The sequence below is a fragment of the Pyrus communis genome, chromosome 4 (assembly GCF_963583255.1).
Source record: "Pyrus communis chromosome 4, drPyrComm1.1, whole genome shotgun sequence".
NCBI lineage: Eukaryota > Viridiplantae > Streptophyta > Magnoliopsida > Rosales > Rosaceae > Pyrus > Pyrus communis.
Genome location: NC_084806.1, coordinates 5,924,724 through 5,993,799, shown reverse-complemented (window position 1 = coordinate 5,993,799; position 69,076 = coordinate 5,924,724). Strand labels below are relative to the sequence as shown.

The window sequence follows — 69,076 nt, the reverse complement described above, 5'->3', positions numbered from 1 at the left end:
AGGAGGTGCGCTGGCTTCTGCATTATATCGAGCATATCCTGTATGAGAAGGTGTGCTACCTCCTGTATTATATCCAGCATAAGGAGCCGACCTCTGCTGAAAACTATCCCTCGAGCCGAACTGCCTCGTGTTGCTGCCTACTGAGACTGCAACATTGTGGGGTGGAGGAAGGGGAACCCTATTTGGACAATTCCCACTGCGTCCTCTGCTTTTTCAGGCAAATGATTTTCATGTTATTAAAATGCTCCGGCATAAAACTGGTAAAAGTTAAAATATTAAGCTGCAAGTTTTTACCCCAATATTCCAAGCTCTAGGGTTGCTTTGTATTGAGAAGGTATTTCCATCAAGGCTGCAAGAGAAAACTCTGTCTGCTTTCTGGATAGATCCACATTCTTCGACATGATTTCCGTAAAATTCACAAACTGCATTGGTAAAGAAAACCGGTTCATTCAGAATCAAGTAAGCAAACTTCTAGGAGCCAACGATGTTTTGGAGAACTAATTGATATTAGAATGTGTCTCTGATCACCTGAAAATTATCAAATGCTCGAGCAGGAATATTGTCGTCGAATGCCCTCATCATGTCCCAAGGGCCATCTCCGATTCCCACTAAGACTATAGACAATGGGTACTCGCTGCAAACAAACAAGGTCAGAAACCCAAAAAAAAAAAAAAAAAAAAAAAACAAACAAACAAATTACAAAATTTTCGCGTAAAATAATGTGTTTCTGTGAAAATTTACCTTGCTTTTACAATTGCATCAACTGTCTTTTGTTCTTCTGAGCTCAGACGACCACGTTGTGTATCGACACTTCTTGTCACCTAGGATAGAAAAAAAGGGTTCATTATTTTAACAAAGAAAGATGCTGCAGATTGGTTCTTGATAACCTTGTTCATTTTCCTTGGGGATTCATCTTGTAATAAAATAGGTTAAAACCAAATTACCTGCCCGTCGGCAATGATCAGCAAAACATGGTACTGGCCTCCGCTTTGCTCAACGATAGTCATCGCCATCTCAATAATGGGGGCAAAAGAAGTAGGTCCTGCAATAAGGAACCAAAATTTCAGATTAACCAAATATTGAAGCATATTTGGGAAAGCCCCTGTAATGACTAGTGGCTGCAGTACCTGCAAGTCGAAGATGGGGAATGATATCTCTGTATCGCATCAATACTTCCTCAAATCCATTACAGTGTTGCTTGTCCTCATAGAAGCTGAAGACGTCTTGATCACATGTAGATGCTACAAGAATATACATGAAAGTTGTCATTCACATCATCCAAATAGTAGTTCCACATAGAAATAATGCAGAAGACAATGATTTGTTTACCATCTCCGAATCCAAAGCATGGAATTAGGTTATCATCATCAAAGACAGATAATGTTTTCCCGATAATTGAGATCGCTTGTTCGTAGGGATTTTGAGTATTTCCAATGTGATGCAAGCTTTTTCGGTTAAATGACCTCGAACCTGTTAAAAAGAAAGGTGGAAACAAAGCTTAAGCATATTGCATTCCTTCAAATGATGTTATGTGACCAAAGAATTTCTTTGAATTAAGACAAGACTAACCTGTCCACTCATTGCTCTTTGTGAAGTCAATACCAACAATCAGATTAGAAGACTCTAGGCCAGCTTGTGCAAGAGCAGAAGTAACCTGTCAATTATTATTTGGAAAAAATTAATGATGCAAATAAAACTGGTTACAAACTTTTAGTAAAAAAAAGTAGAAATGAACAAACAAGGGACACTAAACCGTCGTTTATATATGAATATGTTGAAAGCAGGGCAGAACAAAAACCTCATCCAAGGAACAGTAATTATCAGCTATCCTTGAGTAACTTTTATGCCAAGTCCGTCGTTGCTGGGGAACTCTAACTGGCTGAGACACACCGTTAAAAGATGGCGAAGGAGCGTACCGATGCTGTGGTAGGTGTGATGGTTCTGAGTAGCCATGTTGATTCCATGAAGAAGCAGTTGATCCGCTGTGCGAAAACTGTCTCTCACTCCAATCTTTCGAGCTTTTTCCTCCCATCAGAAAGTAGTATAATCTGAAAAACGAAAAACCCTTCTGAATAATACAGCAAACTCTGTATTCTTCTTTCTGCCTCCAAAGCTGAGGCAGTAGTTCAAATGTCAACCTGCATATATATATGTGTATATATACAGGAAATAAAAACCATGAGGAACCTGACATTAATATAATAACTTCATAAAAAGAAAAAAAAGGCTTCTATTTTACCAAAAATTATGTGTAAAGCTGCTATCTCTCTGTTAATTTGTTTTCTTTTCTGAAAACTGAGTAATGCTTAAAAACTCCACGACTTTATAAAGTACATATGTAATGAAACTATAAGGACGAGAATGTAGCGCGAAAATCCCCTACGGAAAATAATCACAAGAAATAAACAAAGACCAAAAACATTAGTATCATTAGGCAACAAAAGGGGACTTATTCAAACAAACGCCGACCATTTAAATCATTCAAAAAATTCGACGTAAAGAAAATTATCGTTTACTTTTAATTTTCCACCAAAACCTACAGTCAAGTAAGCTGCAGGAAGCCCATCACGAAACTCCGAGGCAATTCGTGGAAGAATAAATGAAAACCAAGGTTCTGATTTCTGATAGATGAACTATATATATATAAGAATAACGCATGATGTATGAACTACATGTATTTACGTAACCTGACCAGCAAGGAAACCGGATAGGGTCAGTCAACTTTTTTCTTCTTCTTATTTTAGACAAATTGATATTCTATTTTATTCGGATTTATTAGTTCGTGTAGGGTGGGCTCGATGCTAATTGAATGTCTTCATATAATGTCAACTAGATGATTCAATTGGTTGGAGACAAATTTTAAGTCTGTATTTCACATAAAACGTCTTGAGTTGGATTATTGACACTGATGAATTAAACGATGATTGTGAAAAGAGGCTGAAATGCTCGTCCCAGTCTTCCAAAAAGTGAACTACCGGGACGGTTTAAAAAAATATAAATATAACATTGTATTAAAAAGTAAAATTACTCAAACTTAGGAGACGGATCATAACCGTCCCAACTGTTCCCAGATACTAACTACTCTTTTATTCACTTTTTCCTTTTGGAACTTGAAACTAAATTATTATTAATTGGGAGATGGGCAGGATTCTAGGGTCGTTATCTTAATTTACTAAATTAATTATTAGCTGTTTGAACTAGGATAGATATGGAAGTGTCACCTAATTTTGCTAAACCTTGTGAAATTGTATGATAAATCAGAATGTGTCACGATTTTAAAGTTAATTTCATTTTTATTCTACTTGAGATTATGATTGATAATTTGATTCTAGAACGTTGACCCAAAAAGGTAAAAGATTGATTCTAGGACGGAACATAGTGACGTTTTTTCCTTGTGTAAAAGCGCAACACTACGTCGGATTTATATTATATCTTTTTCATAGGAAGGCATGATTAGTGGGTGACAACATGTAAATTGTAGATATTTTACGGTTGTCACACTATTACGTTACTAAAGGGTAATGCTTTTTAGATACTCATTATTACTTCTCACACACTCTCGTTGTTTTATTTTTTGTTGATCTTCTTCAATTCATTCAATCTGACAGCGAAAAATTGCAAGAGGTAAAATTGAATATGTGGATAACACAACCCTTACTAAATATACAATTTATTGTTTATTTATCTCATATAATATATTTATTATATTGTATGACGGTATGACAATCATTCGTATGTTCGTCAATGATGATATTGTAGGTGTAAAATATTTATCATTATTCTTGTAGAAAAATGTTAAGAGTGTGGGAACATGAAGTTACGATTTGAACAAGTTATCGGGTTAGTTTGGTCGGGGTCCGAAGTTGTTGAAGCGTGAGGTTAAACTCCTTTAAAAGTCTATCAACTTGGGGATTACGATTCACACATCACAAGATTCACAACACTCCCTATCAAAATTAATAAAAAAAAGGGCGAAAAAGTTGCTTCTCCTAAAAAAAAATATGGGGGCCTTATTAAAAGTCTATTAACTTGGTCTATCTACAGAATATATTGGGCCTCATTAAAAGAGACCAAGCAATATGGACCCAGTAATTGCTGAGCCCATTTCACTGTACTCTTACTGAAAACTGGCCCAACATGTAGGGGTAGGCAGTTTGGTGGATTCACCAATCAACCCAACCAATATGAATTAATTGTGAGATTCATACCACATCGAACTTAAATAATCTAAACTGATTATTTTTTAAGTTGCACTTTACATACCATCCTTGTAAAATATTAGCTATATTGATACATACCATCCTTGTAAAATATTAGCTATATTGAAAATATTTGAGACGTCTAATTGAGTTTAAAGAAATTGACAAACATTTTGTTCTATAAGAAACAACGAAATTTCATCATGATGATTAAATAAGAGAGGTCTTAGGTTCGATTCTCGTCAAAAACGAATTTGAAATACATTATTGCTAGTTTATTGTGAGGCTTAGCCCCATCTCCACCCTTTATTGTAAATAATATTGTTTTTTCAAAATAAAAAAATAACATAGCAAGCTAGAGATTATAAGTGATGTATTTTTTAAAATATTAGTATTTTTTTTCAACTCATTGGGTTCTATTCCTCCTCTCAATAAATTTTTAGACAAAAATATCACATTTAGAAAAATAAGCAACACTTATACTATAGTTTGAAGGTATTTATTTTCACATCAAGTTAAGATTATTGCTAAAGACAAATTTAAACCTCATTGTGAAGTTTAATCGATTTCTTCATCTTTATAAAAACAAGCGCGAGGTTATAGCATATAGTATATAACACTTGCGGCGGAGAGCGTAAAAAACAACATGAGAATTGCGATAGGAAAATAACTTTCACGGCGGAGGGCCTGCGGCCGTAATTCTTATACCTCCTAATCATAGATTGCATCAAACAAAAATTAAAAATAATTTGGACAAATAAAAGTAAAAAATAAAAATTCTTCCGGGAAAAGAAGAGAGGGAGACTGGTTGGTAGTCTCGTTGTCGTCGCTGATACGCACCGTCGCTGGTACTCTCTCTCTGTCTCCTCCTCCTCCTCCTTCATCTCGTTTACAGGTACGAAATCCCTTTCCCAAATCCATCTCTTTGGATTAAGTTAACTTACAATTCCCAGTTTCCCAATCCTTCTTCAACAAAGTTACCGCCCAAAATTCCCACCTTTCCAATCGCGCGAACTCGCCAATTCCCTTTCCAATCCGGTTAATCCTTAGGATTTCAAATTTGTTTTGTTCACGAATTACGAATTGTGGTTAAAATCGGCGATTTGATCGTACTCGGAATTACTCGGAATGAGACTGTGCTTGCACAATCGGCGATAGAAAGAGTTCGGCGATTGGCGTATATACTAAATGGCAAGCGCCGGCGACGAGGACAACGATGCGGTGCTCAGTGACGTGGAGAGCGATGATCCGGTACCGATCGCGACAAAGACTCCGTCGCCTGACGATATTTCACCGGAGCGGTTCCGCGAGCTGATCGCCGAGCTGGACCGCGAGCGGCAAGCTCGCGAGGCGGTGGAGAATTCGAAGTCGGATTTGCAGGTTCAGTTTAACCGGCTGAAGGCTCTGGCGCACGAGGCGATAAAGAAGCGGGACGAGTGGGGGAGACAGAGGGACGAGGCGCTGCGTGAAAAGGAAGAAGCTTGTAGAACCAACGAGCAGGTCACGGCGGAGTTGGCGGAGTCGAATAGGGCGAAAGAGGAGGCGTTACAGCAGAGGGAGGAGATTGCGAAGCAGTTCGAGGAGGCGGTGAAGGAGAGGGACGGTTTGAGGGCTGAGATTGGGAATTCGACTCATATGCTCATGTCTGGAATGGACAAGATATCGGGGAAAGTTAGCAATTTCAAGAATTTTGGGGGTGGGGGATTGCCAAGGTCGCAGAAGTACACGGGATTTCCGGCGGTCGCCTACGGAGTGATTAAGCGGGCGAATGAGATTGTGGAAGAGCTTGTGAGGCAGATTGATACTGCAGTGAAGTCTAGGAATGAAACTAGAGAGCAGATGGATCAGAGAAATTATGAAATTGCCATTGAAATTTCTCGGCTGGAGGCCACGATCGGTGGTTTGAGAGATGAGGTTGCGAAGAAGACATCCGCAGTTGAGAATTTGGAGAAGAGCATTGCGGAAAAGAGTGGGAAAGTTTCTGATATTGAGAAGGAGATGGTGGAAAAGTTGAGTAAGGCTGAGAAGGAGGTTTCCCAGTTGAAGCAGTTGGTTGGAGAGTATGATGATAAGTTGACGGATTTGGACTCAAAATCAGAAGTGCAGAGGGGGTTACTCTTTGATCAGTTGAATCTGGTTTCAAAAATACATGACCGGCTATATAATGTTATCAGAATCGTTGATGCCCATAATTTGGATCAGTCAGAGTTTTCCGAGTCCCTGTTTGTCCCTCAGGAAACGGACATGGAGGAGAACATACGTGCAACTTTGGCTGGGATGGAATCCATTTATGAATTAAGCAGGATTGTTGTCGAGAAGACAAGGGATTTGTCTGAGGAAAAGAATCGTGAGATAAAGCATTTGGATGAAACAGTGAATCGGTTAGTTAAAGAGAAAGAACAAATTGGATCGTTACTCAGGAGTGCATTGTCAAAGAGGATCACATCCAGTCCATCATCTATGACAAATGAATTGTTTCAAGCTGCAGAAAATGGTTTAAGGGAGGCCGGGATAGATTTCAAGTTTAGTAAGCATGCTGGGGATGACAATGTGGATATTGAGACAAAGGAGGATGAAATATACGCATTAGTAAGTACCCTTACTGTTAGTTGTGTTGATTCTTATTTTGAATTTGTTTCAGTTTGAAACCCTATTTTTTTCATTGCTGATGTAATTGGTAATATCTTATATAGGCGGGGGCTTTGGAGAACATTGTTAAGGCAGCTCAGCTTGAAATCATTGACCTGCAACATGCTTCGGAGGAATTAAGGTACTCTGTTTTGCCCAAACTTATTCAATTTCAAATCAGTTTTGGCGTTTGCATACACCTTAACTTGAAGTTTCGTTTGCACTAATCAAATACTTGTGCTTTAATACTGTCAACTTTGTCCTGACACGGTATTGTTATGTTTCATTTACTGTTTACCGTATTAAGGGCGGAGTTGAGTTTACTCAAACAGCATGTTGAGGCTCAAGCTAAGGAGCTCGACCACAGAATGCACAGAATCGAGGAACTTGAAGAGAAGGAGAGAATAGCAAATGAAAGTGTATGTTATACCTGTTCTATTTACAAATCAATGATCTATTGTAGCACTTACTGTTAATGAACCAATTTGAGGATTTATGTAAAACCATTCCGTGTGTAGGTTGAAGGGCTAATGATGGACATTGCTGCTGCTGAAGAAGAAATTGCAAGATGGAAAGCTGCAGCAGAGCAAGAAGCTGCTGCGGGCACTGGTGTAGAACAAGAATTTGTGACACAGGTAATCTTGCAAGTTTGACATGATGTCATTTTCTTCACTTGGTTTCCCAGTTTTTTGCATTCAAATGATATATATCTCAGTGGAAGAAATAAATATTTAGGGTCTGAGCTCATATAATTGTATAAAACAGATAGATTTGTCCTGCAGTCCTTTTCGGGAGTAAAGGGACTATGGTGGGATTTGACTGAGTTATAGGTCCAACTTGTTACAGTGTCTGGCTGCGGCCTGATTGTGAAGTGAAATATAGGATCATATCGTAAAGGAACAGATACTTGTGGCAGGGTGAAGTATATTGTTAGTAATAGCTTTACTATTCAAAATCTTCAGACTACATTCATTTCAAGTAAATAACTGATTCAAACACCTAAAGTGACCAGGAATTTTTCATGTTATAACAAATCATTTGGAATCCATGTATTTCTTCTTTCCTCCCACACGAACAAGGACTTATGTTTCGGTAATATCCATTCAAGATCACTTTGGCATTCGCCTTTAACTAAACATAATAAGTTTGAAATATCACACTCCAATGGACCCAAAGGTTTATCCTAACAACCAGGGCTTGATAGTTTGCATAAAAAAGTTTACGAAGCTCATTTCATATCACATATTCCATCTTCATTGTTCAACTAGCATGCTTCTAAGTCGTAGTTTATAATGACTATGGTTGGAACATGCAGTTGTCGACACTTAAGAAGGAACTTGAAGAGGCTAAGCAGGCAATTGTGGAATCAGAGAAGAAACTCAAGTTCAAAGAAGAGACGGCCAATGCTGCCATGGCAGCTAGAGATGCTGCTGAGAAATCATTGAGATTGGCAGACTTGAGGGCAACCAGGCTCCGGGATAGATTAGAGGAGCTTACACGTCAGCTTGAAGAAATTGAAAATCGGGAAGACACAAGAAGGGGACTGAGTGGACCTAGATATGTATGCTGGCCGTGGCAGTGGCTTGGTCTGGACTTTGTAGGTGTCAGTCGCACCGACACACAACAAGAGAGTACTTCAAATGAAATGGAGCTCTCTGAACCTCTTCTATGATTCCCACCTCTGTTTTTTCCTTTTCCTTTTGCTTATAGTTTCATTTTGTGTATTTATTGTGATATTTCAAAATTAGAACAGTAAAAAAATGGCTTCTTTTAACTCTCCACTCTTCAATGCCCTCTTGTTTGCAGTGGACATGTAATTGCTTGTTTTCGCGTAGTGGCTACTTGCAGCGCAAGGTAACCTTTCGTATTCATGCTTCTTCAGGGGGAAGGTTTCTATGATTTTCTCACTGTGATGTAGTTTCTGAAAGAAATTTTTCGTGGACGTTTTCTTTTCATTTTGTAACCCTACTAACTTACATTACTTATACCAAGGTTCGATTGAAGTTCAAATAAAAGGGAAAATTACTTCCAAGATTATATGTTTGATGCCGTATCATGTTTTATTTACGATGTTGGTTCATTTTTCCCTTTTACTCGTATCTTGTACTAGTTTCTCGAGTTGTATAATGCAAGAACATCCAGAAACACAAGAACATGAACAAGCAGAGACGTTGAATCATCAATCCACTCAACCTCACTCTGTAAACCTTTGTCGTAACAAGAAAAATATGTAAATGTGCATCAGTTCTGTTTTTTATTCGAGCGATATTTATCAAGGAGAGGAAACACACAACTCTAGCTAACTTGACTACGCGTAGGACCGCTTATAGAGAACCTTTTTATTCTTTTTGACAAAATTTCACAGGGATAAGGTTGAGAGGAGTTTTCTTAGATACGGTGAGGGAAAGGGAGCCGCTTGTTTCCTCCATGTTGAGATCTTCCTCCATTCCATCAGGCAATTTCTAATCGAACCAGTAGAGAAGATTTGCAAGTCCAAGCTCCACCGTTGTCGTTCCCATATATATATTCCAGGACACACTCTTCGACCAGCTCCGAACGGCAAAAACTCAAAATGTTGTCCTTTGTAATCAACGGAGCTTCCATCCAACCTTTCAGGGATGAACTCTTCTGGGTCCTTCCAAAACCTGAGGTCACGTGCAATTGCCCGCGCATTAACAAGAACTAGGGTTTTGGGGTCAATGTCATAACCCTGGATTTTGCAACGGGACGCAGTTTCCCTGGGAAGGATCATTGGAGCTGGAGGATGCAGTCTTAGGGTTTCTTTGATTACCATCTTGAGGTATAGGAGGTGATCTGTTTCAGTCTCTGTGACTTTTCCTTTGTTTCCGATGCATTTTCTGACTTCTTCTTGTGCTTTCTTCATCAGTCCAGGGTTGTTAGCTAGCTCTGCCATCGCCCACACCATTGTAATTGCGCCAGTGTCTATTCCACCTAAAAATAGATTCTGGTTCACAATTGTAACATCGTAGTAAGAAAAAAAAATGATAGATACAAAATCAATTAATCTTTAGCAGGACGTCAACTATATCTTCATGAGTTTGTTCATCGTCAACTCTCCTCGTAGGTTTCAGATGATCGTCAATCACCTGCTGGAAAAAACCATCCAACTCCTTCGAAATCCTATCCAACTCCTTGTGCACGCCGGAAACCCTGTCGATAACCCACCCGATCCAAGACAGCTCCGTACATGCCTCTGAGCATGGCCTCAGTATCCTGAATCAACTCATAAATACTTTTAGCATGCTCAAATTTACTCCCTCGGTAACTTGTCCCGTACGCAATCCTAAAAATTATACTAGCCGCGAAAGCAAACAACTTTTCCGTGAGATCAACAGGAACACCAGAAGATAAAGAGGCAGAGATTGAATTGACCATTTTATCCACTTCTTCTTCCCGGATTTTCCTGTATGACTGGACTCTCTTCACACTGAAAAGCTCGCGCACGCATATTTTTCTCATCTCTCTCCAGTAATCACCGTAAGGCGAAAATCCAATGTCTAGGTAGTTGTAGGTGAGCCTGCGAGCACCGGTGGAGGAGGGTCTGCTGCAGCAGTAGAGATCATTGGTTTTTAAGACATCTTTGGCTGCTTCGGCGGAAGAGATTATGATCGTGGATGCGGCCGAGGTGGAGGAGCATGACTGGTCCGTACTTTTTGGAGAGCTGCCATAGAGATTGGTGTAATGAGGAGCCAAGTTGGTGTAAGTTGCCTATGAGGGGAAGTTTGGGAGGGCTTGGTGGGAGGGGGTTTTGCTTTTGTGGCTTGTTAGGGAGATGTTGCTTCTTTTTGGGCTGAAGTAGAGGGATGAGGAGGAGGAGAAATGGAAGCCATATGAAGAAGGGAGCGATGAGAGCCATTTGAAGCTTTTATGATCAATGAATCTCCTAGCTAGGTTTTGTCCATCTTATATAAGCTGTGGTGTGTTCTCTAAATATCTGCAGGCTGTAATACTGAAAGCCTACTTTTGATAAAAGAATGTTTGGTCCTTATCCAACTTTTTTTTTTGTTTTAAAATAGGGAATTGTTATTGGCACTCCAAATTTTTCATTCTACACTCCAAACTTTCTATATTTAGAAAGAAAATTACACGTGTGAGAAGTGTAGAATGAGATTTTTGGAGTGCCAATAACACTTCCCTTAAAATATTATGAAATGCAGCTAAATTGGTAATACTCATTAGTTTTAGTTAAAAATAAAAAATTAGATCCAAGAAGGATAAAACATATGGGATATATGTTCCCACTTAGGAAATGAGCTCATTCTTGGACTAGCAAAAGACGTATCTTCACCGTAGAAATTTTATTATCGGAACCGTTTAATTTTTTAAAATTCATTTGAAGATCATCCCTAAGAAAAACATTTGAACCGAAGTTCGTTTAGTTATCCGAATGTATTAAACAAATCAATGATTTAGGTACCAAGTAATATACTCTTGATGAACTATATATTTATTTGAGATATTAGATTACTAAACGAACTCTGATTTGAATGCTTTTTTCTAGTAATCATCTTTAAATGAATTCTAAGAAAATCAATCGGTTTTTTTGCAAATGAAGGATTAAGCTCATTCCCCGAAAGACGAACACAAGTATTTGGCACATTGTTACATATCCAGACAACTTTGTGTTTATGCTTCATTGGATACTTGTTGGACAAACTCATGAGTTTATTGATCGGTTGTTGGACAAGGTCCTGCTCGGCAATGAAACCTTGCTATCCAAGTTACATGCACTTCCACGTGAAGACAAAGATTTTTATTAAAGAAAAAATATTATCATAATACTGGTGATTAATTGATAAATTTCAAGACCAACAAGTAAAAAAGAAATCAAAGATATTTCTATTAGATGCATACAAACTTGAAACAACAGTTCTTTATTACAAGTCTTGTTCAACACCTGTGACTCCATAGGCCAGGGATCTGCTGTCCCTAACTTTGTGTCGGAGGTGGATTGTCTGCTCTCCCATTTTCATACTCTCTCCATGCCCTCCTGTGATGTGTGGTCACGATTAAACCACGTCAACATTTTATATTCCTATTACTTTTTGTTTTATTATTTCTATAAAAAATAATTAATTAAATAAAAGTTAAAAAAAAAAAAACAAAAAACAAACCCATCCCTCTCCTCCCCCCCATCCCCCCCCCCCAACCCCCCCCCCCCCCCCCCCCCCCGCCCAACCCGGCGCACCCCCAACGCAGAAGAAGAAGAAGAAGGAGGGAAGAAAACAAACCCAGTCCTGATAGTGTGCAAATATTATCCTTTTATTGATCACCATGCAGAGCATGCACCGTGACTCTCCATTTATGGAAAATATGGAGAATAATGTTTCAGCTGCAGAAACAGGAAAGCTCCCAATCTTGCAGTCCACTTGCTGTAACCTGTGTTAAGAGTATAGTGGTATCCTCTTCACTTGTAACTTATAAGTGAGAAGTTTTGAGTTCGATTCTGACCAAAAGGTGAATTTGAACTATATTATTGTTAACCCATTATGAGGCTAAGCCAATCCATTTTTCTTAATGTAGATAATATATCATTTGTTAAAAATAATACAAATATAATAACACTATCCTGCTCCTCCATGCCCTATTTTAAGCTTTTTCCCTTATGACAAAGAAATCCCCCTCAATTATGCATCACATAATTCAATGGTTGCATACCTGCTCCTCCATGCCTATTTTAAGCTTTTTCCTTTATGACAAAGAAATCCCCCTCAATTGTGCATCACATAATTAAATCCCCCTCAATTATGCATCACATAATTCAACGGTTACATCCATGCTCCTCCATGCCTATTTTAAACTTTTTCCTTTATGACAAAGAAATCCCCCTCAATTATGCATCACTTAATTCAACGGTTACATACCGCTTTAATATCAATCATTACCCAGCGTAAAATCAAAAGGATAATACTAGAAAAACTAAATTTGGAGACTAAATTTACAAACTAAATGATGTGTCACCAATAAGAATGAGCACGTTTATTAACATTTAAGCGATAAACCAATCATCAATTTCCATGTCCTTTAGTTTTCAAAATTTTGTCTATAAATTTAGTTTCTCTAGCATTATCCAAAATAAAATAAAAAACCACCTCAATTAATATGTCAGACCTCCCTATAGAGAGAATTTCACGCATGCGAGGAGAGATTTTTCTTTTATGACGACAAACTTCTTTTACATAAATAATCCGAAAATCTTACCATTGTACAAAATAAATGAAATAAATATCACGTCTAACACAAACTTTGCTCGTCTAATATATGTCTTGCCAAGTAAATCATGTGTAAAATAAAATGGTGAGCAAGTATAATATGTTACATGTCAGTCAAGCAATGTCTTTTTACAAACTCTAGAAAATAGTATAATGTCAAAAGCTTAATCACATATCATGTCATATCACATCGTCCATTCACCTGTTAGTTATCCTTTATAACTGTAACTCACCACGCAACTCCTATATTGAACATTCTGCCCTAATGTCCATATGTGCCATACACTTATTCTTCAGATATCCCAATACTGAATTCTCATGTTCCATGAACAATCTCAAACTATTCCACATATCTATTGGAATAAGTCAATATTTAGGAAAAAAAAAGAATGCAAATATTTTGTAATTACTAGAGTCATGTTTTAGGAAGGATATTGTGTCCTTTATTTTGTTTCCTTTTGTAACAAGGATTGTATGGACCTTTTATTCATAATTGTGGAATACAGAAATGTTAACCCTGTAAAATTCTATTTGACATAAGAGCCAAGTTGCCGTAACCCTAGAAACTGTAAAACGATATTTTTCTTTCGATGCTGTGCTTGTCCGACTTGTTCCTGCGCTGCCTCTTGCAGAAATCAGTCGAGCCGTGACTGTTGGAATTATAGCAGGCTTGTTCTACTGCTGTCGTGCCTATTGAAATTGCAGTAGCTTTGTTTTGCTGCTGCCATAAGTTGTGTTTTATCAAATACCGTGGGTGATACAATTGATGTGCAATTGTAAGTAGCAATTGCAGCATTGTTAGATTATAATTGTCGTATATCGGCAATATTTTTTGTACCGTGGGAAATTGCTGGACTTCAACAAATTGTTGGGCCGTGTTTATAACTGCTGCCAGTTTTATATTTGTTGCTGTGTGCTCTGCTTTCTGGTTTTCTAGTTGTCGTGCATCAACAATCACAGAAGCTCTCAGTGGCATGCTGCTGTTATAGTGCTGCTACTATCCGTATGTTATTATATTGGTTTTGCTGAGTATCTACAAGTTTTATCCGTGGAGTCTACTGCAATAATTGGATATTGGTGTGATTGTCGTGAGAATATTTTATTGCAAGTAGTTCTCGTGTACTATTACGATGATGAATACAGGTTGGATTTTGGATTTTGGTGCAACAGATCATATGATGTATGATAGAACTTTGTTTCAATCCATGAAAGATTCTCATAGAAAGTGTGTGGCAACTGCCAATGGTACTACTGCTGCTGTTATTGGAGCGGGAACAGTGTCTCTTACACCCTCTCTTCCGTTACATAATTGTTTATTGGTTCCGTCATTCTCCCATCACTTATTGTTTGTACCTCAAGTCACTGAACAATTGGATTGTGTTGTAGTAATGTATCCTTCATTTTGCTTGCTTGAGGATATTCAGACAAAGGAAATCATTGGGCGTGGCACTAAGAGAAATGGGCTATATTATGTGGATGACGTGGTTCCTGGAAAAGCTAATTTGATTCATTCGTCACGTAATAGTAATCTACAAAATGTATTGTTATTGCATCGTCGTTTGGAGCATGCATTGTTTGGTTATTTGAAACATATATTACCTGATTTATTCAGTGGTATTGAAGACTCAGAATTGAAATGTGAAGTATGTATTTTAGCCAAAAGTCATTGTGCTTCATTCCCTCCAAGTATGAATAGAAGATCTTTTCCATTTACACTAATACACTCTGATGTGTAAGGGTCTTCCCCTGTTAGTACTACTTCGGGAATTATGTGGTTTGTTACTTTCGTGGATGATTGCACTCATATGACGTGGTTGTATATGTTGAAAAATAAAAGTGAGGTTTCTGATGTGTTTCGTCTGTTTCAACAGATGGTTAAAACTCAGTATTCCACTGATATTAAAGTTTTGCGTTCTGACAATGGTGGAGAGTACATAAATTCTGAGTTATCCCGGTTTCTACAAGATCGTGGAATTATTCATCAAACTACCTGTCCACATACTCCGCAACAGAATGGGGTTGCTGAGAGAAAGAATCGTCATATCTTGGAAACTGCTCGTGCCTTACTTATTGGTGCGTTCGTGCCTAAACGTTTTTGGCTTGAAGCCGTTACTTATGTCGTGTATGTGATTAACTGTATGCCATCTCGGGTTGTAGAATTCCGTACACCTCTTCAAGTATTGAAAGAACATATTCCTGTAGTATCCACTAATACCCTTACTCCTCGTGTGTTTGGATGTGTAGCATATGTTCATATTCACAAGATTCATTGTAGCAAATTGGATCCATGTGCCCTTCGGTGCGTTTTTGTTGGTTTTGCCTCCCAACAAAAAGGGTATAAGTGTTATCATCCTAAAACTTGAACTATGTATGTGATTATGGATGTTACTTTTTCTGAATTAGAGTATTTTTATTCTTCGATCCCATCACCTTCAGATCACCAGGGGGAGAACACTAGTGGTGATCAAGTTCATCTTGGGTGGTTAAAGGTACTAGAGGATGTGATATGTAGTTCAAGGGGAGCATGTGTTGACGACAAGAATGAAAATGGGACACCAGTCTCTCGGCAAGAAACTGCTGAGAATGATATAGGCCTTCAGTTGCTGCTTGCCGAGACAAGTGCAGGCTTTCGGCAAGGTCCTGCCAAGGAAGTTATAACAATACAACAACCTACTGCCGAACCAAATACTTCAAGGGAAGAAGTGTCGTATGCAGAACCCACATCACCCTCTCTCTCTCTTTAGTTCGATAGTGCCACCTAATGTGTCTACTCTGAATATCCCTGAGATAAGTACTACAGATGCTCATGTAACTAATCTAAATAATGATGTAAGTGCATATAAGTTGCCGCCAAGGCAAAATCGTGGTGTTCCTCCTGACAGGTTTTCTCCTGAAGGAAAAGTAAAGTATCCAATAGCAAATTATGTGTCATGCAAGAACCTTGCACCGGAACGCCAAGTCTTGGTAAATAATGTGGAAGCAATCCAAGCACTAACCCGAGTTGAGGAGGCCTTGAAGGATACTAAATGGGCTGCTGCAATGGATGAAGAAATGATCGCACTACACAAGAATAATACATGGGAGGTAACAGAGCTACCTAAAGGCAAGAAACCAATTGAGTGTAGATGGGTCTTTACGATCAAGTACAAGGCAGACGGATCAGTAGACAGGTATAAAGCAAGGTTAGTAGCAAAAGGTTATACTCAAACTTATGGTGTTGATTATCATGAAACTTTTTCTCCAGTAGCGAAGATGAATACAGTACGAGTTTTGATTTCTTTAGCTGCAAATTTGAATTGGCCACTGAAACAGTTTGATGTGAAAAATGTTTTTCTTCATGGGCACTTGGAAGAAGAGGTATATATAGATTTTCTTCCGGGGTACAATGCCGAATGGAAAACCAGAGTATGTAGGTTGCGAAAGTCACTTTACGGACTTAAGCAATCACCTCGTGCATGGTTTGGCAGATTTACTCAAGTTATGTGAAGGATTGGGTATTATCAAAGTCACTTAGATCATACATTATTTGTGAAGCGGAGAAGTGGTAAAGTGACAACCTTAATTATTTATGTGGATGACATGATAATAACGGGTGATGATTCTGAAAAGATGATGAAGTTAGAACAAAACCTTGAAGCCGAGTTCGAGATGAAGAATTTGGGAGATTTGAAATATTTTCTTGGTGTGGAAGTCGCTCGGTCAGCTAGAGGTATTTTCTTGTCACAACGTAAATATGTTCTGGATTTATTAAAAGAAACAGGCATGCTAGGATGTAAACCTGTGGACACTCCCATCGTAGAGAAACATTATTTGGGGATTTATCTAAATCAGGAACCAATTGACAGAGGTAGATATCAAAGACTAGTGGGGAGGCTGATTTATTTGTCTCACACTCGTCCGGATATTGCCTATGTCGTAAGTGTGGTAAGTCAATTTATGCACACCTAGTGTGGATCATATGGCAGCGGTAATGAGAATCTTGGCATATTTGAAGTCTGCCCTGGGTAAAGGAATTTTGTATGAATGTCATGGACATATGAGGATTGAGGGATTTACTGATGTTGATTGGGCAGGTGATGTGACTGATAAAAGGTTTACATCTGGGTATTTTACATTTGTTGGAGGTAATTTGGTTACGTGGCGAAGTAAGAAGCAGAATGTTGTATCATGGTCTTTTGCCGAAGCCGAGTATAGGGGTATGGCACATGGTGTGTGTGAGATTCTTTGGCTACGAAAATTGCTTTGGAGTCTCGGTTTTAAACAAAATGAGGTAATGAAGTTATATTGTGATAATAAGTCAGCTAGAGAAATTGCTGAGAATCCAGTACAACATGACAGGACTAAGCATGTTGAGGTTGATAGACATTTTATCAAAGAAAAGCTGGAGAAGAAGATTGTGTCAATACCGCTTATGAACTCAGAGGAACAACTTATAGATATTCTTACCCATGTCGTGTGTAGTAGAAGGTTTAATGACTCGCTTGTCAAGTTGGGCATGAGTAATATCTATGCTCCAACTTGAGGAGGAGTATTGGAATAAGTCAATATTTTGGGGAAAAAAAGGAATGCAAATATTTTGTAATTACTAGAGTCATGTTTTAGGAAGGATATTGTGTCCTTTATTTTGTTTCCTTTTGTAACAGAGATTGTATGTACCTTTTATTCAGAATTATGGAATACAGAAAAGTTAACCCCGTAAAATTCTATTATATCACCATATAAAATAACTCTGAAAAAAAAAATTAACGAAATAAACATGCTTGACTTACAATACAAATATATTTGTAAATAAAAAAAAAATCTCATTATGCTTCATGGTTTTTATATTAAAAAAAAATGAATTACAACACATTACATAAATCAATAGATAAAACCTCAACGAAACAAACGTCCCTAATGATCTCCACACATCAAACTTTAGCTCCCCTCTCTCTCTCTCTCTCTCTCTCTCTCTCTCTCTCTCTCTCGACGTAAAGCTCTCACTGCATGCACTGCACGTGGCCTTGAAAAAGATGGACTTCTATTTATAATAAAATGTGGGCCAACCATGTACTCTAATTCGATGGTTTGGAAGCAAGAGATCAAACCCAATGAGCTATCTCAATTTTAGCTAAGAGTGCTAGGTGAAATGTGTCAGGAAGAAAGATATAAAGTTGGATAGAGGTAATAACCACCTATGTAATTAAGGTTGACTCCAAATCATGCCACATTCTAACAATAATTCAAATATCGTATTCGGAAATGACAAGATTTTGAGCGCAAGAATGAGTTGATTTGTATCATCTTGACTTGGTTTTGATTTCTTTATTTATTTATTTTTTTTAAATATCGAGTCAGGCTCTTCCCCTGACCCCGCTACCAAAAATAATGTGCACTTGTTAAAATATCCCATATATGTAGGCGGAAACATGGGAATGGGTTAAATTTATCTCGACAGGAGCAAGAGTTATGTGGCCTTATTATTGATTGACAATAATGCTTAAATTTGTTGTCACAAACTTAACACGTGTCAATTAATGATAAAAACCATATAAAAATCACACATAAAATAAGTGCAGAAGATTTCATCTCGACTTGTTCACTTCACCATCCTTTCACATTTGCATAAACTCCAAACCGATCCAAGTTCACTTACGGCCCACTTTTTCTTGAAGTTAGGCTGATGAGTAAAAACCCAAGTCTAATGACGGCCCATAACCCAACATAAAACTGCTCAATCCTCTGAAGAAGGCTTCAGACACCCAACTCAACCAGGGTTTAAATACAGCCACACAATTAATTTTGTGCGGTCAACATAGCAGCTCCACTTACCAACCAACAGTCCAGATTAATCCTCCCAATCGCATCCGACGGTTCGCGGTGGCTCACAAAGAACAGGGGTTACTGGGTAAGGGCGCTTTCTCCCTCTCTCGCGATCTCTTCGTTTAATTAGATCGAGTTCTGTTTCAATCGGTGAATTTAGGGCTAGGGTTTTGAATTGTATGGAGATGGATTATGTATTGGAGTTCCCTCTTTCGCACATTGATCGGCGTCCAAGAAAACGCCCCAGGTTTACTTGGGACCCCCCTCAGCCTCACCCAAAGGTACAATTTTTACCCTTCATTTCATCAAATTTCTCAAAATTGTGGCATCTTTTCGTATACCTATGCTTTAATTTGTTTATTTTTCTTTAAAATCTGCTTTTCAATTTTGAATTTATCCCAATTTACCTTCCTTTGTGTGGTATATTAAATTGGGTAGGAAGTAATGTTAAAACTTTAGGTAATTTGAAGGTAGAAAATAGAAATGATTTCATTTTCCAAATTTCATGATCTGTTGGTGTTCAGAAAATTTAGATATTGTCCAAAATATTGCCTGGGAAGTGAAATTATATTTCTCGAGGAAATTCAATTGTATATTAATAGCATATATAAATAATTTGGAAGAATTGAATAACTTAATTGTTAATATTTTGATGACCCGATAGGTATATCGTAGGTGAGGCATATAGAAGCTGGATATGTTCATTATTCGGGTGTTACGTGTATGATGTATTTAATCTGCATACGTTGATTTTATCTTTGGTTGATTAGAAAAGATAAGGGAAAATGTTAGAAATGAATGATAGATGGGTAAGGGGTGAAGTTTTTGTATTAATGTTTGTTTAGTGGAGTATGAATAAATGGCTGTGTGTAGGCTCAGTCTGGAATATATTATGAGCAAGATGTTGGAAGTGGGACAAGCTTTGGACCTACGAGAGTACTCCCAGATCGTCCTAGTCTTTTACTAAAAAGGGATCTTCCCCACGGCGAGATGATGACAAAGATGGACATTGCATGTTTGTGCTCGGAGAAAATTTAACATCTCGTTGTAATTACGTTCATTCATCATTGAAGAGTTTTTTCTTTTACATTCTTCATGCGTCTTTTCGATGCTGTATTTTAAACCTTCACAATCTAATAAATAACACTGATGCACATCCAACTTTTTTTTTTTTTTTTTTTTTCGGCTTAATGGTATACTTCCAATGAATTTTTATATAAAGAAAATCTACTTACACGTAAAAACTTCTAGGACCTTATCCTTGGTCTTTAGGGTAGTTCAAAATTTTAAAATACATAGTGTTGAAAGTTTTCTTTTTAGTTCATTTTTTACGTTACGGCATGTCAAAATAATTTAGTCTGAGTAGTACAGAATATTTGTTTTCATTTAATACACACACAACATAGTTGTTTGTTGATATTTTGGTTTGTAAAATATTTGTAGTTTTCTGCTCAAACTATTGTTTCTGTACTTGCAAATAAGATTCACAAAAAAATTGGCGAAGGTTAGGTTTTCACTGGATTTGGACCTATGTATAGATGGGTTCATGTACCTTTGATCTGTCTTCTCATATTTCTGCTATTTTCATTGTGCAGGAGCTTTTGGTCAGGTTTTGGAATGCTGGGATAGGGAAACAAAAGAAATGGTAGCTATAAAAGTTGTCAGGAGTATCAAGAAATACCGTGAAGCAGCAATGATTGAAGTTGATGTGCTACAGTTGCTTGGGAAGTATCAAGACTCGCATGCCTAAGTCGCGCCAAGGACAACCCAACACACCGTGCCACACCAAACTATACGGGCCCAAGCCCAAGGTGGGTAGGCCCAAGCCATAACCTGGCGCGAGCCTAGGACGCTCCCGAGCCCAAGACTTGCATACCCAAGTCACGCCAAGGACAACCCAGTGCCCCGCACCACACCAAACCATACGAGCCTAAGCCTAAGGCGAGCCGGCCTAAGCCACAACCTAGCACGAGCCCAGAACGCTCCCAAGCCGAGCTCAGGCCCAACACGTACGCGTGCCGCACGTGTAGCAACCCATTCCCATGGTCCATCCTACTCTCGTGGCCTTCCAAGCAACCCAAACCAATTCAACAATCCTGGCTTTAGATTTTTGGACAGACGATTGAACCGAGGGTATTTTCACCCCGAGTTTCTGCAGATTTGACGTATCCCAGCTTAAATTTCGTACTCGGAGTCTACTACACTTCTACCGCCTATGGAGAACCCTACCATCCAAGCCCTTTCATCCCTCATGGCGAACAACACTTTTCCCGACAAGTCATAGAGTTGACAAGCGCTCTCGCGTAGCAGACAACCTTGGTGAATCAGCTTTTGCAGCGTACCGAGATGCAGTGTGCCTCAAACGAGGTGTCCTAAAGTAGGACAAGGGCAGATGACAAACCTTTCCAGGAGCATCTCAGCAAGCAGCCCCTTAACCAACCACGATTCGAGCGTTCTGGCAGTTTACGCTCTCGTCTAGGTCATTGGGATAGCGTATACTCCAGTCTTAGCACGCGGAGAAGTGTGTACTCCCGATCTAACCCACGAACGAGCATATGTTCACGGTTGAGGCTACACTCCGATTATCAACATGGGCAACCTTTCAGGCTAAATGTTCTTTCACAACTAGGCTCGCAATAAGCATTATTTACCTCACATCGGAGTAGGCAATACCGCAGATAGAGAGAAACAATCACTCAATCGGACTCAAGTTCAACCAACAGCCTTTGAGCAGCTCGCTCGCTTGTCAGGAATGGACCACATACACCGCAGCCGCGGTGTAGACAAGTTGAGCATGGGGAAGAGCAGCCTAAACCTACAGGTCACGATCGGGGGCAGCCGAAAATTCCACTGCCCCAACAGAGGCAAATTCAAGAAGAAGTTAAGAGGCTCATGACTGAATAGTTACACAATTTCCAACGCAACGAGGCTATTGACGATGCACTTCGGCGAAACATGACCAACATAAGCATGTCACCATTCACGGATAAGATCGAGTTAATAGATCCACATCGCGGGTTCACTATGCCTCAGTTCACTGTGTACAAGGGAGACGAAGATTTGGATCAACATATCAAGCACTATCGCAGTACCATGATCCTCTATAGGAACAATGACGTACTTATGTGCAAAAAAATTTCCACAACTCTGCAAGGCGAGGCGCAAGACTAGTTTCACACCCTACCGTCACAGTCGATCCAGAGTTTCAATGAACTTTCCTTAGTTTTCACCAAGGAGTATTCGTCTAACCGGTCAATCAAAAGAACATCCGACCATCTCTTCAGCATCGTAAAAGACCCTTGATAGACAATTCGCAACTATGTCAAGATGTTCAAAACAGAAGAGGCCAAGATTGTTGGCTGCAGTGAAGACATAGTAACGGCAACATTCAGAAATGGGCTTCCCACTAAACACCCTTTATTCGAAAAACTGATCATGGGAGAAGAACTGACCCTGGCAGCTTCGTATGCTTTGGTGGAAAAGCACGCATTATGGGACAAGGCCAAGTAGTCTAACAAAAACGAGTTGGAAAATAAGCACATGGAACATTCCTCAACCAGAGAAGACTCAGCGCCCGAAACATTCACCAAGTTCACGGTTTCAATCAATCAAATTCTCCATAAGTTCAAGAACAAACCTTCGTTCGAATTGCCGCCACTCATGAAGGGCAATCTTACCAGTTTGAATCAGACAAAGTAGTGCGCATTCCATCAAGGATCAGGCCACACTACCAACGGCTGCCTGAAGTGGAAGCAGTACCTTGAGAAACTAACAAATGAGAGCCAATATGATGAGTATCTTGTCAGGTTAACGACACGGCCTACATAAGCAAGGGAAATCTCCATCACCCCTTGAACCCCGTTAGCGCTTTTTCAAATAAGTTTGAAGTCTCAAGCAACTCGACGAACAAGACCTCGCAAGCCGAGGATTATCCAGTTTGTTATGCAGTTTCTACCTTTTTGCACAGTTGATCCATTTCTTTATTTTCAATGAAGATTCAAGAAATTATTCATAAGCCTAGCTCAACTGCTGTCTACAACAACTGCTCAAACACTTATTAGGTATGCTCTCTAATGCGAAATGATAAACTAATTGCTCTCCAGTGCGAGAGGGTAAACTAATTATCCGACACCCATCTGGGTTTGCTCTGCAGTGCGATAAGTTAAACTAATTGCTCTCCAGTGCGAGAAGGTAAACCAAGTCCCCAACACCCATATGGGTCTGCTCTCCAATGAGAGAAGATAAACTAATTGCTCTCCAGTGCGAAAGGGTAAACTAATTCCCCGACACCCATATAGGTATGCTCTCCAGTGTGAACGGATAAACTAATCATTCTCCAGTGCGATAGGGTAAACTAATTTCCCAACACCTATCTGGATTTGCTCTCTAGTGCAATATGATAAACTAATTGTTCTTTAGTGTGAGAGGGTAAACCAATTCTCCGACACCCATATGGGTCTGTTATCCAGTGCGAAAAGATAAACTAATTGTTCTCCAGCGCGATAAGGTAAACTAATTCCCCACCTATCTGGGTAAGCTCTCCAATGTGAAAAGGCCACACAGCTCAAAAGATTAAATACTCGAATACCAGCAAAGCAGCAAATGGTCAAGGGGCAGCAACCACTTCGCTCTCAGCAGTTCGCTCATCTAACACTTCATCTTCAACAACTCTGATCTTGGCAGCTCCATCCTTGATTGCTCCATCTACGGCAGCTGAGAAATCAAGCTTAAGCAGTTTCCTCATTTTTTGGCAAGCAGCCTAAACCGTGGCCCATACCAAGCTAGCCCTTGGCTTCAGTCCAGCTGAACAGCACAAGTTGTGGCCCTTGCCATACCATCTCCTTTTCCCATGCTAAATCGACTCCTTACCCCTGCCAGTCGACATGCCACACCACCTTGACGGCTGCCCCGTGGCAGCACCACCCCCAGAGAAGACAAAGAAATCAACAGAAGGCGGTTCTTTGCATGACAAGCAAAGAAGAGTGCTAGGGGAGAGGAAACAAATATCCTCTAGTTTTCTCTCTTTCTTGTAGGGATAAATAATTGTCCTCTGAAGTTGATTTAATCCCTTACTTAAGGTAGGCTTAAATAGGTTTTGGAGGCGATTTATTTTCTTTTCCTAAAATAATCTAATTCCAAGTCCAAGTGGGAATTTGCATCAAAGTTGGAAATCTCTATACCTGCTACGCTTTCCTGCGAGTAGCTCAGCAGGTGTGAGGGCATTTGTGGAGCAAAAAATAATCATGAAAATTATGGAGGCAACACGTGGACTTTTGGGTAAAAAGGACAAAATTACCCTCAAAGCACATCGGGATTCCTATGCGTAAGCAGCGAACAATAACGACTCAATCAACCTATATTGTATTTATTCAAAACATATTTCATCAATCATCATCAAATTGGTAACTCCCAATTATTCTTTTCAAATTAGGATTAATTAGTAAATTAATTGATTAATTAGTCAATTAATTAATTAATTGATTTATTGCCAATTATCACCATAAGTGGCCGGTCCCTATTTCTCCAAATAAGGCCGGCCACACCCATATAAATACCTCTACATTTCTCCAAAAATCTGAGTTGAATTATCTTCTAAAATTCTCCAAATTTCTCCATACACTTTCTTCTTCAAACTTTAACTTTGGTATTGGAGATTATTCGGCCAAAGTCCCCCCCCCCCAATCCATCGTGGGTGTGTGAGGTTTTTGGCCTTGACCTAAGATGTTAATTGTTTTGCATGTGCATTTTCGTCCAAGAAGAAGAAGGCGGAAATTTGCATCCACTTGTGTCTCCAGTCCACTAAATCTCGTTCTAACAAACTCATGCTAATACTTATATTAATCAGTTAATAGATAAACAATATGCATGCATTGTTCTGTAAGAATCAATTTTTCAAAATCCACAAGCTTATTTTTCGTTGTGCACACATCTTTTAATAACTTGGCATATGAGGGAATGTTAACTGATTATTCTTCATTTTAATAACTTGGCATATGAAATGCATTGAGACGAACGCATCTTTCTACTGTTTCACTTCCGAACCTTATTGTTGTGAGTACGTGGTTATTGAAACACTTCTAGCAGATATGTTTGGTGCATTCAGATAATCTTTACACTTATCTCGAAAGGTGTGCTCTGAACGCGTTCCTTAATTGCATATTCATTATTCTTTTATATTTATAAGCCATATATATCCCTCGTTTTCAGCATTTGTACTCAATAAATGGCTTTCGTCACCCTTGGGTGTCGCCCAGCACATGTCTATCCTGGTATTCAAGGAATATCGGGATCGGGGCGTGTCACTAAATATCTTAATGGTCTCAAATCACTAAGACAAATAGATAGTTTAAATTGGTGATTAACAATTCAAAACCTGCATGCATATATCTTAAGCAAATTAAAAAGAGACAACATATTCCTGCTAAGGCTCGTGGCCTCACCCTAGCAAAAAGAATTAGTTATGCATATTCATAATAAAAATCGCAAAGTCTATATTGAAATAGAAAAAGAAAACACCTTGAAAGTAAGGTTTTGAAATCTCCAAGCTTTAGTCAAAAATCCTCCCTCCAAAATTTGCATAAAGAAGAATAATCGAGGGTTAACCAAAAGGCTTATTTATATTACTCTAAATAAATCTTTCTAGTAAAAGGTCTTAGAATAAGACTAGGAAACCAAATAAATTAAAATAAATTAGGAAACATAATCTTAAATTGACTTGGTAAATTCACTCAAAATTCTGCACAGCCACGTTTTGGACCCATATCAGCTCCAAAACCGGCCCAAAATAGCTGGATATAAAGCTTTAACTACTCTGAACACTTCTCCATAAGGCCACGAACTCATCTAAGATCATCTTGGGCTCCAAAAACTGCAATTAAGTCCAAAAATGTTACTTTCCAACAACGCATACTGCTTCTTTATTTAATTGCCAGAAAATAACCGTTTGGTAGAAATTGCTAAAATTTTGATATGAACAAGCTAAGGAACACACGAACGTCCTCCAATTTGAATTACTCCAAAATTCGTCTGTTTGATCACGTTTCGCTCCAAAGGAAGTCAAATGTCCTATGTTGAAAATATAAAGTAAAGTATCAACATTATACCAAAATAATTATCAAATTATACTAAGAATAGGGTAAAATATATAAATATGTAATCGACTCATCACCAATCCTTCTATATTCTGCAATCTCATGTGCCCTTGACAATTGATGAGTTTGGCAAATGGTGCAAGTGTTAGTCGAGCTATTAGGGTTTTAGCCGAAATGAACGTAGGATAAATAAGGGGTGATGTTAAGGTCTAATTATTGTGTGTGAGTTTATTGATAAACTTGAGTTTTATTATTAATTTTATTTTGTACTTAATTGTAATTACGCAGTAGGGTAAAACAAACAACTAATATTTAAAATTTAAATTGAGTGTAGTAAGAAGTTACATGGGTTCAAATAAAATTTCCTTACTCCATTCATCTAATTGATAGATAAGCATCATGCATGTTGTTAAGCATCATGCATGTTGTTGGCCTAAATAACTTTCGATATGTCTCCTTGCTTTCTAACTACTTGTGATATATTTATTTAAAATCAGGATAGCAAGCAAAAAGGAAATCCATATAGGCCATAGCTAATCAAGCTGATAACGAAACGTACCTGCCAAGATCTTCTTCGATCAATGATCATGACGTCCTTACTTATCTTTTTCTTTACAAAAATGTTATCTGGAGGTGCCCTATATATATTGCCTTAGGTAGGCAAAGATGTTAAATCCAATGATGAAACTTCAAGCCAACAACTCCCACTAGTGTAGTAAAAAATGTGGAAGAATAGTATGCACAAAAGTTCTGCACATTTATATTTACCTCTCATACATATTTTTTAATTTTAAATTGTCATATCGAATGAATCGAAGAATATCAAATAATAAAAGTTTACAAAAAATGTGAAAAATAAAAATAAGTGAATAAATAGTACCATCAATATTGAAATGGGGAACAAACATAGGTTTTGTCGTATCTGTAAAGAGAGATTTTTCAATGTGACCGGTACATGGGGTGGTACATCACGTGTCACTAAACAAATAGTGGGATATGTATGCTAAAAAGTTAATAACTTAAAAAATAAAATTTATCATTATTCTTATTAAAACACGTGATATACCACTTGTGTACCCGTCATAATTAAAAAAAAAATTTATCTGCAAACGCGTGGAAGAAAATATGCATACCACTTGGGCACATAAAAATCCGCATACTTTTAACCTTTTGATCATGCTAATTTAGCATTAACCAAATTAAGGTCATGTCAAATCTGAATTCATTTAAAAAACAAAGGCAATGTTTAACCAAAAAAAAAAAAAAGAAGGCAATTACCGCTTTTCTTCTTACATTTTTAGCCTTTTCTTATCCAAACAAATAAATGGAGCGTGCATGAATCACGATTATTAATAGTTGTCATGTATGGTTTGAATCATATTATTGTTATCTGATTGTGAGGTTAAATTTACCATCTTTTCTTAGTGTATATAATATCGTTTGTTTAAGAAAAAAATATTTTTCATGTATTACATCATTATTAATTAAAAAAAATATCACATAACTCGAGTGAAAATAGCAATTTTATCTTAAAAGTAAATGCTTATTTTCAAATATGAACTTTTTTTAAGTCAAAGTGACCATCATTTATTAGTATCTAGATAATAAAAAATAAAATGCTGCTAAATAAATTAAATATATAGTGCTTTTCTTGCCAAATAAAAAATTATTTACACTAATTTTGAGATATTTTAATTCACAAGGTAATATACAAAGAAAAATATGGTGAAAATTACATAAAAAATTAAAGCTAATACGGAATGTAATAGCTGACTTGGACATGAACGAAAAAACTGAATAATTTTTTAATCTTAGGGAAGGTTTTTGTTTGGGAGCTTTATATATAGAGACAAAAACTTTTACTATATTTCAAGGAACTCCATTAATTTTTAAACATGTCAAGAATAGACAAAAACATAAAAACAATTAAAGCCCAACTAAAAAACATAGAAACAATGTTATAAAATATCAATCATACCCCTAAGGCCTTAGGGCTGTTAATAGAACTCAACTCTCACAACTTCAACAAAATTAATGTGTAATAAGCTCAACTCATCCTTGCCCACATCCCAACCGAAGTGTGTCTTCCCTCCTTAGTCATTTCTTTGATATTAACCTTTGGAGGTTTAAGATAACTAGACACACAAAGAGAGAAAGATATGACATACAGAAAAATTATGGCATTGAGAATGTGCGAGTCTCTCTGGATTAGGCATATATGCTTAAAATGCCAGAAAACCAATTAATGAATCTATTTTTCGAATGATTTTTGTCTTTGTCTTTGTATTTTAGAAAAAAATGGTTATTAGATATAAGGGTATTTTCGTAACTTAAACTCCAAATAAAAAAAAGGGAATAATGTCATCTTTCACATATATTAAACTTTTGTCTATCTTTGTAATGTTTAAAAAATATTGTCTCAATTTAAAATTAAGTATTAAAAGTGTATCTATGTTTTTAAAGGACTGAAATGTAGTTTTCTAATTATTTAATGCTAATGATTTCTACATTTCCTTCTTTTGTTATGGTCTTCGGTTAAACAAATCAACCGATAAAAACAATGAAACTGAATGTAGCAAAGGAGTATAAAAAGTATGAAAATCATTTTTTTATTTAATTATAACATAAGAAGATGAAAACATATCAGTTTAACTCAATTCAATCTTAATCGTAAATTCATCTTCCCAAATCCTAATGATACTAGGATTCTTAATTCTGATAAAATTTCTGGGGTACAAGTAAGAGATGATTTTTCATAGGCACGGTGAGAGAAGCGTCAGCTGATTCTTCCATGTCCAAATCTTCCACCTTCATCCCATTAGGCAATTTCCAATCAAACCAGTAGAGAAGATTTGTAAGTCCAAACTGTAGTGTCGTTGTCGCCATGTATATCCCTGGACACATTCTTCGACCAGCTCCAAATGGCAAATATTCATAATGTTGTCCTTTAAAATCAACCGAGCTTCCATCAAACCTTTCTGGGAAAAACTCTTCTGGGTCGTTCCAAATCTTAGGGTCTCGTGCGATTGCCCCTTCATTCACAAGGATGAGTGTTTTGGGGTCCACATCATAGCCTTGGATTTTGAAGTGGGACATGGCTTCTCTTGGAAGAATCATTGGAGCTGGAGGATGCAGTCTTAGTGTTTCTTTGATTATCATCCTTAGGTATTCAAGCTGCTCCGTATCACTTTCACTGACTAATCCTTTGTTTCCAATGCAATTTCTGACTTCTTGTTGCGCTTTCTTCATCACTCTAGGGTTCTTAACTAACTCTGCCATTGCCCACCACATTGTAATTGCACCAGTGTCTATTCCACCTAAAAATAAGTTCTGATTCACATGTCTCATAGTCAGCAACATAAAAGGGTATGCGTTTGAAAAAATTAGTAATTAAAAAATGTTGTTTAAAGTTATAAACACGACTTATTTTTATTAAAGAGCAATGATATTGTCTTTTCTTTTAAAATAACTCAATATTGTCGGTGACTGATAAATAGCAGTTTTTATGAAAATTACTACAAAAAAAATTAATCATTCATTGGTCTGAATGAGTTTAATAATTACCATGAGGACAGCCTTGACACTTGCATGACCAAGTTGTGCAGCTCCAACCACGCCAGTTTGCTCCTTCAATGTTCTAAGCAACACATCAATTATGTCTTCGTGTTCTTGTTTCCTCCCAGGCATCAAATGATCATCAACGAGCTGCTGAAAAAACACATCCAACTCACTCGTAATCCGATCAAACTTCTTTTGCACACCGGTAACCCTGTCGGTAATCCACCCGATCCATGCCGGAAAGTACTCGGCTCCCGACATGCCTCCTAGCATGGTTTCGATGTCGTGAATGATCTTGTGAATAGCCTTACCGCTCTTGTAATTGCTGCTCTGCAAGCTCGTCCCAAACCCTACTCTAAACACTATGCTTGCAACTAGGGCAAACAACATTTCGCTGACATCGACAGGAGCGACAGAGGATGAAGAGTGATCAGAGATTGATTTTACCATTTTAGCCACTTCTTCTTCACGGATTGACCGGTAAGACTGGACCCTTTTCACGCTGAAAAACTCGACCACGCATATTTTTCTAATCTCTTTCCAGTAGTCGCTGTAAGGCGAAAATGCCACGTCCAGATAGTTGTACGTAAGCCGACGGGACCCGGCGTAGGTGGGCCGGCTGCAGCAGTGGAGGTCATTGGTTTTGAAGACGTCTTTGGCGGCTTCGGCAGATGAGACTACTACGGTGGGGATGCGGCCGAGGTGGAGGAGCATGACGGGCCCGTATTTTTGGGAGAGTTGGAGGAGGGATCGGTGGGGTGCTGAGCCAAGTTGGTGTAAATTGCCTATGAGGGGGAGCTTGGGAGGGCTTGGTGGAAGGTGCCTTTGCTTATTTTGTGGGGTTTTATTGACATGTTGCTTCTTTTTAAGTAGAAGTAGAGGGATAAGTAGGAGAAGTAGAAGCCAGAAGATTTGGGAGGTCATGGGAGTCATTGTTGGAGCTTTCTATCAATGATATAATTTTTCTGAGGTCTTCGTCTATATATAAGCAGAGGTAGAGATTTCGTAAGGGGAGTCAAAATCCTAAAGGGCATGCATCATGTGTATGCCTTTCAATGCATATGAATTTTTAATCACATTATTGGCTATTATAGTATTTAATTGTAGAAAAGGAATTAGCTGTCCAGGCCGCTGGAGAAAATCAAAAAGATTTATAACACTAGATATATTTCTGTTTTTTATTTTAACCCATCACAGTTACCTTCAGCTTTTAGGCTCTCCTTTCTTTTATTTTTGAGCTTTTATATTGGATCACTTCATGTTAAAACTCTGGAACTTGAAGCGTGGAATCTTGGCTAGTTTTTTTGGACAAAAAAAATATATATAAGTCTGCAAATTTGACAAAGCAACCAAATTCTTGCAAGCTTATCATGTTGCTGGTGCTTGTGGGTTTTAAGATGCTTCAAATTCTATAAAACTAATCCAAATTCCCATATGGTGTGCTGTACAAGAAATTTTTCTTTGCAATCGGAACATGAGTGTTACACCACGTGTTTTTATATAAGCAATGAAAAATTTTATTTTTTAAGTTATTAACTTTTTAACACACATATCCCACCATTTGTATAATGACACGTGGTGTACCATCCCGTATTCCAGTCACATTGAAAAATCTCTAGTGTTGTACGAGAAGAGGACAAAAAGAAAAGGAAAAAGACAGGAGGAAGAGAATGTAGGAACATAGATGAAGGGAGAGGGAGGGGGAAGATGAAAAAGGTAGGAAATTAATGTTAGAAAGTTAGAAGGGGAAGGTAAATGCTAGGGAGATTATGTTTTTAGACAACATGAGGTGACTGTTGATGGTTAATTTCTTTCTTTAATGGTTTACAAAAGAAAGAGGAAATTGTAGTAATGATCCCTCAACTTTAATGTAATTAGAAATGGTCCTTAAACTAAACATTCATGATTAAATTTGCAAACCAAATGACATGGTTGTTGATGATTTGGTTATTACTTAAGTATTGATTGATGTGCTTATGTGCTATTGGTGACACATCACTTGATTTGCAAATTTAAGTTAAAAAATTGATCTCCCTAACATTATCCAAGTTGGATTATAGAGGCAATGATTAGGAAATGACACCACCTATGTGTAACTGAATCTCCACCTCCACATACCTTAAAGAAACAATAGACTAACTATCTTGTTCCAAATCATGCCACATCCTAATAATAGAGTTCAAATATCTTCTATGTGGCCTTTACTATTGATTGATATGTTAATAGCACTCCTTAAATTCATTATCACAAATGTAACACATATCAACCAATGATAAAAATCATAGAAAAGATACATACAAAATAGGTGCAGAAGATTTGATCTCAACTTGTTCGACATTACCCTGCTTGCGCATCCTTTCACATTTGTGTAAATTCCAAACCGACCCACGTCCAATTACGGCCCACTTTTTCTTTAAGCTGGGCTTATGAGTAAAAAAAACCCAAGTCTAATTACGGCCCATACAATTAATATTGTGTGGTCAACATAACAGCTCCACTTACCAACCAACAGTCCAGATTAATCCTCCCAATCACATCCGACGGTTCGCGGTGGCTCACAAAGAACAGCGGTTACTGGGTTAGGGCGTTTTCTCCGTATCTCGCGATCTCTTTTGTTTAATCAGAGCGAGCTCTGTTTCAATCGGTGAATTTAGCGTTAGGGTTTTGAATTGTATGGAGATGGATTACGTGTCGGAGTTCCCTCTTTCGCACATTGATCGGCGTCCAAGAAAGCGCCCCAGGTTTGCTTGGGACCCCCCTCAGCCTCACCCAAAGGTACAAATTTTACGCTTTTTTTTGTTTATTTAGGCTTTAGTTTGTATACTTTTCATTAAAATTAGCTTTTCAATTTTGAATTCATCCCAATTTACCTTCGTATGTGTGGTAAATTCGACTGGGTAGGATATAATGTTAAAATTTTAGGTAATTTGAAGGTAGAAATCGAAATGATTTCATTTTCCAAATTTCATGATCTACTAGTGTTCAGAAAATTTTGATCTTGTCCAAAATATTGCCTTAGACATGAAATTATATTTCTTGAGGAAATTCAGTTGTATATTAATAGTATATAAATGATTTGGAAGACTTGAATAACTGAATTGTTAGTATTTTGATGACCCCTTAGATATATCATAGGTGAGGCATATCGAAGCTGGTTATGTTCAGTATTCGGGTGTTACATTTGTATGATTTATTTAATCTGCATACATTGATTTTGTATTTGGTTGATTAGAAAAGATAAGGGAAAATGTTAGAAATGAATGATAGATGGGTAAGGGGTGAAGTTTTTGTATTAATGTTTGTATAGTGGAGTATGAATGAATGGCTGTGTGTAGGCTCAGTCGGGAATATATTATGAGCAAGATGTTGGAAGTGGGACAAGCTTTGGACCTACGAGAGTACTCCCAGACCGCCCTAGTCTTTTTGTAAAGGGGTTAACTCAAAAAGGATCTTCCCCTCGGCGAGATGATGACAAAGATGGACATTACATGTTTGTGCTTGGAGAAAATTTAACATCTCGCTGTAATTACGTTCATTCATCGTTGAAGGGTTTTTCCGTTTACATTCTTCATGTGTCTTTCGATACTGTATTTTAAACTCCCCCAATCTAATAAATCACACTGATGTACTTCCAACTTTTTTTTTTTTTTTGTTTGCTCAATGGTGTACTTCCAATGAATTTTTATATAAAGAAAATCTCCTTACGAGTAAAAACTTCTAGGACCTTATCTTTGGACTTTAGGGTTGCTCTAGAATTTAAAATATATATCTAAAGTGTTGAAAGTTTTATTTTTAGTTCATTTTTTTCGTTACGGTGTGCCTTCAAAATAATTTAGTCTGAGTAGTTCAGAATATTTGTTTTCATTTAACACACACACACACATAGTTGTTTGTTGACATTTTAGGTTTGTAAAATATTTGTAGTTTTCTGCTCAAACTATTGTTTCTGTACTTGCAGATAAGATCCACAGAAAAATTGGTGAAGGTTAGGTTTTCACTGGATTTAGACCTATGTCTAGATGGGTTCCTGTACCTTTGATCTGTCTTCTCATATTTCTGCTCTTTGCATTGTGTAGGAACTTTTGGTCAGGTTTTGGAATGCTGGGATAGGGAAACAAAAGAAATGGTAGCTATAAAAGTTGTCAGGAGTATCAAAAAATACTGTGAAGCAGCAAGGATTGAAGTTGATGTGCTACAGTTGCTTGGGAAGAATGACAGAAATGGAAGTCGGTGAGTATACTTTTCCTGTCATGGTTATTTCTTTTGCTTCTTAGCAGTTGTAAAATGAAATTTGGGTGATTGTTAAGTGGCTTTATTCTTTGCAGTTGTGTTCAAATACGGAACTGGTTTGACTATCGTAACCATATATGTATAGTAAGTATAAGCTTGATTTTTGATAAAAATGATTCCCCAACTTCACCAATATTTTGGGGGTTAAGACATTTTTGAATTTAAATGGTCTTAACAGGTATTTGAGATGCTTGGACCAAGCTTATACGATTTCCTCCGGAAAAATAATTATCGTGCATTTCCGGTTGATCTTGTCCGCGAACTTGGCAGGCAACTGTTGGAATGTGTAGCATGTGTGTAGTTGGACTTCTGTTGTTTCTCTTATCTCATTCAAATTTTATAGCGGCAGTTGTACTATTCCATAAGTTTTTACCTTTCCTTCTTAAAAATTTACTTGAAGTTTCTGCTTTTTTTTTTTTTTTTTTTTTTTTCAGTAAAGCTTATTCCCATGACATGTATGAATATCTTCTGAGCATCTTTTCTTGGGCTGGACAATGACTTTAAAGTGAACACTAGTAGTTCTTATGTTGTCTGTGGCATGTAACTTTTGCAGTCATGCACGATATGCGTCTCATCCATACCGACCTGAAGCCTGAGAACATACTTTTTGTTTCTTCAGAATACATTAAAGTACCTGACTACAAGGTATTTCTTCCTGTGATTATAGTTATATTGTTCTGCAGTTTGTGTTTTTTTTTACTTTTTTATTGTTGCCCCTTCAAATGAGACGGTTCACTTATTCTCTTTGCCTCTTACCTGCATCCAGTTCACTTATTGAAAATTGTAATTTTTATTCATTGCTTTGCTGTCACAGTTTACATCCCGGCCGCCAAAAGATGGAACTGGTTATAAAAGGTTGCCAAAATCTAGCGCTATCAAGGTTATTGATTTTGGTAGCACAGCCTATGAGCATCAAGAGCACAACTACATTGTGTCAACAAGGCACTACCGGGCACCTGAGGTTATTCTGGGTATGCTAATAGTAATACTATGCTCTCTTTTCTCTTGCAAATCACTTGCATTTAGAATATTTAGTATCAATTTATATTTTAACATTCATAAGATTGTGAATATTTACAGGACTTGGATGGAGTTATCCATGCGACATATGGAGTGTTGGTTGCATCTTGGTAGAGTTGTGTTCGGTATGTCTCTGAGTTATACTGGTCCATCAGTCTCTGCCAAATTTCTGGATTAGGACTAACTGTAGAGATTCTGACAAACAAATAAAATAAAATTCTTTACAGGGAGAGGCTTTGTTCCAGACACATGAGAACTTGGAACACCTAGCTATGATGGAGAGGGTTTTAGGTCCAATGCCACAGCACATGTTGAAAAGAGCAGAGTATGTGCTTTCCTTAGGAATTTCATCGTATTTTAAAGTTCAGATCACATTTGTTCGTCTATATTCATCACTGTCTCCTTTGCTACTTCTGTATTCTTGGTTCAGCCGTCATGCTGAGAAGTATGTCAGACGGGGTAGATTGGATTGGCCAGAAGGTGCAACTTCTCGAGAAAGTATTAAAGCCGTTTTAAAGCTACATCGTCTCCAGGTATATGGAATACCGTACTTTTACTCTTCTGTTTTGAAATATGTTCAGAAACGTTGTTTAAATTAAACTTTATTAAATCAACCACAAAAAAAAAAAAAACTTTATTAAATTATATCATCTTTGTCAGAATATAGTGATGCAGCATGTCGATCATTCAGCTGGTGATCTCATCGACCTCCTGCAAGGTCTCCTTAAATTTGACCCGTCCAGCAGGCTAACAGCTCCCGAAGCCCTTAGGCATCCCTTCTTTACCAGGGATCATTACAGGAGGTTTTAGCCAGTTGGAAAATTCATTCTTGTGTTGTTAGTAGGTTTTGGTTGGAGTGCATTACGGGGTATTAGCTTACTGAAGAGCGGTGTTTGCTTGCTTTCATTTCTTGGCATACACAAACATGAAGGGGCTCGACGGGAACCCTGGATTTCTGTAACTTCACTGTCTACGGGAAAGCTTATGTAATTAACCTGTTCGCATAAGTTTCTCCTTGTTCGATTTTGTACCATGAAATGAAATGTAACATGTTTTTGAAACAATGAGTCGGATACATTAAGGTGTGATGCGTTTTCTGAACAAGCTTAGCTTTCGGCCTGTGTATTTGTTTGTTTATGTTTTCTCAGATGGATGAACAGATGTTTGTTTACGTTTTCACATATTGCAGTAAATTTCAGTCTTGTAGTCTCATAGATTTGTCAAAAAGTTGGGTTGGTTTTATTTTCTGCTGCTTGAGAAATTACAGTGCATTACAGCAAAAGATCAAACTCCGTCGCGATTGAGGCTACTTCTGTCCATAAGCTCTTTGGTTATAAGTTTCACTTATCAAATGGATTAAGGGCCACTTTGTGATTGCCGTGCTTTTAAAAAATAAAAAATAAAAACTGTTTTGTTGTTCTTTAAGAATGATCATTTGTGAAATAAAGCAGTTGAACGTTGATAAACTGCATTTTTTAAGCGAGAGTATGAAAAGCAAGGAAAAAGCATTAGTAAATTTTAACGTGAAAATGATATAACTGTATCTAATGACCAAATGGGCATGGTAGAGGGGATGGTGGCGATGTAGGGGCAGTGGTGGTGACAGCTGTGGTGGTAATTGGAGCATAAATGGTGGGGTATGGTGGTGCTGCCCATGGTTGAGTGTGGTGGTTGGGGTGTAGAGTTAACAATGGTGGTAGGGGGCAGTGGTGACGGTTGTGGTTGTGATTATGGTTGCGGTCGTGACGGTTATGGCTGCAGTGGTAGTTATGGTGGTGACGGTAGTAGTGGTGGGAGTCATTTTGTTCGGCAAGGAATAAATATATGTGGAATGATAAATATTGTCATTTCTAAACACTAAGCGTATTAAAGGAATTGAAAATATATTTTTTTTGTAAAGTGAATAGTACCAGGTTTATTTTTTTAGTGTAAAAATGTGGTTTTTCGTTAAAATGAACAGTATCGCGGGTTTTTCGTTAAAACTTCCAAGTAATTAGAAAACTAATGAAAAAAGCTTGAAAACTTTGAGTTTTAACGATAAAGACAAAATAAAAGGTAAAGTGAATAGTACTAGGTTTGACTTTTAGTGTAAAAATGTGATTTTTTGTTAAAGTGAACAATACCGCGGGTTTTTTGTGACATCCCACATCGGCCAGAGGAATGATCCTTAAATGTATATTCTCATCTTTACCTAGCACGAGGCCTTTTGGGAGCTCACTGGCTTCGGGTTCCGTAGGAACTCCGAAGTTAAGCGAGAAGGGGGCTAGAGCACTCCCAGGATGGGTGACCCACTGGGAAGTTGCTCGTGAGTTCCCAAAAACAAAACCGTGAGGGAATGGTAAGCCCAAAGCGGACAATATCGTGCTACGGTGGTGAAGCGGGCCTGGGAAGTGATCCGCCTCGGGTCGGGATATGACACTTTTCGTTAAAACTCTCAAGTAATTGGAAAACTAATGAAAAGGATTTGAAAACTTTGAGTTTTAACGATAAGAACAAAATAAAGGGTAAAGTGAATAGTATCATGTTTGACTTTTTAGTGTAAAAATATAGTTTTTCGTTAAAGTAAACAGTACAGCTGATTTTTCGTTAAAACTCTCTTAAAATTATTCTTTAAAAGTTCAATCCTGCATTTTATGAAAGTAGCTTTTAAAAGCTATACGAAGGTCCATTACTTTTAGAATAAGCAAAATATTTTTTTTTTAACCGAACTCTTTGTTTTTTTTTTAACGAAACTCTTTTTTATTGTTTAATTTTGAAGTGAAACAGCTTTTCGTGAAAAAAAAAAAAAGAAAAAAAAGAAAAAAAAAGAGAATATCCGATCGGGATCTCAATATGAATACGAAAGTCAATGAAACAAATTTGGAAGTAACTAGCGAAAATTCGATGCTTGAAACACAATCCAAGAAAAAAGAAAAGATGAAAAAGAAAAAGGATGGAATTCCAAATGCTAGCTTAGTGCTTTGTCTTGCATTTTCTAGTCACCAGAACTCCATCAGGAGGTCTAGTGAGCACAACTCTGCAGTCACCGTGCAACCAGTACGAGTATCGGAGGATCTTTCCGAAGTTAGCTCGTGCCCGGAAATACCCCTTCACCTCAAACTCCGCCCGATTGCTCTCCATCTGCTTCTTAAGCCTCTGACTTTCCAGCACTCCGAGACGCACCTGGCTGGCCACCATGTGAACATTTGCAAACATGGACCGACTCCTCTCTGCCGAGAAGGGTTCTACGTACTGGGTGGCAATGAGGGTATTTCCGTAATATAGATCAATGATCAGGTAGCTAAAGTCGACGCTGACCTTCTTGTTTGGGTTGGTGAAGTTTGCCAGCACTGTAACGTCGGCATTGAGAAGATATCCCATGTCAAGATACGCTGCGTTTAGCGTGGCGGAAGAGACGTCGAATTTCGGAGTCCGGGGACGGAAAACAAGATAGATTATGAGAACCACTAGGCCGGTTATGATTATGAGAACCCAAAAAATTGCACAGCAAATGGCTCCGGACCATGTGAAGACGTTGGTTGGTTGAGGGCGTGGTATGAGCAAGCCCTGCGGGTGAGTACGTCGGCTATGCGGCTGCCCTTGTGAACCGTGTGGCCAGGGATATTGTTTGTCTTCACGATCATGGTACGGGGAAGGCCCGGTTGGAACTAGAGGCGGGGTTTTCCGGCCTTTATGCTTTTTCTTAGGATGTCGTTCGTCTTCATGATCATGGTATGGAGCTGCCACGGGTGGAACTACAGGCTGGGTTTTCCGGCCTTGATGCTTTTTCCGAGGATGGTGGTCTTCATGATCAGGGTGCGGGGTTGGCACTGATGGAACTAGTGGTAGGGTTTGCTGGTCTGTCAGCGGATGTTGTTCTTCGAATTGTGGATGAAATGACACCAATGGACCCGCTGGGTTGGAATGCCGCCATTGATGCTTAGACCGGGGCCGGCGAACCTGCTCAAATTGTATTGGTTCTGGCTCGACTTCTGGTGGTTCAGGGTGATGCGGTCCAGGCCAGTCTGGTCTGAGGTTGGGTGGCGCGGGGTGTTGGCCATGGTGCTGTGGGAGTGGCACCAATGGACCGTGTGGAGATGTTTGGGTAAGTTGTTCTGGAGTTTGTGACGGATATGGCCGGACAAAATGTGGGTTGGTGTCACCAGGGCGAGGCATGGCGGTACGGAGTGGTACTGAGAAATGAAGAAGTGAAGCATGGAGGAGCGGATGCGGATGCGGAATAATAATACTCAGGAATTGGTGTGAGAGAATAACTTGAAGAGGACTTCAAGGATGATTTTATGAAAGGGAAAAGAATCAACGTGTAGGTGGCACAGGAGGCAAGCAATCTCTGGTGGCAACTTTTTGTCCAAGTGCTTCGGTGTATTTTAGAGTGGCAGCAAAATTACATATTTGCCCCTATATCCAGCTTGCCTAAAAGCTAAATGCTACAGAAGATGCAAACTTCAACTGGATATAAACACTTCCTGCCAGATATACCATTCAACGCTAACTTGCTCATGACCAGAGAACATCTTTAACCGTTACCGGAGATGTTATGTGACCCGGGGTCTGGCTTATAACAAATGCCGCGAGTATTTGAAAAGCACCTTGTCGGCGGTTGTGTTATACTTGTGAAAACTAGTGGTGATTCCTTGGAAGTTCTCTTCGTTTTCTTCCATCCTCAAAACTCCGGCATGGCAAAGGAAACCCGGTCTTCATATTCTTTAATCCGCTTTTCTTCAGGACATGGCCAAAAAATTTTGTTGTTCTTTCTGTTAGTCCCTACATGCAAAGGAAAAATACAAATAGCATCAATCAAAATTCTGCTAGAATATAATCCAATGCAAGTAAAAGAAAAAAAAGGAGGGCAAGAGAATAGTGGCAGTAGGTCCAAAAATCACTGCATTTCGAATAAGAAGTCATACTTGAGTAATTTTAATGCCCAAATTTGATTGATAGTGCTCTCACGCTGGCGTTCTTAAAATAGATCTGCAGCCTCTGCATGTGAGCTATATGTCCATGAAGGTCATGGTGCACCCTAAGAAAATTTTAAAAAAAAATTAAAAAAAAAAATGTTATAAGGGATTTAATGTAATTACTAATTAGGATAGAGTTATTCTCAAAATAATAAATAAAAAACAACAATCACTGAGAGAGAGAGAGAGAGAGAGAGAGAGAGAGAGAGAGCTTGGTCAAACAGCTTATTCATATAAGGAATGCAGCAAAGATCTCAAGCAGAGACAACAGAAAACATGCAGTATTGTGCCCCATAAACGACATACTCAAATTAATAAAACACGAAGTCGAAAGCAAATTCTTGAGCAATCAGATATGATCACTCACTTACATCATCTCATCTCACATCGAAAAAAGAAAACGAGAATCAAAACTCTAGATTGCTTCAGAACTATATTGGTAGATAACACCAAAGACTAGGCATATAATCAAGTCGAAGAACTCTGCCACACTTAATAGGGAACAAAATCAATATGCAGTTCTGAAATCTTCATTAGGTTTCTCTTTAGTTTACCTTCCTTAGACAATTGGGGGTGATAGTCAATAACAATGTTCTCTGAGAAAAGAGTAAAGGTAAGCAATTACCGTTCAGCAGTCTGGTTCTTGCAAAGCCCACTTGCGTTACGTGTTGTTCCCTGGGTCAAAGAAAAGAACAAAGTAGGCTAAAGTAATTTTTGGCATTCTAAGCAGACTGCATGCGTCAAGTTAGGGAGAAAAATCATATATGGATAAGCATTGCCCTCTTAAAAACGTCGGGCTGAACAAATCCAAGGTCCCAATCCTGCTTAAATGAACACAAAGAACATTATTGACCAATGACAAGATTCAAGAATATGGTGAGAAGACATTGAAAACAATTATGAAGGCCATAGAAATTTAGAAACAAATAATCATGAAGCAACAATTCCTTCAAAGCTTGTGCCTAAAATGCAGCATTGTACCAATGATTTTATTAATCAACCATCAACCACCACAATACTCACATCCTTCTACTTTGATAGTTTCAATGTCAGTTTTTCATGACGGTGAAATAAATTGTCATAAGCACTGGACAAATGAATGTATCCTGGGTATCTAAGACTTATTATCCTCCTCCACCCCACCCCCCCCAAAAACAAAAAAACCCCAACATTCCCTCATACACACCCATGTATATTGTTTGACGACACTCACAAGCAGCAGAATACATGTACTTGTATTCATATCAAATGGAAATATATATACATAAATGAATCCTACAAGCTTGCACCTGAGTTGTTTGTAGCTTGCCAGAAAGAGATAATGGACCAGGCTTGATGAGGTGAAATCCTCGCTAAGAAGTGCCTCTAACTATGGACTCTGCAATAGACCATAGTCCGTAAGTAAGATAGCATAATCATCACAACCAATAAACCACACTTCAAGTAAAAATAGGTCAGTAGCATCACAGGTTTAACAGTTTATCGATAATAAGCACCAAAACTTATACAACTGAACAATAAAACTGCAGCGACACTTATTGGTACATAAACATAAAAACTAAATGGTTTGTACACCATACTAACCATTTAGCATTTTCATGCGGCATCTTTTGAATTGATGGCATTAACCAGAGTCTCGGAGAAAGCTCCATCAAGAGTAAAGCCCTTTTCCATCATCTGATTCCATACCCTACAAGCGACTGAAACCTTATTCTCCCTTATGAGACCCCCAATTATCAATTTAAAAGTTACCTCATCAGCGCTACATCCTCTAGTCTGCATTTCCTCATAAAGATGCATAGCGTCGCTCACTTTAGAAGCCTTGAGCAGCCCGTTAATGAGAGCATTATATGAAATCACATCAGGGGTGATTCCCTTCTCTAACATTTCACTGAAAACACTATAAGCCATTTCAATATTCCCACTCTTACATAAGTGATCAACTATTGTGGTGTAAAATATACGGTCAGGCAACAGACCCATTGCTGTCATCTGATCAAGAAGCTTCTTGACTATATCTGAGCTACCTTCTCTTAAAAAAGCATTTATAAGAATAGTGAATGTAACCAAATCTGGCACAGTGCCCTTGTTACGCATTTCCTCAAACAGTTTGTAAGCACTTCCAGTACGGTTTGCCTTGCAAAATGCGGTAATGATGGTATTATATGACACAACATTACACAACCCTTTTGGCTCCATCCTAGTTCGCATCAACAAATACGCCTTATCTGGTCTATTAGCTTTACAAAGGCCCATGAGAAGCTGATTATAACTATACACATCCGGTTCCATCCCACCCCTCTCCATTTTCTTCATCAACTTCTCAGCCTCCTCCAACATGAACGCATTACAGCAATAATTCAACAACACATTGTGAGAAACCAAATCCGGCTCGCACCCATTTCTCTTCATAAATGACTTGATTGCCTGTGCCTTATCAATCCTACCGGCACGACAAAACCCGCTAATCAAAGCATTATAAATCAAACTACTAAAATTGACTCTACCCTTCATTTCATCAATGACAAGGTCATAAGCCAAATCAACCTTCCCACCCTTGCACAACCCAACAACCAGGGCCGTGCACGCAATGTTATCCGGCCTAAACCCTTTCCTAATCATACCATTCCAAATATCAACTGCCATATCAAATTGTCCAGCTTTACACAACCCATCGATAATTATAGTATACGATACAACATCCGGCTCTCTTCCTTTATCAACCATCCTATGAAACAATTCCAAAGCAAAATCCGTCCTGTTTTCTTGGCACAGAAGATTCAAATATATATTGAAAGCCCAGATGTCAGGCAATGCCCCAATCCTATCCATGTCTCGAAGAAGCTTCTCAATGAGGGTGAAATTTCTAATCTTACACAGGCCAGAAATGAACCTGGAGTAAGTAAACGGGTCCAAGGAGAATCCCTTCGGCACCATTTCGTAGTAGTAGTGCTCGGCGAGATCGTAACGCGAGTGCTTGACGAGTACGCCGATGAAGCGGTTGTAGTCGACGCTGAAAACGCGGCAGTCCGAGTGGGTCATTTCGTCGAACACCTGGAGTGCTTGATCGATGAGGCCAGTTTTCACGTAGTAAGCTATGCGGCTCCGGTATATGAGGCGGTGAACGCCAAGACTTCGATACATATCAGAGTGAATGCATAGCAGAGACGGTCGAGGAACCTAATGCGTCGGAATGTATGGTATCCGGCGGAGAGGGAAATGGGAGGCTAGAACCCCAGAAATGGAGACGGAGGAAGGAAGAGCGGGTTTAGGTGTAGCCGCAGGTGAAACGACGTCGGTTCCAGAAAATGGTGGTATAGCTACAGCCATTCGATAGGAGGTATAGCTATGGCAGCTGCCAATGCCAAGGCCACCTGGTTTCAACAATGGCGACGATGAACGCAATGCGGCGCGGGGAAGGAGAGAGTGGGTGGATTTGGGTTTGGGTTTGTTCGGTTTAAGGATTTTTTGTTGGGCTTTGTATTTGGGCTGGGCTGACTTCGAATTAATTATGTTTCTGTTGGGTTTTAGTTGGGCTTTGAGTTTTGAAGACTAGGTTGTGTTGGCCCAATCTTATTTGCATGCGGACTTGTTAATAATAAACAAGTATGACATGATTACATGCTTGGTATGAACATCATTTGGTGAAGCGAATTTGCTATTCATAGACTTATTTTTATTTTTCATACGCTGTTGTTAATTTTTTTACATTGATTTTCTGCTATTTGTTCGATCTAACGATCGAAAATTAAGATGGTATGTGAGAAGTATAAGTGGGTGTATAGATAGCACTACCCATGGTGTAATCATGAATAAAGAAAGAAGGAATCGGAATGAGAGGAGTTCCTCCTCTAATAATTTTCTCAAGTATTGAATTACAAGTTGTAATATGAGAGCCACTTGTTTGTTGAGTTCGTGTGTATTAGTAAATACATAAGAAGCCATAAATTCGACTGATTCTAATTTTTAACATACTATGTGTTGAAATAACGAAAGAGAATGCGAATCTACTGTTGAAATTCTAAATAAGTAAACACGTCAATAATGTTAAACAAAATTTCAGAAGCATGATCCTGTTTTTGGAATGTGATGTGAGACAACTATTCGACTAATGGTGCATGTCAGTCATATCACTGTCTCGTAATAATATTCTAAAAAAAAAAAAAAAAGTTTGAATAATTGTACGAGTGTAAACCATTTGCATCTACAAACTTTAGTCGTATCTCTTTTTATAATTAAAGTTCGACTCTTGCTTTCCATCCTCTAGATCGGAAAAATATATCGGCAATACGACACAAACAATTTCAAGTATCTTAGAAAGTCTCATTAAGTTAGCTTACAAGCATAGAGGTCGTGCATGATTACAATGTATAAGTTGTATTCCAACTCACACACAAGTGGAAAACCGAGCTTTCACCTTATCCATAGAACATTTTTCAAATATTAATTCTTTCGCTTAAGGACAAAGTAGTGAAATTATTGAGAGATAAACATAAAATTTGTTTTTAAGTGACTAATTTAGAGGAGTTTGGATCATCTGTCTGAGTTCAATAATTTGTAATTACGGTATTGTAATTAATTTTTGAGAAAATTATAGAAATGGTGGGTTAAATTTAAGAGAGCATTGCTCCAATGTATTAAAATTAAGGGACCATTTATTCAATCGAGTTAAAGTTGATGAACCATTGGACAATTTTTCCATTTGGTTTTTTATATTTGCCCCTTGATTCAGCCTCATATGTGTGACACGTGACTTATTTTGATGGAATTCTTGACGAAAATGACTATAACTGCATATTTTGACGAGTTAAGGGATCAGTGGTCACATATTTTTAGTTGAGAGACCATTACTGCAATTGGGTTAAAATTAAGAAACCATTACTACAATTTTCTTTTATTTTTTTTTGGCTCGTAAAATAACTATTATGTTTTCAAACCTTTTTTTTTAAGCAAACAAAGATAATGTACAAGGAGTGAATGAGAGGTTGAGGAAGGGACGATGGAGAAATGAAATGTATGAAACAAAACCTAAAAAGAAAGTGAATCATAGTTTGTGGTTAATTATCATTTTGTGTATTCACGTACATTTTTTCCACTTTCTTTGCATACGCTGTTATTTCTTGATGTTTTCTATTCTCTCAAAATTTTTAACAAAATAATGAATATTAAAAATAAAATAGTTATCAGCATACCTTAAAGATGTTATAATTTTCTAAATTACATCAGCAAACATTTATCTTATTAAATTGACTCTGCATTTCCTAAGAGCACCGATGATAGTTTCATTTGTCCCTCATAACCTTCGTGTATAAAATACAACTTTGTGTTGGGTAGGGGACCGGAGAAGAAAACCAATTTGATTTTTTCTTTCCTTGGCCACCTTTCTTGACCCAATATTTTCTATTTCTGCCAAAATTATTTCTTTTTTTTTTCTATTGGTGCAACCGACGTTGACTACAGCTGAAAGGGTCTTAGACTGTTCATATACAATAATGCACGTCCATTTCTCACCAAAACAAAAATATAACGTCCACCATTTGTGTATAAAATCCAACAAACATGCTGTTGGAGTAAAAAATTTAAAATGTCATATGAACTTATATATTTTTTTAAAATTTGTCACATGATTAAAATGGTAAGAGATTTATCATACCAATTTTACGAAATTATTAATTTGTCATCTTACTCTAACTGTGTTAAGTTTTCAATCCAAAATAAGGTCATTTGCAAGACACTTATGTTTTACTTTAGATATTTCAATATCTCACTCTCCAAGTTGCTTTCGACAAAAATAATTCAGAGGTTTATCAAAAAATACAAAAAAGGGGTTGATCTGGTATACGAGAATTTGAGGGTTTTCCCTTTGGAAAAAGGGAACGACTTGCACTCACTTCTCTCTGTTTCAAAGTACATATGACTACAAATGTAGAATCATTACGGACCCTCCAAACTATGGATCTATGGTAAAGTTGGATAACATTCTTCATGTTGAAATGTACACAATACGTAATTTATTTTGGATGGAAAATTTAACGGAACAAATGTGAAATGACAAATTAATGATTTTAAAAAGATTTTTATGACAAATCGCTTAAAATTTAAGTCCATATAACAAATTAAAAAAGATGTATAAGTTCATATCACATTTAAAATAAAATTCCATTATTAGACTGTATATTGGAGGAATCCACCCCTGACATACTTAGTAGGCGAAGTTTTGAAACTTCATCTTTAATCCTGTCTTAATTGAGTAGCGCATAAAATCAAAGCATGCATTATGCACTGAAGTATTGGTTAATCTCGACTTAATCAAACTTTGGGTCAAATTTTCAACCGCTGATCGAACCCATTAGTTTGGAAATTTGAACAAATCGTGGTTGACCAGCAAGGCAATTTTGTCGATTTCTGGCCACATATTTTTGTTTAATTGGAACTATGATATTTGCAAAATACCAATTGCCAACGGAGAATTACCACTTGGCACCTCCCAGCAACTTGGATTAATGGAGTTTGGTGGGGATTATGCTTGTTGGCTGCTCGATTCTGACCGGGAAGTAGGAATTTCCGACTCTGCCGTCCCTGACCTCTCTTTCTCCATCGCTGTTGTGTGACGGTTTATCTTGCTCGTTAAGTATTAGGGTTTCGGAATCCTTGAACAGTTTGAGGCCGTCCAGAAATGGCGCGACCAAGAAAAAAAGAAAGCACCTCTTCAAAAGACCAGCAAGTGTTTAAATTGACTTGCTCCTAGAATCCATGACCACGAATTAGTGTTTTATATAATATTTGGCTAAGCGCTTGAATTTTGGTGTCTCTCATTTCCAACGCCATAGCCATCCATGAATAGACTTGCTTTGAAATTGATAACCATGTTAATTATCTTGTATGGTGGGGAAAAAATCATGTGGTCGCAGTTAAAGATAAGATGAGAGAAAATTGGTTAAAATGGTTTGGACACGTGAACGAAAGACCTACAAATATTTTAATTAGAATATGCGATTATGAGACAAAAAATCAGGACAAAAAGGTAGAAGAAAGCCTAAAAAGACTTGAAAATAAACTTTACCAAAAAATATAAAGTAACTGAAACTAACGTAAGACTTACATCAGTGGCATTCTAAAATTCATACATCTACCCACACTGGTATGGAAATTACGTAAAAGCTCCCACTTTTGTAGGAACTGTCTTACAAGTCACGTAATTTGAGTGTCATATTCCTGCACAAGATTTTCTCGGTGGTCCGAACTATCCTTATACAAATGACATCACAAAACTCGCATGCATTGCTTGTTATTAGATCATGGACGACGTGGCAGTTTGACCCATTCCCTTCTAGTCTATAACCAATGACTCAGTCCAACTCGTTCTCCCAAAACTCAGTTCCTCCATCCTTTCCCCTTCTTCTCCACTGGATTTCAAAGTTTGTCCCACACACCAACCGATTCTTCAGCTGGAAAAGATATTTTCCATTTTTCCAAATTCCAAGTAAGTCTCTCTTCAAAAATTCCGACTTTAATTTAGTAGATAAAATAAAAATCCTAATTAACTTCTTTCTTCCTTCCAACTTTCTGCTTGTCTCTACTGGTTTAGGGTTTTACTCGGTCGTTTTCGTGTTTGAATTTTTCTTCTGAATCAACTTTCTACGTTGAAAAGCTCTAATCTTTAGAGAGAGAAGGTGAGGAGAGAGAGAGGCGGTCAAGGGTTTTAGGTGAGAAAAAGAGCAGAGAGAGAGAGGGGTTGAAATTTCAATACCAACTGTTTACGCCAAAAATTTCAACTTGATGGGTTCCATGTTATTTCCTGGAAGTATCCTTCAATGGGTATCAATTAGTTTTTAGAATTTTTGTCAGAAACTTTGAGATGTTAGGGGAAGAAGAGAAAGACCGGCTCGCCGGAAATACTACCCGGAAAACCTATTTGCGGTCGGTTTCGTGGTCTGACCGGTCACCCTCTAAGCCCAACAATCCATATCCGAGGCCACAACTGAATAGTAAGGTGAGGTCTTGCCTACCTCCACTTCAGCCCCTTTCAATAGCCAGAAATACCGTTAAGGAGTGGCCGCGGGCAGGTTCTGATGATCTCGGGGTCTGGCCTCAACCGCAAACCCCGAGAGGGTCAGCTAAACCGCTTCCGAACTTGAATCCAGAAGAACCTGGGAGAGAATTTGAGTTTAAGAAGGATAAGCTTGCTTTTTTCGATAAAGAGTGCTCGAGAATTGCTGATCATATATACTTGGGAAGTGATGCGGTGGCTAAGAACCGCGAGGTTTTGAGGCAGAATAGGATCACTCATGTGCTGAACTGTGTTGGGTTTGTTTCTCCCGAGTATTTCAGAAATGATCTTGTGTACAAGACACTTTGGTTGCGAGATAGCGCATCGGAGGACATTACGAGTATACTATATGATGTGTTTGATTATTTTGAAGATGTTCGAAAGCAAGGCGGGCGAGTTTTTGTGCATTGTTGTAAGGGAGTGTCTCGGTCCAACTCTCTGGTCATTGCATACCTCATGTGGAGGGAGGGCCACAGCTTTGAAGATGCATTCCAGTATGTGAAGGCAGCACGAGGGGTGACGAACCCGAATGTGGGTTTTGCTTGTCAACTCCTTCAGTGCCAGAAGAGGGTACATGCTGTGCCTGCAAGCCCAAATTCCATGTTAAGGATGTATCGGATGGCCCCACATTCATCATATGATCCTCTTCATCTGGTGCCAAAGACGTTGGGACATCCAGGTTCACAAGGACTCGACTCTCGTGGGGCGTTCATTGTGCATGTTCCATCTGCTATATACGTCTGGATTGGAAGGGATTGCAACACAAGGATGTCAGATAATGCCAGGGCAGCTGCCTTTCAGGTCATCCGGTATGAGAGGGCAAGGGGTCCAATTGTGGACATCAATGAAGGTGAAGAACCGTTGGAGTTTTGGGATGCTCTTTCCAGTGGAATATTAACAGAAGATTCCAGCAAGATAGATGCCAAAAAGGTAGAAACTTTTTCTTCCGCAGGTGATAAGGTTTCTGCAGCGAGCTGTGTTCCGGTGGGTGAAAGGAAGGTTGCTGAATATGATTTGGATTTCGAAATTTTCCATAAGGCACTTGCAGGTGGGGTTGTTCCGCCCTTTTCAGTATCAAATACCGAATCAGAAACTTGCCTTCCAGCCAGAGAAAATGGATGGGGTAGATTGCGGCAAAAGTTTGCCAGCGGAATTATGAAAGAATTGATCACATCTGAGGTGAACCGTAACCCTACCCCATCTGATGTATCTGATATGGTTGTGGAAATTCATAAAGGAGCAGAAACCTCTGTTTCTCCGATTGAGCCTTCATCTCCATTATCAGCATCACGTCATTTTTGTGGTTCACCAGATTCCTTTGAAGGTTATCCAAATAAAAGCCCACGTAGGGTAACAGATACTTTTAGAGAGGTAGAACGCTTCGTTCCTCTGACCGATAAGTTACTGTTACCTACAACTCCTTGTGGTTCACCAGATTCTTTTTCTTGTTTTCCTGACAGAAGTCCTAAGTTTAGCTCCAAATCCCCGACACTCTCTCCTTCAACCTCTGATTACTCCAGTTCATTTACCTTTTCACCCTCATCTTCTAATTGGTCGGATTTGTCATGTTTGTCTTCTCGACAGCCTTCACCTTCTGGCTTCGATTCCACAGATCCATTTCATGTTAAGAATATTTCTTTGGCAGATAACTCAAGCTTACTTTTCAAAAAATCTCCCTCTTCGCCTACAGATGCCTTTTCGCCTAATTGTACTTTGGAAGTGACCAATACAGGCTTGCCATGTAAGGGGATTTCCCCCTCTATTGCGGAGCGTAGAGGCAGTAATCCTCCACCTCGAATGTTGGTACCTCCGGTTGATGAATCACCGAAAGTTCCGAGTAATCTGGTACGCTCATGGTCCTTCTCCTTACCTGACTTAGGTGATGATGCAATGGACACTGATTGCAACCAATCTGAAAATGTGAACAGCGGAGAAGAGCTTATGTTAGACGTGGAAAATAGTCACCATGGAAATGATTTGAAATCTGTAAGGATCACGCAAACTGCAGAAGCGATCAACCCAGTTTTGTACCAGTGGCCTTCTTTGAATAAAGTGGAGATGCATCGGTCTCACAAACTTCATTCTGGATCAGTGTATCTTTTGCCAGCTCCAGATGCGAGTGCAGGCACAAGTAATCCTGGTATCTTATTTGTCTGGTTGGGACGCGAAGTTTTGCATGAGGAAGGGCAAAGTCCGACATGTGAGGATAGACATCTTCACTGGGAGGCCACAGGACACAACTTCCTTGATCGCATGGGTTTGCCGATGAATGCCCCTGTACAGGTAATTACCATACAGTTTTTGTTTTCCTTGTTCCTCTGTTTTACATGATTGCTACTGTAATTTCTAATCGTATTATGATTAATGCACATTAACATATCTAATCTTTGCCTTTGAATGCCTATGGTGTCTGCAGATAGTAAGAGAAGGTGAGGAGCCAGAGCAGTTCCTGATCCATCTCAGCCGTATATCAATATAGGAAACGTGATCGTGACTAGAAGAATTGGAAGAATCGGGTTTTACGAAGGTTGTGGATTCGTGGTCTTCAAAGCTAATGGGATTTCGGGATGAATCAGTTGCGGATCATGAGGGGAGTTGGCATCCTGGGCAGTGTAAGTGCCTCTTTACCTGCTTGAGCGATGTATGGAGTGGTAACGGAAACATGTACAGAGAACAAGTCGGCGTTACGCTGATAGAAGTTATTAGTAAAGTTTTGTTTTCAAGGCAGATAAATTGTATCAATTGAAATAAGCGAATCAAGTATATACATTTCCCCCCCCTGTAAAGCACCAAAGATGTTGCCATTCAGGACACTCCGATGAAAGTAGATACACTATACAATAAATGGCCTTGAATTGCACCAACAACCTCACATTACACACACCGGAAATACTATTTTGAAGGCGAAAGTCGGATTCTATTTCTTCTAAGTTCACAAAACTATGGACTACAGTTGATCTAGGAGACATTTACCCGCTGTTAGGTCCTTATTGCCCTTGCGCTCTCAAACGAGCCACTACTGGACCTAACGCGCTACCTCTCAACCCCCTATACGACCATGAGCTCCTCACCGAACCATCGTTTTTACTCCAACCATTCTCCTCCTGCGACAGCTCTGCCTTCTTAGCATTAAATGCCTGGTTGATTTCATCCCATGCACTTGCCTTTCCATTTTCTACATGTGTGAACAAGAATATCGAATCATATTCAAATTCTTCATATAAGACACGGAACGTGGAAATCTAATTTGCACCTCTCGTAGCAGCATGAGTTTCCATGTCTTTGTCGAGCTGCCTGGATCCTGATGCAACATCTTGATCTCCGGTGACTGGTTTTGTTGTGTTGAGGTTGCCATGCTTCACAATGCGGACATCAAAAAGTGAAGAATAATCTACCTGCACAGGATCAAAACTTGTCAGATGCTAGCAATCAAAGACTATGAAGCAATAGATCACAGCCACTGCTAGACTGATAAAAGATGGGTGTATATAACTACAAAAAGGTCGTAGGATGACAGTACTGGCATCAATATAACTCGATCATACAAATATTGGTCATAAAAACAGTAAATGGATGTATCACACTTTGCAACACACTATGACAGGTGGTAGTTCAAGTACCTCTAGAGAGCGATCTTGCCCGTAAAGGGATGTATCTGGCACTACATCAGATGCCTCATCCGTCCCCGCAAAAACAATGGGATATTCTGGAACCTGTACTAGCATAATCTTATTTGATTGAGGGTCATACTGTGACACTTCTCCAACCTACAGGGACAAGGAAACCTCTGATGGAAAAAAATTATGTTCACAAAAGTTAGGCAGAAATTTAAGATAAAGACTAAAGAGTCATACTCGGTATGAGGAAACTTCAGGAGTCCAGCACGATGTTAATTCAATCAAACGATATGCAATTTGACCACCTTCCTGCAACACATTTGAATGCAAATTATCACTTTAATTCCTCAATACTAAAATAACTGCAATATAAAGGATTAAATTGACTTGATGTGAAAAGCACTTTCACATGGTCGAGAATATTCTCAACTCGAGAAGATTAACCACATGTGCAAAAGTTGTACTACCAGATATAAGAAAGGATAGCAACTGAAAGGTTTTTATAGTACAAAGCCAACTGCAAATAACTCTTATTTTTATTATATTTTTTTCCTATGATGAGGGAAACTAATGTTCATGGAAGCGACATGAAAAGAAGGAAAGCACCAAACCTTAGGTAGAGTAGTACAAAGCTCAAGCTCATTGAAGTCTATGTGATCATTCACCGGAATCTCTTTTTCAATATCCGGTACTGCAGGTGACTCTTGATTCAGATCGTTGTAGTCACTTGTTCTTGAATGTGATGTTTTCTCCATACCCCATTTTTGACCCCTCTTCTTGCTGGTTATTCCATTCCACCGAAAAATTTCCTGAAGCAGGCAGGACATACAAATATAAAGAAATCACATATCTCAATAGAATAAGTCATAATGTAAAATAAAAAATAAAAAAAGTCAGGAAGAAATTAAGAATCAGTTGGTGAGTCCCCATCATAAGCCAATTAACAAACTCTTTCAAGCCTCCAAGACCCTATATCTTACTTTTCAAGAAAGAAATTTTTTGAGTCGTTTCAGAGTAGCCCCTTCAGAAGAAGAAAAGTCTATAATGATCTAAAGAAGAGAAACATACCACTGGAGTTCTTTTCTGCTGAATAGGCTGATCTTCGTCCACTGAAACAAGTACACACCTCAGATAATTGTAGTAACAAGTTATCCATAATATGAAGTATGTACCCATAAAATCAATTGATAAACTCAAATGCCACAAGTAATTGTCTATTCAAAAATCCGACCCATACATACCTTTTCCTAGGGGTTCAAATCGAATATGTCCTGGTCTAATTACTACAGGAACAATATCATCCTCTTTATCATTATCTGTGTATGGTTGCTCAACTACTTCATTGTTATCTATTTTCATTTGCTCATCCTCTCCGCCACCATCTGTGTCCGATTGTTCCTCCACTTCTTCATTGTTTGTGTTTGGTTGTTGGTGTTCTTCAGGACATTTCTGATTATCTTTACCCGTAGATTGCTGATTATTTGTTTTGAGCAATTGCGTCTGATGTAACTGCAAATTGGAACACTATAGGTCAATTTTATTTCGGGAGAAAAAAGTAGTCCCTCTTGCAAAAAGTAGATATAGGTACTTCCGAAAATCAACTTAAGCGGAAGGACCAAATACTCCCTCTCGTAAGGACATATAGGTACTTCAAAATACCAATTTATGATGCTAGCCCTCAAATTTGCACACACATACACAACATTCATGACGGTAAGCTAAATATTTTGCGAAACATCCTCACTATTTTGAGGTGTGTACACAAGTGTATTTGTGGTGCATATGTGTGAAAGAGGAATCTTTATCTATTTATCATCTTATACACCAGTAACACCACATTACCTCTTCCTTCTCAGCTTTAATTTTTTCCCTCAACCATTGCCTTTTGGCCTTTTTACGTCGAGCACTTCTACTAGGAAGCTGGCACAAAAAAAGATAAAAATGAGCTCAATGATTTAAACTTGTAGCTGATATAAAAAAATTGTATGACAAACAGCACGTACATCTAAGATTATAGTGATAACTATTACCTTTTTACTTTCACCAGGCGTTTCAGATGAAACCACACCCTTTTTTTTATTCTCTTGAAGCTGACAGGATCTATCAAACAAAATTAGGGAAAAGAAAAAATGAGAAAAAATGGTGAGTACTAGATGTTCACGGTCTTACAGAAATTTGGTAACATAAATTTCTAAAAACCTGGCTCTATAGGGTTTAGCTAGCACATTTTAGCTCACCCAACCTAGACTCAAGTGCGGGACATATGAAACTGGAATAGAATTTTTTGCCTTTCATCATATATACAAAAAGGCCAGAAAGCTACCTCTTTCCATTGGGCACTGATTTACTTATTCCATCAATTCTTTCATCAGTTTTACGGGTGCTTGAATTATCCAGTCCATCCTCAACAGTAAATGACTTGTCCATCTTGGAATGTCTCTTTCTGGTGAGAACACGAGATTGATGAGAACTTTTTTTCTTCTCTGCACAGACATCATTCTGAAGGCCTTCAGGTAAACCTGAACATTCTTCAGTAGCAGAAGATTTAATTCTCTTCCTCCTGAGATATATATAGGCAAGTTACGTGCCTCAGTAATTGCATATAATATCATAAAAGCCTTAACCAAATACATAATAACATATAGGATCCAGTTAAATTGTCCAAAATATCACTGATATAGATTGCAATGAAAGAAATAACCATTTCAGTTTAATTCCGTTTAAAGCACAAGTCACAATCAAAACGAAGTTCTAGTGATGATATCTCCAATACAAACGTGTACACCAACTCATACTACACAATTCTATCAGATCAACAAAAGGTGCATTCCGCGCATGCCATTGCAAATAACTCTTCAGAAATGGAGTAAAAATACATACTTTGAACTCTGAGGTTTATCTGAAAGCTTCCTTTTCTTGGACCGTCCGTTTGAACCGTTTTCAGGTGGATTCTCAACGGGAAATAAATCCTCCAAATGGTCAGGTCCATCCTCTTCCGAATCACTATCATATCCTCCAGTCTCCTTTTCGAATCCCACATTAGCCAGAAGCTTCATACGCGTATTCATCGGCTGCCTCTCCACAATTTCCTCCACCTCAATAGCGTCTGTTCCATCATCAAGCAGTGCAATTTCAGACAATGTGCCCTCTTTCCTTTTCACACTGTTCAAATAAAAAATCAATACACAAACCCAAATATAAAAAAGGGTATATTATCAATTTCCCCCCTGAACTTGTGACCATTAGCCAATTTCCCCCCTCAACTTTAATTTTGGCCAATTTCCCCCCCCCCGAACTCTCATGATTAGTCAATTTCCCCCCTCAACTTTAATTTAGCCAATTTCCCCCTCAACTCTTATAATTAGTCAATTTGCACCTTACTGTTAAATTTTTAATTTGATCATAATTAAACAAGTGTGTGTAAGAAACTAAATAAGATGTATGTTAATCATGTTCCTATATCTTTATCCTATTACAAATAGATTAAAATTTAGAATTTTACAATTTATCATGGAGTAATTTTATTTGATTTTTGACTATACAAAATTGATAACAAAAAGGATTGATGTGTAAATTTTTGTATGTGAATACAATTTTCTTTATAAAAGTGAAAGCTAAGTTCAAGTAAATTGCGGAGAATCGAGCTTTAGTAAAAAAACGGCTAGTCTATTCATAATTTTCGACTCCTTATTAAGAATAACCCATTTTATTGAAATAGGTTTGATCCATGAGTTTAGGATTATTATTTCTTTTTGTTATTATTTCTTCTTCTACATGCTTTAAACCCGATTCATAACTTTTTCTTATAATCAACCCATGTCACATACTAACTGTATTATGTTTTTGTACATTTTACCCTATATTATGCAGGTGAGTTTATGTTAATTTTAGTACTTTGTTGGAAGCTATTAGAAAGATTGAAAATTAAGAAAAGAATAGATGGAAAATTAAAATAAAAAAAAAAATTAACAGTAGGGTGCAAATTGACTAATTTTGAGAGTTGAGGGGGAAAATTGGCCAAATTAAAGTTCAGGGGGGAAATTGGCCAATGGTCACAAATTCAGGGGGGAAATTGATAATATACCCTATAAAAAATTATAAAAAAAAATTGAAAAGCCCCCACATTTTCCGATAATACAAGTTGACCTGATAATATCTTTATCCTTGAAAATGGAGGTAGATTCGAAAGGCGGAAGCACAAACCCATCCATCTGCGAAAAAATTTAAAATTGCGTTTGAAATTTCATTTTTTTTTTTTTTTGGGGAATTGGGTTATGGGAAGCGGATGCTTACCGAGATGAGGAGGCCATCGGCGCAAGAACCGTGGAGGTCGAAAGCGTGGAGGAGATAAGCGGCGAGGTCGGAGATGGTGCGGTGGTGAGGTTTGAGTAGAATCCAGCTCCGCCTGAGTCCTTGTGTTCCCTGTGACTTGCTCAGAATGTGGCGCTCCTTGAATGCCACCCGCAGCCTCACGCCCTCCGTCGTCGTCGTCATCATCATCGGAAGATGAGAGAGAGAGCGAGGGCGCGGAAGGAATCGCTCGGCTTCTTAAACCCTCACTGGGGTTTCTCAGAGCTCTCCGCTGAACACTAATTAAGTTAACAGTTGTTCTGCTAGTGTTAACTGGGTATGGGCCTGGGCTTGGGCCGCTGGATCATCGACTACTATTAATTTATGGGCCCCTTGGGCTTGAATAGAACTGTCATCGTAGATTTTCCGCCTTATTTTTTGCTATGCTGCTTCACGCTCCACTTTAATCTACTTTGATTTCTAAAACTCAAGTTATGCCACTTTGCCAATTTTGGTTTTACTTTTTCACATTTTTTCAATTCCGTCAAAAAATTTGTTAAGGCAGCTGATGTGGCATGATCGGGGCCACTTATTTTTGTTTTTGATTGCCACGTGTAGGGCCAGCAACAATTAAGCTTAACTGCTATATTTGAAACCTAATAGTCAAAGAACTTGTTCTTGAAACCTAATTAGGGATGAAAGAAAATGTGTAGGAGATGTTTTTCTCACGCCTTCATTTTTTTAAGTTTTAAGTATGTTATAATTTTATTAGTCAAGTACGTCGTACATAAAATTAGTGAGACTTCCTATACCCGTGCGACTAAGAGTTCTAGGGGACCACGAGCTTGTTTAGACCAAGAGTTCTAGGCGATTAATAACTCGTTTAGAAGTAATTTTAAAATAACTAAAAACGCTTTAAAAAAAAACATAAAAATATTTTTGTATATCAATTAGTCCGATAGCGACAGCAGCACCCCAATGACAATGCCAGAAAAAGGAAGAGCAATGCCAAAAGGCCCTCGTTATCTGCCGAAGGAGTGAGAGTGTTAAAGCTGCACCACATTTCTGACACGAGATTTATCCTCTCCCTCGGCAAAATTATACCAATAATCCGTTTATAAATTTTCAGTGGCTCTGCAGCTGCCATTGCAGTCACTTCATGTACTGCCACAAAATAATGTAACGTTTTTTCTCTCTCTGATCCACACCCCAATAAAATAATAATAAACCCTTCATTTTTTATACTGCCCACCTTGCTTCTCTCTGCAATTGCCACAGACCAAAAGCTCACAGGTACGGCGGCTGTACCTTTCTGATTTTCCTCCCCCTTTCTGTTTTGAGCTTTTCGGTGAATTGGGTTATTATCTGTGTTAATCTGCTAACTGGGTTTGCTTTTTGGTTGGTGTTTTACTTAAAGTTTCGGTTTTTGGTGAAGATCTGTGATAGGTGCCTCACTGGTTCTCTGTATTTTACTATTAGCCGACTCCGGTCGTTTCTTTTTTGGTTTTCTGCATTTGGGGTGTCGTGTTTTTTGGCGATTCTGAACTAAATATTACATCTTTTCCAGGTTTTATAGGATTCATCTGTTGAGATGTAATTGTTTAGGCTTTCGGTTCGATACTTGTGATTGCGGTTGCTCATATTAATGCTGGTGTTTGATTTTAGTTTGTTAATCAGGATGATTAGCCCATTCAGTGAATTAGTTTTTGTTAACCTACTCCGAAATCTGCAGGTTAGGGAGTGAGTGCATAAATTGGTTGCTGTGCCTTCTCATTGCATTGAGTAAAACTTTTTAGAACATAAAACTATCATCATGCCCCTTAAGGCATTGGACTATGAGTCACTGAATGAGAACGTGAAGAAGGTTCAGTACGCTGTTAGAGGCGAGCTGTATCTTCGAGCTTCTGAGCTTCAGAAGGAAGGAAAGAAGGTACAGATACCACTTCTTTTTTGGTTTTGTTTGGCAATGCGGTTTTTCTTGGATTTCACCCTTGTAAAATTGCCTTGCATGTCTTCTTAACTGCAATCAACTTAACATATTGTCGCAACAGAACATAGTTTAAGTGGATTAATAGTCCCAATGACAATTCTATCAAATTTTCGCGCTGTCTGATTATTTCAGTTTCTTGTCTGCAGATTATTTTCACAAATGTTGGGAATCCTCATGCTCTAGGACAGAAGCCACTGATTTTCCCTCGCCAGGTTCTTCATATTCTCATATAGTTTTTGTTCGTTGCTAAGCTGACACTCACTTTTTTTTAGTTTGAATTGTTTGAGTTGCTCACTTAAATTGTCCGTAAAACTTGTTCTGACCAAGTAATCTTTTATTGCAGGTGGTTGCTTTATGCCAAGCTCCATTCCTGTTAGATGACCCTAATGTAGGGTTGCTCTTTCCTGCTGATGCAATTTCAAGAGCTAAACATTATCTTTCAATTACTTCGGGTGGTCTAGGTATCCACTTTACCTTACCTGCCTTTCATGTGATGGTATCATGGGAAAAGAACTTGACTATATCCAATGCACTGAAGAATGATTTTTTGTGTATTAAACTCCCAAAAGCTGATTACACACACTCGCACACCTGCTAAATAATTTAACTGGTGCTGCCATCTTAACTTTTTGAAGGACATATTCAGTTTATTTCAAAATTTAGCATATCTTATAAGATCTATTTCCTTTTGTTTCTCCACAATGATCTGCCCTACTGATCACCAATCCATTTCATGTTCATGTGGTGATGATCAAATTTTTTCAGTATCTGACCGAACCATGTTAACTGGGACTTTTATTTTGTATTTAAAAGCTAGATAAACATCTTATCTTGTCAATAGTTGGTGCAATTATTATGTTATATCTCCATCAATTTCGTCCTACCTGGTAACTTGCTATTGCCGGTTATTATAAACATGAAATTGCTTGATCCCCATTATCTGCAATAAGCATAGCTGAGAAGTTGTTTCTGGGGTTGCCAAAGTTTAAGAGCTCCTTTTATCAACTGTAAGTCTGTAAATGAACAATTTTTTTCACGTTGTATGTGTAGGTGCTTATAGTGATTCCCGAGGTATTCCAGGGGTTAGGAAGGAAGTGGCAGAGTTCATCGAGAAACGTGATGGATATCCAAGGTGTTGGTTGCTAGATATCAATCCTTTTACCTTCTTTTTTTCCTAGAGGCAATAAAGTTGTTAATTTGGTTCTGAAGTTGTCACTTAATGTGCTTGTTAATTTTTGGGGCCCCAATTACAGTGACCCGGAGCTCATATATCTCACCGATGGTGCCAGCAAGGGTGTGATGCAGATCTTGAATGCTATCATCCGCGGTGAAGGGGATGGGGTAATGTATCTTCCTAAATGATGATAGATAACAGATTACTTAAATATAAATGCTCTCTTTTTGTTCAGTTTTTCTTCTTGGCACCTCAATACTATCTCCATACATATTCTTATTTGGGATGCTGGCAGATTCTGGTTCCAGTCCCACAATACCCACTCTATTCGGCTGCGATATCTCTGTTTGGCGGTTCTCTTGTTCCTTATTACCTAGAGGAAACAGCAAATTGGGGTCTTGATGTTAATAATCTTCGCCAGTCAGTTGCACAGGCTCGTGCAAATGGAATCACTGTTAGTATACTTTTTCTCTGGCTTATTTATCGAAGAATGCAGGAAATGTGTTTTCAAACTAAGAGTAAACTACATGAATGGGTGAATAGGATCAACCTGCAATATGCAGGCTGATTAATTTTTCAATACGGATTTCATACAGTACAGATTTTTTTTCGCATGCCTTAGGAGCAATATCCTCTCCAACGTTTTCCTGTTTACCTCCTGGATGCTAATATCTACTCCCTTTTGAATATAGTAGTAAATGTCAATTTCTTCTTATGTTTGCAATTCAATGACGGAGTTGGGCTTTATGTCATGGTTTTTACTACCAACTAAATATTTGCAATACAATCAGGTAAGAGCAATGGTGATTATAAACCCTGGAAATCCTACTGGTCAGTGTCTTAGTGAAGCTAATTTAAGAGAAATATTGAACTTCTGTTACCATGAAAGCCTAGTCTTGCTTGGGGATGAAGTTTATCAGCAAAATATATACCAGGACGAGCGCCCCTTTATTAGTTCTAGAAAGGTAAATACTCTTAGCTACCAGAGTTAGCTGCATGTGCCTTTCCTTGTAGTTTCAGCTCGAATCGATAAGTAATTCTTTAATTCTGATCATATTTGTAGGTATTGATGGGTATGGGGCTACCTATAAGCAAGGAAGTCCAGCTTGTTTCTTTCCACACCGTCTCCAAAGGATACTGGGGTGAATGTGGACAGCGGGGTGGATACTTTGAGATGACAAACATCCCTCCAAAGGTTTGTGCCTCCTCTATGTTGCCTATTTGCATCACACACTCGAGTTTCCAACAACATTTTGATTGCAAAAAGAGGATACGCAGAGTATGCCTCCAGAAGCATGTAGGATTAGACTTAACGGAAATACAAGAATGCTATAAAATTTATGAAAGGTAGGGACTATAACAAGTTTAAGATTTGATCAACTAGAAGCCTCCTAACTTTCAGGTTGCATGTACTAGAGCAATTTAAGGTTTTTTTTTTTTTTTTTTTTTTTTTTTGTTTGTTTCATACTTTGATTTAGTGTTTTTATGGCATGTTGAATTAATCCGGAAATATTCTTGTAGAATGGAATGAATTCAAGCATTCTTCAATTCGGTATATATAAGCTCCAACGCTCATTGAGTGTTTATTTTCTTGATATCATGTTGCAGACAGTTGACGAGATATATAAGATTGCATCAATAGCACTCAGTCCAAATGTTCCTGCACAAATATTTGTGAGTGAAACTACAATATTTCGATGTGCTATTCTATTTAGAAGTCATCTCTGTCCGAAACTGTGTATCTAAATTAGGGAATTACTTGGTCTATATACAGATGGGGCTGATGGTCAACCCTCCCAAACCTGGAGATATTTCATATGAGCAGTTTATTAGGGAAAGGTATGCCCTCTAAAAGTATACTTGAAGGCTTTTGGTATTTAACTAAACGGAAACTGAACGGTAAAAGCTGTTCTGCTTTTCCATGGTCAGTCATAGTCTACTGAGATAGGTCTAAGCTTTAAAGCAGCTTTTAAACATCATTTTCATGTCAAGGATGTGAAATGGTTAACTATCGGTATTTCTTGTTTATGTGAAATTAACAATAATATGATGTGGGATTTGGAACACTAGTGATGAGTGGTATCAAGAGATGTCCTCTCGAAGCTGTAAATAATGGTGGTTTCTGAATTACTAACTGCAGCAAAGGGATCCTTGAATCTCTGAGGAGAAGAGCCAGGATAATGACTGATGGATTTAACAGCTGCAGAAATGTTGTTTGTAATTTCACGGAAGGTAAAAAGTTGCTCACAACTCGTTGAAGTTTACCTGAAAAATTTTATGGCTGTTTTTGTTAACGGTTAAAAAAATTGGTTTTAGGTGCAATGTATTCATTCCCACAAATACGCTTGCCACCAAGAGCGATAGAGGCTGCTCAACGGGCTGGAAAAGTTGCCGATGTTTTCTACTGTCTCAAGCTCTTGGAAGCCACTGGCATTTCCACCGTCCCCGGATCAGGGTTCGGACAGAAAGAAGGGTAATTAATCACTTTTAGCAATCTTCAGTTCTAGAGTATATACTATGTACCGAACTGTGACCTCGCCTACTGTAATAAGTTACGCATATGTATGAAACTGCAATACAAAAAACCCGTTTCTAATTTGTTTTTACTTTCTTCCTTTTTGCCGTATAGGGTGTTCCACTTGAGGACAACCATCTTACCGGCTGAGGAAGACATGCCAGCCATCATGGATAGCTTCAAGAAGTTCAACAACGAGTTCATGGATCAATACGAAGATCAGAGGGGATATTCGAGGATGTAAAGATCCAGCAAATCAAAAGGTTTCTTATGATCTCCAGCTTATGCAAAGTGCCTGTCCACTCTAAAGTGTCTACTTTTCACATTAGGCTGTATAACGATATAAACTTCCTGCTTCTGTCCACAATTACTTTCACCTCTTACATATTAAATATAGTATGTATTTGTAATTCTGCTTTCCAGCCTCCACTGTAAATTGCACAGCACTAAATTCCAGCTTTAAGTTAAATGGGGACCAACAGTGATGGGATACTGCAATAAAGCTTGCTTTACTGCTCATTCGGGTCTATTAGCTTTGTCCTTCTTTTCCTTTTAGCTTGGGAAGTAAGGGCTCGTTTGATATTCGGATCAGATTGGATCGTCACTACAGTAATCCTGAAACAATGAATGCTTCGATTATAAGTATATATACGTGTTAATTTATGTCATTTGACACTCTTAAATTTAATTGAACCATGAAAAATTAGGAGTGAAAGGTAAAAAAAGGTGTGGATAGCGATATATGCTCAGCAGCCTTGCAAGGTCTTTAGCAATTATTCTCACCAGCCTCGCCCACACACCATTGACGACCTCCAGCCCCTCTATTTCTAGCCCCCCAATGCAAACCTAAAACAAAACTACTTGCTATGTTAGAGGTAGAGATTCTCTCGTGCAACTAAAATTTAGTATTAGCAGTATTATCGTTCAATAAACACTTGCTACGTGTTCAAAAGATTCACTATCCGCTCACTGGACAATTGCCACTCATGAGTTATTGACCTGGGAGAATCTCTTCCCACACTATCCTTTTACGTTCACACTTTTGACTTTGGTGTAGCGTTATCCCCTCTAGCCTTGTCTTCTTATTCTCCTGATTTTCCAGCCTACGCTTTGTTGAAAAAGTCAAACAATCATATAAGATGTTTGCCTAAATTAGCATCCAATCAACGTTGATTTGAGCAAAATATATGTTGGAATGATTACCTTCTTACTTAGTGTTGATTGTATCAATTAGCTAAATATTACTTTCGTGCTTTGTATCAATTATATCAATCATAGGAGTCAACTATAGGATTCTTTTGGATTATAAAAAGTAAAAAAAAAAATGAACAAACAAACAAACTATTGGATTCTTTCCTACAACTATATTTGTATATTGTAATTTTAGAAATTATCAATCAAGAAAATATTCAGAAATACTCAAACTATAACATGTAATTTGCTTTTTACATGTTAACCACAAGATTATTTTAGTTTCGATTCAAATGCTTAAAATATTAGTTTACTAAAAAAATGTGACAAAATTCTAGAGACAGTACCACAATATTACACTTAAGTTAAAGGGTTGAGTAAAAATGGATTCCTGTTTTCTTTGGCAAGTAATAAGCCACTTAACACATAAATTTGAGTAATGTTACACTTATTATATTTTCTATACCATATTTGTACATAGTATAAAGATACAATCATCATCTTAGGTATTAATTTGCAGAAAGATCGAGACAGGGGGCGTGAACGAAAAAAAAAAAAAAAAACAATCATGATCTTAGGTTTGAAGGTGAACGAAAAAAAAATTAATGGAAAAAAAAATCAAGCGAATAACTAATCAATCAAGGCAATTAACTAAACAAGGAGATAAAATTGAAGTCAACAACAAGACCCCAAAATCAAATGTTTGTAATTACACTTTACTTTGTTTATTTTGATTGCATGCATGGACTGATATTGGTTACGATTGTAAGTGAAACTGCAGTTTGCCACTAGTAGAGTCCTGAAAACGAGGTTTGCTGCGATTGCGACGGTAGCAAAGTTCCACCCTTCTGCCTCCAATGTTGCCATTGGGAGCACTGATTAAACACACATGAAAAACATATTGGATTCTGATCCAATATATTTCTAGCTACCCTTTCAATTTTCAATTTCAATAATATTGTTTCTTGTTAAATAATGTGAAATTGTATTGAAGATGATAGAGAGAAACAAGAGAGATTGTATTGATTGATTGGAGAAAATGTATATATCTGAACTTAAGGAAATGATAGATATACAATCCCTTATATAGCCATATATCCTAATTACAATAATACCCTTCTAACTGTATTAACAAACTTAACCACTAGAATAATGCCATGTGGCATTTTTGTTATATCAGTTATTACTCCCCCCTCAAACTAAACTTGGAGTATCCAAGTGAAGTTTGAACTAGCTAGGTATTTGAGACTGATCTGGAACTACGAGACCAAGATGTTTGCAATGCTTCAAAAACATTGGACTGTGCAATCCTTTTGTAAATACATATGCAATTACTGTTATGAAGCTAAACACTGCAGGAAACCCCAAACCCCTGTCCCTTGCAGTTTGGAGCAGTGTATGATAATCTGGAGTTGTTGACATTTGCTCTGAGGTACATGAACTCATTCACAAAGGCTACCACATTGTCAAACACCGTCACAATCAACTTGTCTTCTGAACTTCCATTTGTGGTTGAGTACAAGATTGCAGAGATGGGCTACATTAGGTTCTACTTGGCTTCCAAGATAGAAGATGACGAAGATGAAACCAAGCCTAAAGTTTGAGTGTTATGCCAAATCATCATCGGTACACTCTTGCTGACTTTTGGACAACCTTGTTATCTCGAAAATATAAAGTGACCCACAATTGGATGTTCATTCCCGCATCTTTAATACAAGTTCCACTTTTGATGGTGATGCTGCAAACAAGAAAACACCCACAAAACCTATCACCAAATATTCTAGCTTTCCCAAAACCTTGAATCAAACTACTGCACTCCATGACACCTTTGTAGTTGTTGACCAACATATTATTGAGAGCTTTTGCAGCTTCTTGAAGTGTTGAGACACAAAACAAAACCTCTGCTCACTCCATTATCATCACACAAGACTACAACTTTAGTTGTTGGTGAAGTCATGATGAAAGACACAAGTACAATCCAAATATCAAAACAAATGACTTCTTCTAGGTAGCAAGAGAATGACATTCTTGACACAAATGCTAAGGCAACAAGAGAATGACACTCTTGACAAATTCTAAGGCAACAAGAGAATGATACTCTTGACAAATTCTAAGGCAACAAGATAATGATAATCGTGGTAAATTCTATGGAATCAAAGAAATAATGATACTTTCTTAACCATCAAGATAGAATGACACTTTCTTGAAATCTCGTAATCCAACCAAATCACCGAATGAAACAGTAGTTTATCTTAGACAATTCATCCAAAACAAAAAACAAAAAACAAAAACCCGATTTTCAACATAAACCCATATCGGCAAGATCACTCCACAACAGAGAATAGAACACGGATCATGTGACTTTACCAACTTCACAAAACAACTTGAGCTGTGCATTTCTTCAAACATGTGGACTGCACAAAGTTGAGAAATTTTCTCCACCACAGAAAACAGAACATGGATCAAAATGGCAAATATAGAGCATAGAGAGCTGATATGCAAACAACACCAAGAAGAGACCATAATTTGAATAACCATCAACAAAAAATTATCTTGGCCAACAATCAAGAAACTATATTTCATCATTCTTCAACTAATGTCAATGGCCTTCACAATTAATCATGTATAAAATCTCAAACTTTATCTTATGCATATATGCATAAAAAAGATGACAGATACAAGAAACAACCTGACAGAGTCCAAGATCCCACTTTCCAATCAGCAATGCAGAAGAGAAATTCCTATACGAACAGCAGAAAGAATCACCACCGAATCAAGATTTGCAAAACATAAAGAAGATGGATATCGGCACCATAATCTTTTGACGACCTAGATTTTGACTGACACTCTATGTTCGTAGCCCAGATGAAAAATCAACCAAAAAAATTATAGGATGATTGCGGAAGCAACAAAGAACTTGACAGAATGTCTATAAAAAATCTAGTGACAAGACCTTCATCAAGAAGCACACCAGACCCGGAATCTTGTCCATGGCCAACGCTGGTTCCGGAACCAATAGATCTCAGTTCTTTATTTGCACTGCCAAAATCGAGTGACTCGACCGCAAGGTTCTCGTCAACAAAGCCGCAACACGACTGCCCCAAGAACGATCAACCTAACAAGAAAAATCGCAATAATCGCAGAAAAAATCAACCCAAGAACAATCGTGGAAGCACCAAAAATCTAATGGAAATTTGAAGAGAAACTAAACTAGGAAAAAAAATGTAAACTGCTACGAAGAGAAACCACCAGAATCCATGGCGTGAGCCTGGTGGCTCTGATACCATGTTAACTACATTGCAAAAGATGAAGAATTGGTACAGAGGAAGAGGAAGATGATAGAGAGAAACAAGAGAGATTGTATTGATTGATTGGAGAAAATGTATATATTAGAACTTTAGGAAATGGTAGCTACACAATCCCTTATATAGCCATATATCTCAATTACAATAATACCCTTTTAACTATATTAAAAAACTTAACCACTAGAATAATGCCATGTGGCATTTCTGTTATATCAGTTATTAGAAACAACATTTAATTCTTATATTTAAGCCAAAATTTAAGTAAAAGATAAACCTATAAATAAGGAATGACATTTATAATGGAAAGATAATAAAAAAACTGATATAGATATTCACAACCCAACCCAAAAAGTAGACTAAACCCGATAATCACTCACAAAATTGAACTTATATCAACGTACTCAATGCAGTATGGTAGCACGCAAAAGAATTGAGGCTATAAATAGAGAAACAAATGCAAACCAAATTATAGTTAAGCGTGTGGTAATTAATATTCTCTTAAACTAACATATAATAAGACTAAGGGAATAATCTGTTGGTGTGCGTTGAAGATTTTCCTATAAATATGGCTTGAGCCATGTTTCACAAAAAATTGTTAAAGTAACTGGATGGGGAGTGTTAATTAGGTTCATTGAACAATTTGGCTCATTAAATCTTATACAAAGGTTCATTGGCCCTTCTACATTAGATTCATTGTATGAAGAGTAAATGGTGTGTATTTGTATTTAATCCATTCATTTGCATTTTCTATATATTTGTTCATTTGAGGATGAATGAAACCAAAAGGGACTCAACCAAAAATTAGCATAATCATCAAGAAAAATGAAGGCAATGGCAGCAATCACCTTTTTGTTGTTTTGTTTCCTCTGCATGGTCGACCATCAAATGGGCGGAATCAAATTAGCAGAAGCCAACAGCAATCAGATGCCATTAATGGTCAACACCAAACATGCTTCTGCAGCTTCTGCTTCTGATATTCATATCGATCGTACGTGTTTCTTATAATTTACTCACACTTTAGGGTTTAGGGTTTCGAATAACTTTTTTTTTCAACTATTGGTAATTACATTTTACTTTCTTTATTTTGATTGGATGCATGGACTGACATTGGTTGCGGTTGTACGTGAATCTGCAGTTTGCCACGGGCAGTGTAACCAAAACGAGGTTTGCTGCGATTGCGACGGTAGCAAAGTTCCACCCTTCTGCCTAAAGTGCTGCATCGGGGGCACTGATTAAACACATGAAAAACATATTGGATTATGATCCAATATATTCCTAGTTACCCTTTCAATTTTCAATTTCAATAATATTGTTTCTCCTTAACGAATGTGAAATTTTAATGAATAAAAGTGAAAGTATTCCTTGGATCTTAGTTAATTGCAAATTTACTCTTCGAGTTAAGTGGTTTGTTCGCAAATATGTTTGAAACTTATAAGTGAAAGAATCAGAAGTTGCATAAGTGGTGGGTGCGACTCAATCTAATTAGGTTCTTCAAACAGGGTTCGAACAGAAATAAGGGTTAGCAATATTCAGTTTTAGCGTGTGACACAAATCTTATGATGCGCATCACCGAGTCTACTGTAATAAGTTGCACAACCATATTCGATGGACGCCGTAAATTCTGTTTACACTAGCTGCAAATTAATATACAACAACAATTTCTGTTTGTTTCATTTAACTTACAGCTAAGGAAGACATGCATGCCATCATCAAAGCCCACTTTGACGGTGTGCAACTGGTGCCACTGCACAGGGTCCCTAGTTCAGGAGCGCCCTTGATTTACAATATGTTATTTTACCTATATAATGTATATATATCTATATATATTTAAAGGTCGAATAATCAAATTAAGCTCCCACCTTCCAATCAGCAACGCAGAAGAGAAATTCCCATACAAACAGCAGAAAGAATCACCACCGAATCAAGATTTGCACAACATAAAGAAGATGGATCTCGGCACCATAATCTTTTGACGACCTAGATTTTGACTGACACTCTATGTTCATAGCCAACCAAAAAATTATAAGATGATTGCGGAAGCAACAAAGAACTTGACAGAATGTCTATTGAAAATTTGGCGACAAGACCTTCATCAACAAGCACACCGAACCCGAAATCTTGTCCATGGCCAACGCTGGTTCCGGAACCAATGGATCTCAGTTCTTTATCTGCACTGCCAAAATCAAGTGACTCGATGGCAAGGTTGTCGTCAACAAGGCCGCAACACGACTGCCCAAAGAACGATCAACCCAACAAGAACAATCGCAACAATCACGATCCCAACAATCGCAGAAAAAATCAACCCAAGAACAATCGCGGAAGCGCCAAAAATCTAATGAAAATTCTAAGAGAAACTAAAATAGAAAAAAAAAATGTAAACTACTACGAAGAGAAACCATCAGAATCCATGGCGTGAGCCTGGTGGCTCTGATACCATGTTAACTACATTGCAAATGATGAAGAATTGGTATAGAGGAATAGGAAGATGATAGAGAGAAACAAGAGAGATTGTATTGATTGATTAGAGAAAATGTATATATCTGAATATTAGGAAATGGTAGGTATACAATCCCTTATATAGCCATATATCCCAATTACAATAATACCATTTTAACTATATTCACAAACTTAATTACTACAATAATGCCATGTGGCATTTCTGTTATATCAGTTATTAGAAACAACATTTAATTCTTATATTTAAGCCTAAATTTATGTAAAAGATAAACCTATAAATAAGGAATGACATTTATAATGAAAAGATAATAGAAAAACTTATATGGATATTCACGACCCAACCCAAAAAGTGGACTAAACCCGATAATCACTCACAAAATTGAACTTATATCAACTTACTCCATGCAGTATGGTAGCACGCAAAAGAATTGAGGCTATAAATAGAGAAACAAATGCAAACCAAATTATAGTTAAGCGTGTGGTAATTAATATTCTCTTAAACTAACATATAATAAGACTAAGGGAATAATCTGTTAGTGTGCGTTGAAGATTTTCCTATAAATATGGCTTGAGCCATGTTTCACAAAAAATTGTTAAAGTAACTGGATGGGGAGTGTTAATTAGGTTCATTGAACAATTTGGCTCATTAAATCTTATACAAAGGTTCATTGGCCCTTCTATATTAGATTCATTGTATGAAGAGTAAAT

General features: G+C 37.9%; 9 protein-coding genes and 1 pseudogene across 14 annotated transcripts in view; 4 read left to right on the top strand and 6 right to left on the bottom strand.

Annotated features, from left to right (window-relative positions):
• The window catches only part of LOC137731483 (E3 ubiquitin-protein ligase RGLG5), a 3,969-nt gene extending 1,812 nt beyond the window's left edge, over positions 1 to 2,157 (bottom strand). The window contains exons 1-9 of the mRNA XM_068470598.1: positions 1,799 to 2,157; positions 1,570 to 1,654; positions 1,330 to 1,470; positions 1,128 to 1,241; positions 945 to 1,042; positions 742 to 821; positions 529 to 634; positions 295 to 422; positions 1 to 205 (exon numbers count right to left, since the gene is read on the bottom strand). The exon at positions 1 to 205 is cut by the window's left edge and continues 21 nt beyond it. Of these exons, the coding sequence (XP_068326699.1) occupies positions 1 to 205; positions 295 to 422; positions 529 to 634; positions 742 to 821; positions 945 to 1,042; positions 1,128 to 1,241; positions 1,330 to 1,470; positions 1,570 to 1,654; positions 1,799 to 2,032 (1,191 nt within the window). The 5' untranslated portion in view covers positions 2,033 to 2,157. The remainder of the gene's footprint in view (positions 206 to 294; positions 423 to 528; positions 635 to 741; positions 822 to 944; positions 1,043 to 1,127; positions 1,242 to 1,329; positions 1,471 to 1,569; positions 1,655 to 1,798) is intronic.
• Positions 2,158 to 4,942: 2,785 nt separating this feature from the next.
• LOC137731481 (uncharacterized protein At3g49055-like) lies at positions 4,943 to 8,601 on the top strand. Its single transcript, XM_068470597.1, has 5 exons — positions 4,943 to 6,788; positions 6,893 to 6,969; positions 7,135 to 7,246; positions 7,346 to 7,462; positions 8,143 to 8,601. Exons 1-5 carry the CDS (start codon positions 5,388 to 5,390, stop codon positions 8,497 to 8,499), a joined length of 2,064 nt encoding a protein of 687 aa, XP_068326698.1. The 5' UTR covers positions 4,943 to 5,387; the 3' UTR covers positions 8,500 to 8,601.
• Positions 8,602 to 9,166: 565 nt separating this feature from the next.
• LOC137731423 (cytochrome P450 71B20-like) lies at positions 9,167 to 10,704 on the bottom strand (annotated as a pseudogene).
• Positions 10,705 to 28,662: 17,958 nt separating this feature from the next.
• LOC137730936 (cytochrome P450 71B34-like) lies at positions 28,663 to 30,444 on the bottom strand. The gene is made up of 2 exons (XM_068469948.1): positions 29,518 to 30,444; positions 28,663 to 29,283 (listed from the first exon to the last, which is right to left on the bottom strand). Exons 1-2 carry the CDS (start codon positions 30,442 to 30,444, stop codon positions 28,663 to 28,665), a joined length of 1,548 nt encoding a protein of 515 aa, XP_068326049.1.
• A 1,640-nt stretch (positions 30,445 to 32,084) lies between these two features.
• On the top strand, positions 32,085 to 35,925 carry LOC137730937 (serine/threonine-protein kinase AFC1-like). Of its 5 annotated transcripts, none has more exons than XM_068469950.1 (12): positions 32,085 to 32,286; positions 32,847 to 33,033; positions 33,470 to 33,496; positions 33,588 to 33,741; positions 33,837 to 33,885; positions 33,980 to 34,094; positions 34,355 to 34,446; positions 34,616 to 34,772; positions 34,882 to 34,946; positions 35,049 to 35,146; positions 35,252 to 35,354; positions 35,489 to 35,625. In XM_068469950.1, the coding sequence occupies exons 1-12, from the start codon at positions 32,185 to 32,187 to the stop codon at positions 35,489 to 35,491; spliced, it is 1,152 nt and encodes a 383-aa protein (XP_068326051.1). In that variant the 5' UTR covers positions 32,085 to 32,184; the 3' UTR covers positions 35,492 to 35,625. The 5 variants fall into 5 exon arrangements, with proteins under 5 accessions (XP_068326051.1, XP_068326050.1, XP_068326053.1 ...); XM_068469949.1 differs by having other exon boundaries at positions 32,088 to 32,286; positions 35,482 to 35,925; XM_068469952.1 differs by lacking the exon at positions 32,847 to 33,033 and having other exon boundaries at positions 32,147 to 32,286; positions 35,482 to 35,925.
• Positions 35,926 to 37,640: 1,715 nt separating this feature from the next.
• LOC137732132 (uncharacterized) lies at positions 37,641 to 38,976 on the bottom strand. Its single transcript, XM_068471432.1, has one exon. It carries the CDS (start codon positions 38,974 to 38,976, stop codon positions 37,774 to 37,776), a length of 1,203 nt encoding a protein of 400 aa, XP_068327533.1. The 3' UTR covers positions 37,641 to 37,773.
• A 1,578-nt stretch (positions 38,977 to 40,554) lies between these two features.
• On the bottom strand, positions 40,555 to 43,425 carry LOC137732131 (pentatricopeptide repeat-containing protein At1g13040, mitochondrial-like). The gene is made up of 3 exons (XM_068471431.1): positions 41,364 to 43,425; positions 41,069 to 41,157; positions 40,555 to 40,600 (listed from the first exon to the last, which is right to left on the bottom strand). The coding sequence occupies exon 1, from the start codon at positions 42,921 to 42,923 to the stop codon at positions 41,376 to 41,378; it is 1,548 nt and encodes a 515-aa protein (XP_068327532.1). The 5' UTR covers positions 42,924 to 43,425; the 3' UTR covers positions 40,555 to 40,600; positions 41,069 to 41,157; positions 41,364 to 41,375.
• Positions 43,426 to 47,105: 3,680 nt separating this feature from the next.
• LOC137731059 (protein-tyrosine-phosphatase MKP1-like) lies at positions 47,106 to 50,606 on the top strand. Of its 2 annotated transcripts, XM_068470129.1 has the most exons (3): positions 47,110 to 47,262; positions 47,368 to 50,112; positions 50,246 to 50,606. In XM_068470129.1, the coding sequence occupies exons 2-3, from the start codon at positions 47,638 to 47,640 to the stop codon at positions 50,306 to 50,308; spliced, it is 2,538 nt and encodes an 845-aa protein (XP_068326230.1). In that variant the 5' UTR covers positions 47,110 to 47,262; positions 47,368 to 47,637; the 3' UTR covers positions 50,309 to 50,606. The 2 variants fall into 2 exon arrangements, with proteins under 2 accessions (XP_068326231.1, XP_068326230.1); XM_068470130.1 differs by lacking the exon at positions 50,246 to 50,606 and having other exon boundaries at positions 47,106 to 49,674; positions 49,758 to 49,931.
• Positions 50,607 to 50,614: 8 nt separating this feature from the next.
• On the bottom strand, positions 50,615 to 56,016 carry LOC137731060 (coilin-like). Its single transcript, XM_068470131.1, has 13 exons — positions 55,740 to 56,016; positions 55,593 to 55,657; positions 54,327 to 54,608; positions 53,770 to 54,006; positions 53,477 to 53,546; positions 53,289 to 53,366; positions 52,688 to 52,955; positions 52,515 to 52,555; positions 52,058 to 52,255; positions 51,684 to 51,755; positions 51,450 to 51,596; positions 51,083 to 51,224; positions 50,615 to 51,004 (listed from the first exon to the last, which is right to left on the bottom strand). Exons 1-13 carry the CDS (start codon positions 55,944 to 55,946, stop codon positions 50,817 to 50,819), a joined length of 1,995 nt encoding a protein of 664 aa, XP_068326232.1. The 5' UTR covers positions 55,947 to 56,016; the 3' UTR covers positions 50,615 to 50,816.
• A 709-nt stretch (positions 56,017 to 56,725) lies between these two features.
• On the top strand, positions 56,726 to 61,934 carry LOC137731299 (glutamate--glyoxylate aminotransferase 2-like). The gene is made up of 14 exons (XM_068470395.1): positions 56,726 to 57,029; positions 57,469 to 57,666; positions 57,873 to 57,938; positions 58,070 to 58,187; positions 58,777 to 58,858; positions 58,980 to 59,067; positions 59,196 to 59,354; positions 59,692 to 59,865; positions 59,964 to 60,095; positions 60,509 to 60,574; positions 60,675 to 60,739; positions 61,041 to 61,132; positions 61,217 to 61,373; positions 61,530 to 61,934. The coding sequence occupies exons 2-14, from the start codon at positions 57,550 to 57,552 to the stop codon at positions 61,657 to 61,659; spliced, it is 1,446 nt and encodes a 481-aa protein (XP_068326496.1). The 5' UTR covers positions 56,726 to 57,029; positions 57,469 to 57,549; the 3' UTR covers positions 61,660 to 61,934.
• Positions 61,935 to 69,076: the final 7,142 nt, after the last annotated feature.

Bases quoted from the DNA above. Each gene is read 5' to 3' on its own strand.
- LOC137731299 (XM_068470395.1), top strand. From the start codon at position 57,550: ATGCCCCTTAAGGCATTGGACTATGAGTCACTGAATGAGAACGTGAAG. The intron at 58,859-58,979 runs GTGTTGGTTGCT...CCCCAATTACAG, and splicing joins AAACGTGATGGATATCCAAG to TGACCCGGAGCTCATATATC. The intron at 60,740-61,040 runs GTATGCCCTCTA...TACTAACTGCAG, and splicing joins GAGCAGTTTATTAGGGAAAG to CAAAGGGATCCTTGAATCTC.
- LOC137730937 (XM_068469949.1), top strand. From the start codon at position 32,185: ATGGAGATGGATTACGTGTCGGAGTTCCCTCTTTCGCACATTGATCGG. The intron at 33,497-33,587 runs GTTAGGTTTTCA...TGCATTGTGTAG, and splicing joins CCACAGAAAAATTGGTGAAG to GAACTTTTGGTCAGGTTTTG. The intron at 35,355-35,481 runs GTATATGGAATA...CATCTTTGTCAG, and splicing joins TAAAGCTACATCGTCTCCAG to AATATAGTGATGCAGCATGT.
- LOC137731060 (XM_068470131.1), bottom strand. From the start codon at position 55,946: ATGATGATGACGACGACGACGGAGGGCGTGAGGCTGCGGGTGGCATTC. The intron at 51,756-52,057 runs GTTTGGTGCTTT...AATGTGTTGCAG, and splicing joins TTTGTACTACTCTACCTAAG to GAAGGTGGTCAAATTGCATA. The intron at 51,005-51,082 runs GTGCAAATTAGA...TCACACATGTAG, and splicing joins AACTCATGCTGCTACGAGAG to AAAATGGAAAGGCAAGTGCA.
- LOC137731059 (XM_068470129.1), top strand. From the start codon at position 47,638: ATGTTAGGGGAAGAAGAGAAAGACCGGCTCGCCGGAAATACTACCCGG. The intron at 50,113-50,245 runs GTAATTACCATA...TGGTGTCTGCAG, and splicing joins CGATGAATGCCCCTGTACAG to ATAGTAAGAGAAGGTGAGGA.
- LOC137731481 (XM_068470597.1), top strand. From the start codon at position 5,388: ATGGCAAGCGCCGGCGACGAGGACAACGATGCGGTGCTCAGTGACGTG. The intron at 6,970-7,134 runs GTACTCTGTTTT...TACCGTATTAAG, and splicing joins CATGCTTCGGAGGAATTAAG to GGCGGAGTTGAGTTTACTCA. The intron at 7,247-7,345 runs GTATGTTATACC...TTCCGTGTGTAG, and splicing joins AGAGAATAGCAAATGAAAGT to GTTGAAGGGCTAATGATGGA.
- LOC137732132 (XM_068471432.1), bottom strand. From the start codon at position 38,976: ATGCCTCGCCCTGGTGACACCAACCCACATTTTGTCCGGCCATATCCG.
- LOC137730936 (XM_068469948.1), bottom strand. From the start codon at position 30,444: ATGACTCCCATGACCTCCCAAATCTTCTGGCTTCTACTTCTCCTACTT. The intron at 29,284-29,517 runs GTAATTATTAAA...CATGTGAATCAG, and splicing joins GTGTCAAGGCTGTCCTCATG to AACTTATTTTTAGGTGGAAT.
- LOC137732131 (XM_068471431.1), bottom strand. From the start codon at position 42,923: ATGTATCGAAGTCTTGGCGTTCACCGCCTCATATACCGGAGCCGCATA.